General features: G+C 38.1%; 2 protein-coding genes across 2 annotated transcripts in view; one reads left to right on the forward strand and one right to left on the reverse strand.

Moving 5' to 3' along the window:
* Positions 1-17,018: 17,018 nt before the first annotated feature.
* On the reverse strand, positions 17,019-47,954 carry MOSPD2 (motile sperm domain containing 2). The gene is made up of 13 exons (XM_082011736.1): positions 47,894-47,954; positions 47,066-47,152; positions 44,503-44,657; positions 38,663-38,723; positions 36,616-36,654; positions 35,448-35,572; positions 28,953-29,123; positions 26,049-26,161; positions 22,372-22,468; positions 21,480-21,576; positions 20,694-20,823; positions 18,808-18,910; positions 17,019-18,312 (listed from the first exon to the last, which is right to left on the reverse strand). Exons 1-13 carry the CDS (start codon positions 47,937-47,939, stop codon positions 18,166-18,168), a joined length of 1,371 nt encoding a protein of 456 aa, XP_081867862.1. The 5' UTR covers positions 47,940-47,954; the 3' UTR covers positions 17,019-18,165.
* Positions 47,955-60,119: 12,165 nt separating this feature from the next.
* The window catches only part of FANCB (FA complementation group B), a gene marked incomplete at both ends in the record, with an annotated part of 16,170 nt that continues 4,200 nt past the window's right edge, over positions 60,120-72,089 (forward strand). The window contains 7 exons of the mRNA XM_082014154.1: positions 60,120-61,055; positions 62,040-62,192; positions 62,712-62,804; positions 67,400-67,528; positions 68,402-68,562; positions 70,701-71,155; positions 72,009-72,089. The exon at positions 72,009-72,089 is cut by the window's right edge and continues 157 nt beyond it. Of these exons, the coding sequence (XP_081870280.1) occupies positions 60,120-61,055; positions 62,040-62,192; positions 62,712-62,804; positions 67,400-67,528; positions 68,402-68,562; positions 70,701-71,155; positions 72,009-72,089 (2,008 nt within the window). The remainder of the gene's footprint in view (positions 61,056-62,039; positions 62,193-62,711; positions 62,805-67,399; positions 67,529-68,401; positions 68,563-70,700; positions 71,156-72,008) is intronic.

The following is a 72,089-nucleotide window of genomic DNA, read 5'->3' on the forward strand; positions in this document are numbered from 1 at the left end:
CCCGCCGCGATTCCCTCTCCCCACCCTGTCCACCATTTCATCCTTTGAAGATAAAGTATTTTGACCTTGGCTTAAACCCCCAGATGCTTTTGTACTCCTTTCATTGCTAAAGCCATTCTGCAAACAGTATTTCTCTCCCCCGTGCTCAGACATTCCTTGCTGCCTCTTGAAGCAGGAGGTCATGCAAAACAGAGCTTCAACCGCAGGCATGAGCGGAGGATCGTGAGTGTCTCCAAAGACCCCGGCATTGCTTGACCCCCCTGGGAATCGCTGCAGTGCTGATACCATTAAAATGTTGAAGGGACCCATTCCCACCTGCCTCAGCACGGGCTCCCAGGGGAAACACTGAGCACAGACACAGCGGAAACCCGCTGAAGCTGGTGACACGTGTTTCTGAGCTGGGCTACAAAGCTCTCCAGCTGCTTGGGGAGAGGCTGGTTTACATCTGACAAGAGTGAGAAAAGGTCATGTTTTGTGTCCGGTGCACTTTGCATATTTCTGCACCTCTTAGCAGCAAGCCAATGTGAGTCTCGATTGTCAGTCTCTGGAAAAGGATTTGAATGCTTTACTCATACAGTAACAGCAGAAATAGAGAGTCTCATGGCAAAAGCATATACAGAGAGAATGCCTTTTCCCAACTTTTCTTTCTCTGCTGACAGACAATGTCAGAAATCACTGATGTTTATGCTGCAGAGTCTGGTGAAATGGGTAAAAATAAAGTACTTATGCAAATAGAAGTGTATAGACAAATAGATAAACAGACAGAAAGATAAACAGATAGATAGACAGACAGATGTATGCATATGTGCATGTATAATCACGAACAGCACATATGTAACAGCCCAGATGTTACTCTTGATTTCTGGAAAACTATGAGTTGATAGAACAGCAGGGTTTTTTTCAGCATTGCAGGGTAAGGAGACCCCTTAGGTGACAAATGTAAGACAGGGTAAGCAGGATTACTTGAAGGTGCTCAGCACCCCCAGCTCCAGCAGCAACAAAGCATGCTGAGATACACCAGCCTCTGTCCTGGGCCTGGAGACCTCCATACGCTGCTCTATCCTGGCACAGGCACCTGCGGTGCCGGTCACGGGGGATGCTGTTTGCAGGAGAAATGGGAGCTCCCTCCTGCCTTCTGCCTCGACCAGGAGCACAAGGGACGTCTGACGTGGGGAGAGGTGCGGCGACCTCCTGTGAGTCTGGGGTGGGATGTGCATGCGGCAGCTGGCCGTCAGGGACACCGCTACCAGCCCACCCAGGCACGATGGGAACAACGCTGCTCATCGGTGCCAGTCACTGAGTAGGGCAGCCTCACACGAGAGCTGCGTCCCTCCATTGCTGCTGCTCCCGCTCCCCGGCAAGCCCCCCCGGAGCAGCTGGCAGAGGCCAAAGCTGCTCCTGCTATCCAAAGGTGCCATGAGAGGAGCGCGGCCTTGGGCTTGTGCAAAGTGCAGGTTGTACAACATGGAAACAGTCTTACACCACAGCTGCTGCATCCATGCCATGGTGCGTCCAGCCCTGCCCATGTTTATAAGTCTCCTAAAGACAAAGAAAACCAGGTGCTTTCTTACAGCAATCCCATTTTAATTTCTAATCAACTGCAGCAAGTTATTTTGCTTTTAATCAACTGAAGTTTGTTGATGATACACGACTTCCTTCACCTGAGTAAACCCAAATTCTCCAGCAGCAAAACTCCAGGTAATACCATCATGGGCCTTGTCACGTTCTGCAGAGACGCAACATTATGGCCAAGAGTCATGCAAATAAATAATATATATAATAATTATAATAATATATATAATAATAATTATAATAATATAGTGAAGAAAACAAATCATGCTATTTCTACCCCTGTTAAAATATGGAAATTAACTGACTGCAAAGCTGTCTTGCGTGGGCAAGATACCACATCTGGGCATTTTACCCTCAGCTTCTCCTCTCTGAATCTTAAAGGTCCGTGCTCTCTAGCACCTCCTAAAATAATGTTGATTGATAGTCTCAAATACTTCACTTACACAGGCAAACAATACCTGGTTCTAACTTCATCCTAAGTGGAGATAGATACCTACAGATACCAATTGTGTTGCTTGCAAGGTTTGCTTTTATGGATGTTTTAGTCAGGTATAAAACCTATATACATGTGTACATCACCGTGAAGAGAGAAAGCAAGAAGTTAAGTTGAGCAGTTGCTTAAGAAATCCTAATAATCTTCTCTCAGGAAGAAAAAAGGAGACTATGGGTAAGGACATGTTGCGTTCCAAAAAGCTGAAATAGCACAAAAACACCCAGGAGATGCTTTCCGTGGGGCTGACTCTGTGGCACAGAGGATAAAAGCCGCCACACAACACAACACACCGGGAGGGAGGGGAATCTCCATTGCCCCTGCGCTTCCTCCGCTGCCGCCCTTGTGTCTCCATGGCACAAGGACCAGCAGGGTCCACGCTCTGCTTGTGTGCAGCCCCCACGTAGGGCATTTATTCTGACTTGCTTATTCACAGCCAGATTTGTGTGGCTCAGCGATCCCAAGGAGGCACGGTAAGCCCTTTAGCACAGCCCATGAGTGGTAGCTCAGTCCTTAGATATTGATGCCCCCGGCTCCTGCAATAGGGAATTACTAGTCTCCCCTCCGAGCAGATGCACGGAAAGGCCAGGGGAACTGCAGGCCCTCTGCAGTGGAGGATGGACTTTAATTTGGTCTCTGTAGACCGAAGACCAGTGCCTTTGCTGGTGGGCCAGCTTTCCGTACAGTAAAACCTGCACATACTTACTCCTGACGTTGTAACCCAAGCTCTCAGGGGTGGCCACGCTGGCTGACGGGTGGCCCCTCCATCCCAGCATCCTGTGCTTGTCAGCATCAGCATCTGAGGCAGCGAACAGAAACTGTTCTTTTCTGCCTCAAAGTCTTCAGGCTTGGATCTACATGAATTAAGAGAGAAGACGTTTCATTTCCTACAGTTTATGCCTCCTGTCATTATCTGTTTTTAGAAAAGGAAGTGTTTTATATTGCTATGTGGAAGTCTGCATGTTTTTCACAAGAGAAGAAAGTACCTTACACAGCACGGCAAAAGGCAATCTTTCCCTTGGAGACTCATACTGAGCTCACAAAGGAAAAACAAATATCTGTGATGAAAGCCAGCTTGCTTATCTACTCTTCATCTTCAAGCAGCTTGCAGCTTTCCATGCATTCACTCTCCATCAGAAACTTTAGCACTGGTTTTCTTAGTTTCTAAAGTTTCTAAGAGCCTTTTTCTTTGACAGTCAACAAGCGTTGCAAAGGAGCATTCTCTTCCCCAGCTTGTCATTTTTACAAATCCCTCTGAAATGAATTGCCTTCACACAGACTTTGTTGATACAGCAGAGAGTGGTATTTAAAACATCTGTGAAACTCACTTGCTTGGCACAAGGAGTCTCCTGGTGGATATTGTGGTTGTCAGGAGGATGGAGCCAGCCTCTTTTCAGTAGTGCCCAGTGACAGGACGAGGGGCAATGGGCATAAACTGCAGCACAGGAAGTTCCACCTCAACATGAGGAAAAACTTCTTTCCTGTGAGGGTGACGGAGCCCTGGAACAGGCTGCCCAGAGAGGTTGTGGAGTCTCCTTCTCTGGTAAAACGTGACTGGACGTGCTCCTGTGCAACCTGCCCTCGGTGATCTTGCCTTGGCAGGGGGGTTGGACCAGATGATCTTCAGGGGTGTCTTCCAACCCCTACCATTCCGTGATTCTGTGATTCTGTGATTGCAAGAGTACTGCTCTGTTTTGGGTTTAAAACACTTCCAGCAAAGCAACTGAGTCATTTTTGCCAATGATGATGGGTATCCCATCTGTGCAAATCCCATCTGTCTAATCTAGATCAATCAAGTTAAATAATACTACTGGCTGTCATGTCTTCAAGAGATTTTCCCTGTTCTTCAAACATGTCGGGGCCTGTGGTCAGAGCGCTGAGCAATGGGACACCCAACAGCTCTTCCATCGTGCCAGAGTTCTCAGTCTCACACTGAAGAATAAGCAGGTCTGCACTGAGGAGCATCACAATTGTTATAAATTATGAATAGTGCTTATCCACAGCCAAGAAATCTCTGATTTGTGCTGACAGACCGCTAGACATCATTATATTACTAGTGTACGTGCAAGTGTAGTCGCAGTCGTTTACCAAGCTTGTAGGAAGGGGACCTGAGGAGCAATAAAACTGGGAGGTTGTACTTCACTGCTTGAAAACTTCATCACCTGCAAAAATATTTTCTCTTCTGTGGTAATAAAATGGCTGTTATATGCAATATCTACATATGATGTTTCTAAGATACAATATCTGTAGAGCTCAATCTTGTCTTTTTAGTTTTATTAAGAGTGAAGTATTTTTTTGTTTGTTTTTCCTTTACAATCAGGTTGCAGAGCAGATATGATAGGACAGTTCAGATTAGTTTCAGCATGGATTTAGGAAAATTGCTGCTTTTCACTACTGCAGCGATGTTAGATGCGACATAACGGTCTGGAACAGATCCCTTCTTCCAACAGGCACCAGCACACCGAGGCAGGGTAAATCACTTCCTTGTAATGTCAGTCTGGTATTTTTAAGCTGATATGTTTGATCACCCTCAGTGCTTGAAGATTAGCAATTACAGTACAATTTACATAAGTGTGACACAGAACTATTAGAAGAAAAATTGCAGGCAAACCCCTGTCAGGTTTCTGCTGGGCTCCTTGTTCCACACTGCCTTCTGCCTCCTGAGCTACAGACAAGGCCAGCAAAGACGCAACCATCACCATTCGCCCTTGTCCTCCTTGGTAGCCTGCAGCGCGTGTGCCAGCCCGTTGCTTCAGCATCACCAAGTGTCCCTTCAGTGAGAGCCATGTGATAGAGGTGCTTAGGGTTTTTTGTTTTAGCTTCTAGACAACTTAAATCCTTTATAGTCAATAACCTAAAATTATTTTCCATCTCTCAAAAACTCCTGGAGTATCACCTTTACCCTCCAGGTCTAAATCCTAGCAACGTACTGACTTATATCGATCAAATATTTCCTCTAACTCAATAATATTTTGACTCCATTATCCTCCAGCACTATGTAGCAAACTATATTGGGAATTTTCTATTAGTTTCTCCCACAGCTTCTGTCAGAGTGTGCTATGAGATTTCAGATACGTTCTGAAAGGAAACCCTACCATAAGTAACAGCACAATATATCCCTAGCCTCAAAGAAAATATAGATCCCTACCCTGAAGAGGTATGTCTCTAGACAGAGAGTTTGCAACTCACTGTATGTTGTTGTTGTATTGTATTGTATGTTGCAGAACTCTGTACATTTCCTGGAGGAGAAATGCACCCATTTAGAAATTTTGCTCAACAAATTTTAACTTAAAAATATTTAACCTAATATTCTAATGTAGAATAAAAAACTTTAAATATATTTTGCTTACCGTTTTGGTCATCAGTTGAAAGAAGATGGTTGAGATCACTTTTTGGCACCAAGTAAGTAAAGAAGAGCATCAGTTTCAGGCATATTCTCTTTCCAACATGTAAGGCTTTTTTGTGCGTTGTTTTCATTTATTTTAAAACTGTAAGCTCGCATTCATATCAGTAGCTGGATGTGAATAGCATCAGTATAGGCACAGCCAGCTCTGGTAGTTGCTACTGGTTACTACTATTTTCTTTTTAGCTGGGATAGGTAGAAGGCTCCAGCGTCAATCCAATTTGCAGTACTTACAGTTTTTGGATGACTTATTTTCTTTAGCTGATACATTGCAACTAAAATTGCAGTCCTCTACAAACATGTTTTGTATCTAGTCAGTCTCTTTGTTGATGTCAGGGAAATACTGACAAAACTGGCAATTTGATCACTAAATATTCCCCTATTTTTCCCTTTACTTCTCTTGAGGATCAATTTACTATTCAGCCTAAAAACTGCCCAGTGTTATAAATGTATGAAGGCCATTTTTCCTGGCATGACAGAGCTGTATTTGAAGCATCATTGCACTTCCAGACTGAAATTTGTTGGGAGACAGTTACGAGAGCAGCTATCCCTCTGGGTAAGCCAGGTGTGTTTTCAGAGCATCATAAGCCAGGTGTCCTGCCCACTGGCCCAGACAGCTTGGCAGGAAAGATCCTTGCATTTATGAACCTGGTTGAAAACCCCTAACCTGTATTTTGCTTTGAGAGCTGCCAAATCTTCCTGCAAGGGCATTCACATGTACACCTGCCCATCATTACATAGACATGACTTATGGGTGACTTTGCTAGTCAAGGCAACATTTTCACAGCATGGTTCAAAGCAATTTTCGATTTGGCTACCAAAGCAATTTCCACGTTTTTTTTTTGTGACTGCTGCTTCCTGGAGGGTGTTTCATTTGCTCCAGAAGGACAGCAAAGCCACTTTATGCTTGCACACAGCAAATATAAGAAGGTGTCTGTCACTCCTGTGCCCCACTTGTGCGAGTCTGGAGGCTTCTGTCTCAGCCCTGCACGAGGCCATCAAACACGTGACGCGTACTCCCTGCGCATGGTCTTTGATAAGCAGAGGCCAAGCTTGCGCATCTGCTAACGGGTAGCTTTCAAACACAAATTTCACATATGCAGGCAAAACGGTACTTGGAAAAATACCTGTAGACTTGAAGGACAATCGGAGTCTCTCTTGCACCGTGCTTAACTCATCTTGCAGGTCGTGACTGAATACCATATCACCCAGAGCTTTGGCACAAATCTATGTATGTCTTCTCCATACGGTCACTATACCAAGAACCAATGTTTTCAGGATTTTCAGTCTCTATTGGTTTGTTATACCATCAACAGGAGAGGAAGAGGTTTTAGGTGAGACAGATGAAAACAAAAGGTTCATCAATGACTCCTTTCCCCGAGTCACTGGCTTGCAGGCCAGGTCCTTTCCTCCAGTCTGTCTCTCACTGGAGCAACTTTTTCGTGGTTTTCTTTGCATCCCATCAAACAAAGGAAAGTCTCCTTCCTGCCTCCCAGCTGTGTTGTTTCATTCCTCTCCCCGGGTCTCTCCAGTCTCTGGTTCCTGCTCCTCTCCCTTCATACCTGTCCCCTTTTGCAGCCCAGAAGACCCCTGTGGCACACACACTGCTGCTCTCAGGGTGGCACCATCTCTCTGGAGGCTACCATCTGCCCCAGTGAACAGCAGTCAAGCAATCCAGCATCAGCAGGCTAGTCCACCTCTTGGCTACACTTTTTTTTTTAAAACCAAAACAAATTTTACAAAACATGCTCAAAATAAGCTGGTGAAAGCAAGATTACAATCCATCACAGATATTTTAATCTGTTTCTTCAATTAGGTGTGCAGGGACTTATCGGATCTGCAGCCATGCAGGAGGGTGGCTTGGGCACTCTGGGGGCTGAGCAGACCATCCCCTTCAAGGCCATGGTGAAAGCTGGTTGGTTTCAAACTCTTTGAAACAAGGAATTTGTAACTCCATGTTGGTTATAGACTGCAAAATTCAGGCAAAGCTGCTCTGAATATGTTTTGGGCCTCCTTTTCTCCCAAGGTCTGGAAGACATCTGTTTGAACAATTTTTTTTTTTTTTTTTTTTTCCCCTGGAAGGAGGAACCATTTTTTGGCTTAGCACGTGTCCATCAGTCATTGCTACTATATGAGAAATATTTTTTTTTCATTGTTTAAATTTATGTTTCACAGTTTAGTCCCAGGTTGCAGATCCACTGTCAAAGCCCAACACACACAAGCGCAACAGCCAGTTGGAGTAGTGCTGGTACAATTAGAAGCAGGACTGATGGACTTAACACAAAATACAAGATGGCCAGCACAACACTGGTTTGGAGAAAAAAATTCCTATGCTGCCAGACTGCCTCTGGTGCCAGCTCGAAAAGCAGCCATCTTAGCTGCGTTTGGTTTTGTGGGTGCCTGGATACCAGCTGTCTCCGTGTTCTGGGCCAGGTAAAAAATGGAGCTTGTGAGTAAAGCAGCCACTACCTCAAGCTGAGAAGTAGCTGCAGCAACATAAACCAAAGCACTGACCGGAGTGGATGAGGTTGGAAGACTTGCAAGAAAGTCATCAAAGAACATACAGTTGCAAGCATCTAGAACGGCTGCTGTGCTGATGGAAGTGATAACAAATAGGAAACGGAATCATGTTTCGTTTGCAATTACTACATAATTTCACTTAATATCTGTGCTTCCTTACAGGAGAAAGAACGTACAGTGCTGTCACAGGGAAGGTATTCAAACCTGAGTGCCCCGACATCCCCCTCCCGCACCGTTTCAAAGCGCAAGGAGGGAAAAGGTTCATTCCTCCAGCCAGCTGCCTGCAGCCTGCCCTCAGGACGGAGGATGCACGTAGGCATATTTCAAACACCTGTCCTAAAGAGTCTGGTATTACAAATGGAGCAAGCATTTTGTTTTCTTCAGAAGCTTATCTGTGCACCTCTCCCATTCCTGATGATTCCTAAGCAGTGACCTAATGCAAAAGACAAGAACACTTCCTTAGCAAAGACTGCAATCCCGTTCTGCTAAAGCATGACTCAGAGCTAGAAAACTCTACCAAAGAAACAGATGCTTTGGTAAGCAGATGTACAGCTCCATGAATTTTGGCGGTGGGAACACTTCAAGAAGAAATCTTGGAAACTGGCTGCCTTCTGGGAGAGTGCATTGTAACCTACCCATAAGGGTTTCACCCAAGAGATAGCATCTCAACCATCTGGGAACTGACTGCATTTTTCCTTTATTCTTTCCAAGTTCAGATGCAATTAAAAAGAGAAGTTAAGATGACCTGAACCACAACACTGGGCACCGCCGTGTGTGGAAGACAAATCTGGCCACCATTCAAAGAGTGGCGATGAAGTTGTGGATATTAAGTCACCAACACATATAAGACCATTTGGTCTAATATTCTTAATTCTGCTTGCAAAATTCAAAATGGTGTTGATCTGCAATACGTCCTAGAGTGATGGGGAGTTGAGGACTGAGAATAGATTTGTTGGGGATTGATACATGATCAACTAGCAATAGCAAACTGGAAGGCTTCACTTTAGCCAGATATTTTTTTGAAACGCCCAGGTCTGCTGACAAAGCAGAAGATTGCACTTTACGCTGTGGACAGGACAGTCCTGCTACAAACCTTGTGTGTTTCTTCTGTGCTGATGGGTCAGTATATGATTGGGTACAACCTGGATGTTGAGATTTGGAAATCAGACCTGGAAAATAAAGTGGGGATGATCAAGCCCAAATGGGAGGGGAAAAAATATCTTGTCCTTACTCCCATCTGACTCACTGCTGTCTTTCTTTGCACCAGCTTGCTTGGAAGAGTTTTGATTATATCATTTTCCAATTCCACATTTCTACTGCTAAATTATATACCGCCCAGAAAATAGATGTTGCAAGGTCCTCCCTTCCCCAGCAGTATGAGCTGTAAGGCAAGAATCCTTGCACGCTCTGAGAGTCACAAGCACGCCGCTATGACAAAGCAATAAGAGCATGTGAAAATGATGTAAATTGTCCTATATTTATGCAGTTCAGTTAAAAACAACAGTAGCAGAGCTTGAAAAAATTCTTTCCCTTACCCTTCTTTTAGAGAAGAGCCTACAGAGTCCTAAGGATTCTGCCTTTTATAGAGCACTTAGAGACGGAATTGATGCTTTGTCTACGTTAATCCCTTCTATTGTTTTTTCTTCATCCCACTTATTGTTCAAAAGAGATGCTGGAATGTGCATTTTTGCAGCAAAGTTGGTATTATGTGTATTGACACGTTAAAACCTCTCCTTCTTTTGTAACTGTAAGGGTTCTCAAAATCCTAACACCTTAATTAACTGAATTTATTAGCCCTCTACAAGAGTCATCCATATTGGAGTGTTAGCAGGAATTATGTATTTGCTTTGAAAAACTTACCTGCTGTTAACATTCCTTTGCAACATTGACGTAAAATTCAACCTTTTAAAATGTTCTTGAAGACTTGAACTCTATTTCTTAAAATACTTCGGAAATACTATACAAGATATAAACAAAAATTTTAGCATGTGTTACATTGCATGCAAACTGCAAAGTAACTCATTTGGAAAGTTCTTTAAAGTATAAGTAAAGCATGCCACAAAATAATGAAGCGCTTTTTAATTGTGTGCAACCTCGCATTGCTCTTGCCATCTGAGTCATACGTACAGCAAATATCCTTGTTTCAACACCATGACAAGTGATCGCTGAAAAGTTTTTGCTGTCACTGATATAAAAAAGTCAAACCCTGCAACATATGCCAAAACACGTGAATATCACCTGAAAAGCAGCCCGTGTCATGCCACGTACTGTAGTTTCTCAGTGCTACACAACAGTTACTCACTTTGGTAGAGCACAGAAGCACATGAGAAGACATCGCATGCCATGTTGCACAGCACTGGCTTTGTTATCCTCTCCGATACATCCAAGATGACGTGCAAAGAGAGGAACTACTTCTGAGTTATAAATGTTCATTTTTTTTATTACACAGAGGAAAGCTTCTATCTTCTCTACCAATTTGTCCCAGCTCTATTTTGATCCATGAGTAGATCAAACTAAGTAAATCTGCCTGGTCTAAAAGGTGGAAAACTGTTTTGATGCATAATTCCACATCACTTTTTTTGTTTTCTTTTGGTCTCTTTTGGTCTTAAACAGATCACGGTCATAATAGCCGGTGTCACAAATGTGATCGTTTTGGACCTGGGTTTAATGGCAATAGGACCAACCTATTTTACAGGACTTCTTTTATGATAAATATACAGAAAGACAGTAAAGTGCTCAAATACTACAAGGATAGTACTGAAGACAAACAGGGACAAAGTTGAAGAGACATTACAGAAGGAGCAAGTTCATTTTGGTCCCTAGAACAGGCTCCCCAGGGAACCGGTCATGGCACCAAGCCCATTGGAGTTCAAGGAGAGTCTGGATGACACTCCTAGTCATGGTTTAGTTTTAGATAATCCTGCAAGGAGTAGGGAGCTGGATTCAATGATCCTTACAGGTCCCTTCCAACTCGAGCTATTCTCTGATTCTTGCCTGTGAATATCCTGCAAAAATGGGGTGGCTTTTCTGCACATTCTTGAGTTTTCCAGGCATTAACAAAAATAACACTGTATTTTCAATTACAGTAAATAATTCCAAGAAGAATTTTTAAAAAAGAGGTGTATTCCTGTGTTTTAATGTTCCGTATCTGCAAACTTTATCATCCGTTGGGCCAGACTGCTATAAGATGGCATCTATGTGACTAAGGGACTTCAAATGTATTTCCAAAGTGATATGGTTAATGGCAGTTAAATCTCATTGAAAACGGGTGGAGCACAAAATCTACTTGTCTCCCTTGTTTTTCCAATGTGCAGCTTAGGGTAGACAAAACCAAGATACAGCTCCTTCCTTCCCTGACTACCTCACCTTTTATATCATGTAATACTTCTCAAGGTTTCAAGGAGGTGCACGTTCCCAAAGTACTGAAAATAATTAGACCCTCTTCCTCTGATGCATTTGCAATTTCTCCTCAATTTGGAAACTTGCTGGAGTAAACAGATGCTCCCTCTGAAGACTCTCAGAACAGAGTAGCTGTACCAGTTCCCCATATTCCCCATCCATATACCAGTACAGGACAGCCAGCATAGGAATATTGGAGTGTACTTTCAGTATGGGCTAGAAATAAATGACTTAACACCTACTCCAAGCTCCAACACGCATCCAGTATGAGGGGTAGGAAGAAGCATGATATCAGTCACAAGCAACATCTGGGATTACATATACATCAACACACATTTGTTGAGGAGTATTTAAAAATTGCAATGGATGAGCATTGCTTTTCTGAGGCTTCCCACCAAATTCCAGACTGGACTGTTCATACATCCTTTTTGCAGAACAATGCCCATTAAACTGTGAACTGAAGAATAAAATACTTTTTCCTTTAAAAAGCACTACAAAATCTTTTTGTGAGTCATCACCATCAGCTGCAAGTTTAAATTGCAAAAACAAAAATCGTAAGAAAAAGGAAAAGGAAAATATGGTAAATTCTACTCATGAACAGGAAAATGCACTCCAGGGCATGGGGATTATGGTAATTCAGATGCCAGTAGGTTAAGCATCACTCTGTAAATGTCAGCTGCACCAGATTAATGAAGCATCTGTGGTGTTTTCCCAGATTCGCTTTTACTTTCAGCAATTTATCAGTTGTAGCATTCTAGAACATAAAAGCTTAAAAAATTCTGTTTATGCTTCTTTTTGCCACTACTGTTGTCATCTATATTTATTTAAATGATGTTCCTCATTTCTGACATTTTCCCTGGGGCTTGAAGAGCAGGTGTTCAGATATAGCTCCAAGCTGTCAAAAATGAAACTGGCAATGATTTTAAGAGATACAGGGCAGAGGAAATACAAGAAAGTTGTAATTTTGAATAATTAAACACCACACAGGATTTGTTAGACTACATCATCATCACCCAAAGGATACATTAATTCAGATTTAATCACAAACACAGAATGGGATGGTCATTGTGGGACTGACACTGGGGACTTGGATTTGAGTTCTCATGTCTGAACCATTTCTTTGCAAATCTAAGGAAACCACATTGGCTCTGAACACAAACCTATCAAGATTGCTTTTTTCCCCTCTCCTGGGCCCGAAATTAGGGGAACGCTTGCTTTAGAGGGACCACTTAGCATGCTGTGGGAAGAGCACATCATTATGTAGCATTGCTCCACTTGCACTCCTGCCTGCCTGGATAAAACTGGTATGTAGGACGAATCTTTACCACCTATTTTCTCATCCAGCAGCAATGCTAGTTTATTGTGTGGCAACTTCACAGTACACACGTATGTAATGGAATAACATGAGTAGCTGTAACCTGTTACTTGCAGTTGGGTATGTAACAGCAAGTACGTATTCAACTATCTGTTCCTTCTGGTAAGTTCTAATAGGCCAAGTCTTTTGCTCCTCAGCCAAGTAAGTTTGTGTGGATGTACTTATTTCAGGAGCAAGATCTGATAAGGCTAAAAAAAAAGAGGCACAGTGACAATTTTTTTGAAAAATATAAAAAAATTCCTTGAATACTTTCAAGGAAATCACTGCTTCTTGCCAGCTGAATCACCATGAAGTGTTGGTGTATCTCATGGGCTAATCAAGATGAACAAAACACGTATTTTACCACCCTTTTAACAAGATATTTTTAACAGGAAGCAAAAACTTCCTAAAACATTGTGGGAAAAACTCCCAAGTGACAGTAAAATAACGAATACATTCTACTGCCGACCAAAGAAAAAGAGAGATAAATAAACAGAAGCTACAGACATTTTTTCCATATTCAAGTTTTCCTACATTTCAAGCAAATCCAATACAGCACAACTGATATGAAGAGAATTAATACAACAGAGGGAGTATTACTACAAATCAGGAGACCTTGAACTGACATAGGAAGAACGTAGCAGTCCTTTGGGTGGGCTATTGCTATACTTGGGACTATGGTGAAGACTACAATGACTGGCAACTGATAAATAGTTTGTTTTAGTTTGTGGGTTTTTTTTTTTTCTCCTAAAGAGCTTTATGTTTGGATTTCATTATTAACTTCAGCAATACCATCAGAATGAATTGCCTACTGCAATCTAAAACAACAAGTGCTTAGTTACAATCATACAGCAATAATTTAACACCCTTCAGCTGTTAGCCCCATGCTTCTTTCAGTGTTTAGGAAAACAGAGGTGACAGAGCAGCCCCAGTAGGTAGGCTGAGGCACCAGCCTTGTGAATGAAGCGAACCAGGAGCAGAGATACCTGCTGGTAAAAATCTGGCAAGCTGCTTACTCTTTGCTCATACAACTTGGGGATTTCAGTACTTCTACTCAGAAGTGGCAAAGCAGCACTTGAACAGATCTACTAGGAAACTACCTAAATCAGTCTCAGCCAAGGCCGGCACATGGAACGTCACTCATCTCCTCTGCAAAGAGGGAAATCCTCTCACCACTGCCACGCTTCTACAGCGCTGGATTTTTTGTGCTTTATTTTTCAAGTTGGGTCTATGTAGACTTTCACTATAGAAGTGGCAAAAGCAAGAACAGCGAGGTCCGAATTGAAAAGTGGGACTGAAATGACTGAGAACACTGGCAACGGGAGGTTACGCTTCTCACCAGCTGCAGGAAACACACAACCAAGACCTGCTGACGCTGAAGTGTGCCCAAGATTATAGGCATACTGAAAAGCATTGTTAATTTGAATCATTAACATACAATTACTTACCTGTGTTAACACATACATGAGGTACATGTAGCAAATGTCATAATACCAAGTCAGTAATTCCTCAATGAGCCATCTTCCAGGAAAGAGGGAACAATAAGCCACGCACTTCAGAAACTGCCTTAAGATGTAGTCTTTAACCTCAGGAAAGAGCACTCAACCTGCTTTTCCTGGCTAATTAGAACAGATCAGCTCTTCCTAAACTAATACATATACTGTAAATGCAGATGTCTTTGTGTCTCGGACAAAATACCCTATGGAACTACTTACTACAAGATCTAAACCAGTGAATTCTTACAGCGACCTGTGATGTGTTTTGCAGTACACTGTTGTTCAGCCAATTATCAAATTTGTTCTATTATTCTGACTGAATGTCCACTTTCATAGTAAAGCCATAGAAAAAGAACTAACACTGTCCTTTATTAACAGAACAGCATTCACACTCTTACGCTGCCAGTCCAACTACACAGAAAGTACGAGGATCCCCAAGACAGTGCAGTGACTTAAAATGCTCTCTACAAAACCCCATGCAGTCAACAAAAGCCATATAAACTAACATCTGGAAAGAGGGACAAATGTTTGAGAGAACTTGAATGCAGACAGAAATAAATCAGTTCATCAGGGAAAGGCAATTAAAAACTCTGTTCCTGGCGCTGCTGTCCCTCCCCCTCCCCCTTTTTTTACAAAATGTCTAAAATACATTATGCTTGTCTGTGTCTATAATATTATAATCAAGATTTTTTTCCCCCAAATGAGCCTACTCCAATGTGTTGTTTCCTTAAGTTACTTATTTTTTGCATCTAATTAAAAAACCTCAATGTGACTGTGTCCTTATGCAAAAATTCCTGTTTTCACTGTTAAAAAACAACTACTTCCAGTGTAAAACAGACTTTTGATACTTCTTTGAGCATTCAAATACACTGTAACATTAAATCACTGTAAATAACTTCAGGATGAACAACAGTGTGGATGTGTGAATGGTGTCACTGGAACACCACTTATTCCTATGGTTCAGAGCCATCCTATAGTGAGACTCTGGAAGTAGAGATGAGATGATAAACAAAGCACTATCTATGAAGTCTTTAATCTTTTACTTAATAAAGTAAAAAAAAGAATCCAAGAACAAGGCACCAAAATTTCTTGCTAGGAAAAGAGTATGTACTCTTTTGGAGCACAAATTGATAATTTTTAGGATTACATTCATTGCTGTCTCTTAATTGTCTGTAAAAGCCAAGATTAACTGCTGATCTACAATGGTGGAAAGGAAAATTAAATCTTGTATCTTGATAGTTCATGTAATCAATCCTATTTTGTAAATCATCTAAGTTCTAAAGTGGCCCAGCTTTATAAACTGAGTTTCATGTTCTGTGAAAAAATAAAAATAAAAAATTTGAAAACAATCTTTTGACTATTCTCTCAGTTCTGGGTATCGTATCATGTTACTGCTGTGCACCCTGTAACTGTAGTGTTTATTAGACACAAAACCTTCCAAAATGGACTGGGCTCAAATGTGTGTTTCCAAGGGTTGGGCAAACAGACCTGAAACTACTAGCTGAAAACTGGGAAAATACTGATAGATCACCATATGTTTTGTAATGGTAAGAACAATGAAGTTCTCACAGAAGAAAAACACACAGTAGACTACTGTCAATTTTTTTGTACGAAAAAATACTGTTACTTTGCTGTTTCTTTTTTTTTTAATATGTATTTTTCCATTTACTGTGTGATGTTTAAATAATAGTTTGTTTTACCAAGATAGATACATTTGTAGTGTGTGGATTTGCATTATTTGTGACACAGTAGTGTTTACATGCCAGTATCATGTGCTACGTTTTTGTGTTAGGCACTCTGCCTAGGAATTAATGATCATCTATTTTACATTTGTCTGACAAGTACTATCACAACTTCTATTATGCAAGAGACTATGGGTCATTACCATATTGACCCCTCCTTCACATTAAGTATCTGCACGCCAACAAGAGAACCAAAACTTCAGGAGACGCAGCTATTTTTAAAAGACTAAACATTCAAGAGTACATATTTTCTTGTATTTATTTCGTAACTGCATTTTTCTAAAACATATTAAAATAGAAAAGATGTTCATCTGATTCATCATACAAAGAAAATACCAACATAGTAATAAAATACTGAAAATATATGAAAGCACCAAAACATTAAAATATGCATATTGGCAAAGACTCTAAGAATATATTTCTTGCAATTTTACAGTAAAGTGCTATTCAATCCACTCAAACTAAGGAATCAGCATTTTAATAGCATGGTTATTATTATCTTAAGGTTACAGATTACTTCATTGCCTTTCTCAACAAGAGAACTCATTTTGTTGGAAGCAAAGCATTTGAGTTGCATGCACATGGAAATAACCTAAATAACAGCTTCATAGTAAGTAAGCAGCGAACAATATAAGTTGCCAACTCATTAAGAAAACAAAATACTGAGAAGGAAACTGAACAAAAATTAGATTAGTGAAAAATTAAGAAAATGTAGGCAGTAAAGCATTTTATAACGTAAGAAAGGACAGAATACTGTGCACCAAACAGTTCTGTAGACTTGCTTTTACATGGTAATTTTTTCAGTAATCATATTGCTGCTTTATTAGTTAATCTGTTTATTAATGCATTTCTTTAAACTGCCCTTTTCTATTTCCTAGAAATGACACTTCAACACACTGAAGAGATACTGTAAGCAAAAAGACAGAAGCAGAGTATGACCTTTATTTTTCCTCAATAATCTCTTCTCGTATATTGAAGTCAGCAGAAAAAACTAAATGATCTGTTACAAAGCCAATCTGTAGCAAAAAATTCTAGTAAAGAAATTACACTTTTAAACCTCATCAAGAGTGAAAATTTTAAATGTACGAAAGATACCATCAGTCTCCTTTTAGGTGTTTATCATTTTAATATACATATTTACAGCAATGAGTACAAAGAAACCTCGTTAGCGTAAGTTCTCACTAGCTTTATACACCATTTCCACAACAGTTTCTAAGAAATGGCAGATATAACACTTTTACGTTGCCTTCAACAATATTTAAATCTTCCTCACTTGACTTGCTTTTTTCATAAATTCATCTGTAATTTAAGCATATTGCACATCTCAGAATAAGTTCTTACACTGACTATTTATTAGCCTTTTTATGAACCAGTAATGGGTCATCGTAACTCAACTCTTGCACACCTTCCACAGTTTGACTAAGAGTGGTTTATAAAAAAAAAAAAAAAAAGAAAAAATAAGAACAGGAATAGTCTCTCATCATGATTATTTCATTAGTATCTTTGGAATCAAACAACGGTTACATTCCTGGTCAATATGGCGGTGTGTATGTTTTATTTGGTAGGAAATATTTACAGTAATTTTGCATTCAGAAAAAGCACAAAAATAAGGAATCTAACCAATGAAAGCAATGAGCTTAAATTACCAAAATAATTACTAACAAAAAATATTTTCCTTTATATGTGCATGTACACAGATTATGTAAAAAATCTGCCTGTACTACATAATTTCTGTAAATCCTCCTGAATGAAGAGGCTAACCTTTAGAATACAGAGTTGACTACTTGTACCTTCTATGGGAGTAATTCAGAATGCAAGAACGAACATGATGAAAAGAAATGAAATATTGTATTTAAAGTAGTTAAATAGAGGGAAAAAAACTCTAAACAGTTTTAAATTATGCTGTATTTGGCTTCCTCCTTCCAGTTCAGTAGTATTATTGAGTTGTACAGTGAAAATAGGACCTAGCTCTAACATCTTCCTCATGCCCTGTTCTAAGTCTCAACTTTCAGTAATTTCCCTTGCTGGTCATTCATTTTTTCTTTTTTTTTCAGCAAATTGCATCATTGTTCGTTGTTGTGGGCTCACAAACCTCATTTTGGCAGTTCCAGAATCCTAGCGCAGCACTGCAATCTCTTCCACTCCAACCAACCATGATAGGCAGCACATTCAGTGCACAACAATTCTTCTCAGCTTCTCTGGGTATAAGCCAGGTAGAAGCAGAAGGCAACAACAGTAACTGACAGTAATGATAAAACAAGTGACAACTGCTGGAACCAGAGGCAGTGATCAATCTGCTCTTGAAGTCTTTTATGACTTTGCAGTAAACGAGTTAGCTGAAAATAGAAATAGTTTAATTAGATTAGAATTACTGCACATGAAAGTACTTGTTAATTTAGAGCTATTTATCCAATAATTATAAGCCCGGGGGAAAAAGAAATATTTCTCTTAGTGATACCTTTTCTATCACTACATACTTCACGAATCTGTTCCACTAAAGGAGCTTCAAATCTTAAGTTATGGAAAGGCCATATTGCCTGTATCCAGCAGGTGATATCTTTACACTAGGAAACAAAAGATATCGCTGAGGCTCACTGATACCCCAGATCTGTAATATACGGAAGAGGAATGACCAAACTGCATTGAAAGGAGTATCTTATTAAACCATTACCATTCAAAAAAAAAAAAAAAAATTAAAAGTGTCCCTGATTTAGTTATTTTCAATTACAGAGTTTTTCAAATAGTATAATTTACAAAATTCCAAAGAGATTTAGTACAAATTCTTTTTATCTCTATCATATTTTATAATTTTGTTAAATATTCAGCATTACCTGTATATGTAAATCTTCATTGGTTTTTGCTGGAATATTCAGTGCATTCTCTTTTAATGTCAGAGAAGAAGGCTTGCTACTTTCTATGACATGACACCTGAGCCTGTGAAAGGGGGGGAAAAATACACACCAAAAATCATAAACTTAATGTAACATTGTATAATTAATAGTAAACAGTCCAGCTAACAGTTATTATACGCGCTTTATCATCTGTTCTGATTGATTAATTTTCTAAACAACTATTGCAATGATAGTCTGAAAAGGCTTCCTCAGTCCACCAATTACATTTGACAGCTTTTGATATAGAAAGCAAGATCAAAATTATCTGCATGCTCATTTAAAATATATCTTCATCATTTCAGATTCATAGCACAGGATGCACTGGATTATTCAGTCAAATACTACCAGAGATGCAACATTTATTATACAGCAAACAAAATCTAAACGTTTTCTTTCGATTTTAAACCTTAGCAACAACATTTTTCATAGAGTCCACCTCTTCCACAGTTGAAAATCCAAGAAAAGAATTTCAAGCCATGATTGAAGATAGTGGAATCCTACACAATTTATAAAATACAGCTGAAGCTCCTCTGATAACATACAAGTCAATTAGAGTGGGAATGAATTTATTTGCTAAAGAAACGGTTAAATTGAGGCTGCAGCATTTTTCTATTTTAAGGAAAGAGGAATGCTAAAATGTTTCTGGCAAGACAAAACCAAAAAAAGGGACAAATAAGTGTAATAAAATCTAAGTAGATTCCTCAGACAAAGTACTTCCAGACATAATATTATAGAGACAATAATTATGTTCTCCACTGCTTTAACCTAGGTTTAATTAAAAGTAAAGGTCAGGTTTGTATTCATCAGTAACATACATACATGGCACACTTTGCAGGTGGTAAATTTAATGTAATCAAATAACCTCCCCCTATTGTTTCAAGGTCTGTCTTAAAAAAACTGCAACATTTATGCAAGGAAGCTTAACATTATGTAGATTTTGTTTAATAGGGAAGTAAAGGATAAGCATCTGAAGCAAAAGATAGAGCAAGACTTAGGCATCAAGTCTCAAAAATACTTTTTCCATGTTAATTTTGGCCGTGAAGGGGCAAAGGCAGCTCCAAAAAAACCCAACTCACCCCTCCGAACTCCCCAAAAACCAGGCACAATCTACAGCAAAAAATACAATCAAACTACCTTCTTTTAAAATGAAACAGCATCTCCATATCATGGCTCTAAGACTTATAGACGAAAGAGAACTACAATGAACTTTTCCTAGAAATGTACAGTGATACAAATAGATGTGAACAGATGACAGAGAAGAGTAACAGGTATATTTAAAGGAGTGTATGGGGAAATGTATTTTCATAGTGGTATTTTTTTTTTTACTATTAAATACAGAAAACATACATATGAGTATGTGATAGGTTTTACAGAAATTTTGTACAAAACGGTGATTCTCCCTAGCAGAAAAGTAATGTTTTTTAATATTGTCTAGAAAACAGCTTTGCATTTGATACGCCTTCTTTTCTTGCTTTTTAGAAAACTCAAGTGGCACATTCTTATTGGAAAAAAAAAAAAAAATCTACTGCCCGTGTGTATTGCTACATCCCTTCACATTTTTTCCACTTAACTCTTAATCAGAAAAAGAACAACAACAATAAAAAGAAGAGCTTGTGCAGAATACCATGACATTTTATGAGTTAAAAGCACCTCTCATCAGTTAAAACAGAGCAGGAGCCTCAGCAATATACTTCAGTACGTAAGAACACAACAGGGTTTGGAGAATCCTTCACTGATTATGACAAGCAAGTACTATAAATCAGCTAAATAATAATGTCTAAAAAAAAAACCCCAAAAACTGTGCCAACAGAAAACCATATGCTCACCTATGTTCCATCACTTTGGTCCTAGGGACTTCTTTCCAAAACTGAGTCAGTTCTGGTACACCTGCTCCAGAAGACTGGTCCATTTCTGCTGCCATGATAAGGAAACGATCCTGCAGAGAAGCTGCAAAACCTGCCCTCAAAAAAAAAAAAGTGAAAGTGCGCTAGATAAAATGACAGTATTACAAAGCATATAGAAAAATTTTTGAACAACAGTGTTTTAAAATGAGAGCTTTTTTATTGCAGGACATCAGACACTGACTTACTAGAAATAAAAATAACCAAATCATTCTCTTAAGCTCAACAATTTTGATTACAGTTTTCCCAAAATTCTACAGTTTCATTTTAACAGAACTAGTTTCATCTCACCAATTCAAGGATGACACAGAATTTTGTAAAGAATGCATTCTCCAGCAAATTCACCTGTCCTTGCAACCCATTAGGAAACTGATTTACTGCAGATAAACTCCCACTGAAACAGGGCACAAGTGAGACAGCTGCCACTGAGACTTTTGTTTTTTCTAAGACAAGAAACAGGATAGGCTGCAGACAACAGCTGCTTATGCCTAAGTGGAGCAGTAAATCAGTAGGGGCAGTTACTCAAATGCTGCCTGACATCCGTTGTTTTTTTTACAAATAGTAACTCTCCCATAAAACAGTGAAGGAGGCATGGGTGTCAGTCAGTCTTACACCCCAGCAAGCACATACAGAGGTTAGCATCTAGAGCATCAGCCCATTAATAAAACTTGTCCAGACTTCTTAAAGATTCTATTGTAAGATTTTACTTACCACCATGAAGAGAAACTATTATATCCAATGATGTGCCAGGTTCACAGCTGCTGTTACTGGGTTTAACTCTGTATTTTTCAGGAGCAGTTGTTCTCACCTATAAACAAGAAATACCAAACAAACATATAGTAAACACACGCACAAATTATGGTTGTTTCATAATCTCCCTCATTCTGTAACAACTAAAATCCCCAAAAGCTTAAATATTAGGACATGGTAAAACATACAGTCCTTTAAAATACTTTATTTTGTAGGAGTAATCAGACACTGGTATTTCACTTTTTCCTCTCTCTCAACCACTTCTATCCTTTCTTTTCTGGCATACGCTATTTTTCTCATATACATATTTAGAAAGAGCCAAGAATATCTATGGACTGTTAAAATTTTTAATATGAAAGTATGGAAACTTCACTTACTTGTATGTGCAGAGAACACAAAAGATGTGGTTGAAAACCAAATCAAAATGTAAGTCAACTCAGCATTTCTGAAGCAAACATAACTGCATTCATTCCTTTGATAGTGACATTTGCAGATGGAGCTGCATCATTTTGGACCATTACTAACTTGTTCCCAGCCAAGATTTAAAAAGGAGAAAATTCCTAAAAATATGACTTTTCAATGCTCAAGCCTTTCTTTTTCAGGAAGTATTAGACTCTCACTAAAGAACTAACCATCAACATAGCTCTTTTTTAGACTGTAGGTAGTACACAGGGTAGTACATAACAGGCATAAATTCATCCAGAAGATTTCTTTGATCTGCTTCAAACATCACAATGGGATAAAAAAAATATATACTGAAAAGTGGTTTTAACAGTACTTCTTCCTCCTTAGCCAAAACAAGAAAAAGTTACACACTTAGTAAAGTAAATCAGGCCACACGTAAAATACTTACCTTAAAAGCCACTATGTTTTTAGTGACATTTGTGAGAACTATCAAACATTTTTTCTCTCCACTTTCTTTGGATCCAAAATACAGTTCTTCTGCCGGGCTAATAAGAAATTTAAAAAGAATTAGTTTCTTCAAATTATCTTTACAACATATCATAGAAAAAACCTGACCACACCTACAGGAAAATAAAATACTCTCAACCCTGCAGCTACAGTAACTATAAACAGTTTATCATCAAAAAGCTGTGAAAACAAAATGCAGAAGTTTTGTAGTGAAGCTCAGTGTTGACTCATGACCACAACTGGACCTAGCTGCATCAGCTGATTACTGCCCTTGACTTCTTCCATCTGGAAGAGCGTGACCACCTGCAAGAGCAGGAATAGCCAACAGATATGTACAGTCACTTCAGCTGCTGCATCTTAGAGCAGTGTGTTAAAAGAAAGCATCATTAATATTTGCATAGATTAAAATTAAAGAGTATAAGGTGTCACAGACAGAGAGTAGTTTCTACCTTATACATCTATCCTTCCAATGGCTATAATGCAGACATAGGAGGACAGGCAGATATCTGTGAGTGGCAATTATTTCAACCACTACAGCTGAATTCACTTGTACTTATGAGTCAGTCTTCACATATTTCTGGTGACACATGCATAAAGTTATTGCTTGTTTTTATTATTCTTGTGCAATGAGGGGAGCCATGCATGAAATCTTTTAAACCGTATCAAACTAACACAATTAATCTTGGAATAAGCATTCAAATAAACACTACTAGGTAAAAAGCAGGACATGCTCATATACTACAAGTTGAGAGGAAACTCAAGTAACACGTGAAAAAACTTTTTTCCTTCAACAGGTCACATGAGTATGCAAAGAACTGCCATACTACACAGTGCCACAGAACCACATATTCTTTTGACAGAAAGCCTTTGTCAAAAAAATGTGTTACATTTTTTCCCCTTCTCCCCTTTTCAGAATGCTAATTCCATGTTAGTTTGACCTTCTCCTCAAAAGACCTCCTTTTACAGTATCAATCCTTCCTTCTCCCGTCACTGAAACAAGCCAGTCTATTAGCTGAGAAGAAAAATCCTTGGTGCTGTAGGGGAAGCCTGAAAACCCGTGACAGGAGACCAATGGTGACCGGGGTGGGGAGGGGGGTGCCTATGTTTTAGACAGCTCACATGACAAGAAATTTTTACTTTTTGGTGGGGAAGGAAGTGTGCTGAGCAGGGCAAAAAAGAAGAAACTGATGGGTTTAGAACATATTAATAGGGTAACTGTATCCCCTTTTCCTTTTTTTTTTTTTTTCCTGTTCCCAATTCTCAACTTAAGTAACCAACAACAGTAAGGAACAGAAGGATTGTAGTTCCAAAGTTATATTGGTTATCTTAATATTGTACTATTGCAGCTGAGTGTCACAGCAATTACAAGATGAACCATAAATGAGTCAGGAAAGCATTAACTAGCATCAAAACAAGCCACAAAGTAAGCTCAAGGAAAGGAACTTTCCACCACAACCTGATCTTTCTTGTTCTACCACCACAACTCTGGCTATGAAGAAAAAAAAAAAAAAAAAAAGGTGGGGTGGTGGTGCTTGAGGGCTACTGCTGTATGCCTGTTGTCTGTGAAATCAACCAGTTCCACAGTGTTGGAGGTGGGTGGTTTGTAGTTGTTGGGAGGATAGAGTGTTTTATTTTAAATGAACACCCAAGTTCTTTCATTTTTACTGAAACGCTACTTTCTTTACTCTGATGTGTGTGGGGTAACCATTTCAGCTTATACTAGAAATTCTCATCTCAAAATACATCACAACATGAGCTAGTCTCCTGCCAGACAGTGCAAGTAAACTGCTGCTTTTTGTCTTACCAAATACATTCATTTATTGAGGAAGGCCAATAAAGACCAGCCTTTCATTCAAATGCAATCACAGTCTAAACCAGGAAGAGACAGATGACTAGTGAGCGTGACTACTAAGATGAGAAACAGAAGAGCACAAGAACCCAGCTTTTCTCATACACCAGAGGCAACAAGTACTAAGCAGCAACAGGTTAGAAATATCCCTGCAAAGGGTCCAAGGAGGCCTCACTGCTGCAAGAGTCAGAGAGGCACAGAAAGGCTGCTGGTTCTTGGCAATTTCATGGTGTCAGAGCTGCTCTGCCTCAGCTTCCCAGTCAGGCTCTAGGCTGCTCCCTTTACAGGGCAATGCTGGTTATCAGCAAGGCTACCAGCTAATCACACTGGCAGAGCTTATAGTCTGAGATAGGTGTCTGTGACTAGTTATATGTGGCACTATACATTATCAGTTCAAAAAATTTCAGTTCAGTGTCCTAAGAAAGATTCCAAGGAAATAAAAACTGGTCCTAGCTTCTACAGAGTTATTAGTAAGAGCAACAACTGTGCATATTCTCAAGAGTTTACTTAAAAAACAAAAACCAAACAAACAGCAAGGATAATGGAGACATCAGTATTTTATTTTCCATGACAGCAAAACTACAAGTATTAGCACTTCCATACTTGACTAAGTTTAGTCTTTCATGTAATTTACATGGACTCCAACATTTCTGTTTCAATGGTAGAACTTGAAATATTTTAAGAGAAAAAGGGTACACTTTGTGGGGCAGGTTTGGGTGTTGTTTTTCTTTAATGGCTTTCTTTTGGTTGTTGTGTCTTGTGGGTTTTGTTGATTTTGGTTTGTTAGTTGTTGGTTGCTTTTGTCAGAGGGACAGAAAATTTTAAACAGTCTTTTAAAAAAAAAAATCACAGTTCTACAGTTTACACCTTTGTCCTATCATACAGGAAACTCAGTCTACACAGAGGAGGTTTTTGCACAAAGAACTATAATTTTCATTTCAACACCAGGAAAATACAAAATATTTTTTGATGTTAATGAGCATGTCATTATTGAAATACATTCCAACACTAAATCATCAGTACAGCACTTACAAAACTAGCTAAGGAATTACCTATAAATTAGATATTTTCTTCATTCACCTAAAAGCAAACTGGAAGTGAAAATAAAAGTAAACATCTAAATCAATTTCTAAACAAGCATCTTAACCTGAAAGGCAGTGAAAAGAATGAGTGATATTGAGTAACTGATCTTTTTTTCCTGTAGTTTAATGATAAAAAGCAGATTAACTGCAAGATGTAAGCATCCTGGATGACAAAAATCTTGTGAGCAGATATGCCATTTATACAGAGCACTTTCCACAGAAAGTAAGTTTAACTGGTGCAAACTACTAGTGTGGACATCTATACCATCTTAAATTAAAAGAATTCAAGCAAGACGTAACAGTGAAAGCTTTCTTAGTAAACACATTGTTTTTCCTTAAGCCAATGCAATCAGTATCAAACCACTGCTCTCATTTACAGATAAGCACAGGTTTAAATAAAGCCAATGACAGTTTCTCAATGTAAATGAAACCATGAAATGCTTCTACAGTTCTATGAAATGTACAGCTATTAGTTAGTACAAAAAGCATGCCAATGGTGACACCAAAGATTCACTAAAAATGTGTAAAAGCAGAAAAATTCTTCGAGCTTTGTAAAAATCATTCTCAAATGGATTATAATAACTTGTTTTCCTCTAATAGTCTGAAAAAATAGTTTATTTTGAAAACCTACTAGTTCAGTATTCAAGTGTCCAAGGCACATGGTAAAAAAAAGAAAATTATTATTACCTGATATGTAATAAAGGTCCTTTAAAAGTGGTTAATGCTTTCTTTGCATTTTTTGGTTTGATCTCTGTTTTGTCAGTTTCCTCTGATTTGGAAATTTGTTCTATAGAATTCATCTGAGTAAAAATGATAGTTATAATGATTAACTAGAAATCTGGGTTACACACATTACAAAATCATGCAAGTATTTCAAAGAATATGATGAGGCTTATTTCAACAATTTATATACTGCAGACCAAGCTTGATATATATATATTCATTCCCTTAAGCTGGTTTAAACCCACTGAATAAAATTATTTGTTATAGAAGTTACATTATGTATTAAACATGCATGAAACAAGACTTCTGCTTTGTTTTGGGTTTTTTTTACATGTATTTTCCTGATGCCCAAGTTGGTTATTTTTGAAAAGTCCAGACAAGTTAAGTTACAGTACTTCAAATATTTAAGATAAAGCACTGATGTTATTCTTCCACTGCAACACTTTTCAATTAAAACAGACATCCCAACACAATCACTGCAACACTGAACAGAAAACACAATAATAATTCCACACTTTATTGTATTGCAGAGTTAATAAACATGTCTTCACTGCTTTTAGATGGAACTCTCAAGTATTGGAGAGCTTAAAAGAAATAATGCTGATTGAATTGGTGCATCCAAAACTGCAGTTATCTTGGGTTCTGACGGTTTTCCTTTATTACATTCAGAAAATACATGTCAGCAGGCCAGGACATCTTATAAAAAAGTCAAAGAACTCTGAAATTAAGTGCAAAACAGGGTGCAGGGGATGGAGGGATGGAATACAGAAGACTGAAAGAGTTAGTGACATGACTGAGGATGAGCTAGCTGAACAGTTTGCTTAACCTTGTTTTTATTCCACTTAAAATACAAAGAGAAGACATGAAGAGGATTCAGTTTACGTAAATTTGAAGTATGGAAATGAAAGGAATAAAAAACTATCGAAAACAGGTTTTATAAAAAGAAACCACATAGGAATTTGTGTGGAGGTTTTTTTTTTTAATCATCACAGTTATAGTAAAAGTTGTGTAAAGACACTGTACTAGTTGTGTGTTGGGCTTCATTCTACATAAACCTAAAATTACAGAGAAAATTATTACTGCAGCACACATTAAAGGTAGAGGCATCTGCAGGAAAGACACTTACTAACCAAGTTCATCACTTATGTCTCCCTCTACTCTGGAAATAGGCCCTTCTATAGGATAAGAGGAGGCATACATATATAAAATCAGATGAATTCTTAGCGATAACAAAAGTCTGTGTATAAAGTGCAGTAAATAATAAAGACAATGATATCTCCCAGATCACTTGAAAGCAGTTAGTTTGGAAGCTGGCCTTACTACAAAAACATTTGTATTTTTATATTTAGACACAGTCAAAAATAATTAACTTAGAAATAAGAAATGCCAACCATTCTGAGCCAATAAGGGAGTATTTATGAAAAACACGTTTTGGAGGAGAATGTAACATTGAAGTGGCAAACAATGGTGTACTTGCTCTGGAAGAAATAGCAAGAATTATTCTTAAATATGTGAACAGAAGAATAGTGAGTTGAAGCAAAACAATAATCTACTTTTTACAGAAACAGTACCAACAACAATGATAAGGTCTGAAATTTTAAAAGTATGTTAAAGGTAAGGTCTTAAACGTGCCTTAAGATTGATACATGATAAGCATAAATATCAATCTTAGTTCATTGAAAAGATTGATTACACTGTATAAGAGAGAAAATACCACAAACCAATTCATCATTTTAAAGAGCAAAAAAACCAAAGAAAAAAACTTAAGTAGAAAGCTGAAGTCAGCCAAGCAAATTAAAAACAACCACACACTGAGGCTATTAAACACCAAAGCCAACTCACACACTGAATAGGAATTCTCCGTGTTTCCCATATCTGAGAATCAGAGCTTGGAAGATGTGCTACAACCAAAACAAGCTACTGAGTTTAATGGTCAGGAAGTCACCATGGTTATGTAATGCTTTCTTTTCAGCTTAAGGTCAGTGAAATTTTTTTTTTTTTTTTTAAGACTTGGACAAGTTGCAAAGAACAGCTGGACTACTTAAAGTGAGTGTGTTTTCAAATTGTTCTGACAAAAACTTAAATCAGTAAATGAAACTGAAAGTGTAATATTATTCTACTCCATTGAACAGAAGTTTTGCAATTCATATTCCAAAATTAATTATAGCACTATTGATGAATTTAATTTTTTTCCTACTATTTTCAAGAGCGATATCCCCACTGACTATCACTGTATATTCCTAAATATCACTTCATATGGACAACAATGTCTTTATATTTCTGGATAAACACTGAACAGGAAGATTATATTGTAAAACAGGATTGATGGATTAGGGATACTTTCTCCTGAGACTAAATGAAAACTATTCTATGTTGAGATTTTATCAATAATTTAAGAAAACAAATTAACATCCAGTAGAGTATAAATATTTAACGTAATATTCTCTCATATACATACTGACATAAGCACCTGAGAAAGTGAGATGTATTTTAAGATGTACACCACTAGATATCACAAGATTAAAAATTAACCAACTAGAAAGACATAGCTTTTTAAAACAAAACATAGACATCTTTTAAATTCTACTGTATAATTCACTATATTCCAGAGATATACTAAATATTCAGTACATATTTTATTCAGAAGCATGAAACTGATCTTAACAGACTATGAAGGAAGGTTGAAACTTCAAACATAATTTTCACTTTTACTGGGTTCTTTTCTCAAACTGGAGGGGAAAAAAGAATTTAAAAAATAAAAATGAACACACAAAATAAAAAAGCCTGACAAGAAACAAAAATTATATGCCTCCTGTCCCACTTTGTAGCCATTTAACTAGTCTTGCCTCAACCTTCAGAGTTAGATACCTTTTTCTGATTAAGGTTTTGCTCTTCACTCAGCTCCCCAGTCTCCTTGGTGTCTGCATCTATCTCTTCTTTACTTTCATGCTCATCTTCACTAGTAATGGGTCCATTTTCACATAAAGGAGTTTGAAAATCATCATCAACCAGTGGAGGATAGCTGTACTTGAAAGAATCCTAAAACATAAGGAGATTTTTAAAGGACCAGTTATTTAGGAGGATGAGAAGTGCCTTCTCTAGTATTTTTTTAAATGGAAATATTATAGATTATTTTTTGTTTCACATTGACTGTACATTTCATTTATCCAAATTGTAACTACTGTTGTTATTTATAGTTATAGCACAACTGCAGAATCTGGTCTATTGAGGATCAACATTCAGAGTCTTAAGGCTGAAGTTTTGTTCTTCATTCTAGGAAACGTGGTTTAAAACCCATGACAGCTATTTCTAAAGAATGTCCCCAAAGTGATTAAAAACTTCAGTTGTTCTTTGTATTTTAGTTTCATAATAGCCCCAGTTTAAAAACAAAACCACAAAATAATCCCAAACATCCCTCAAAGTTAACCTAGTGTGTGGACCTTTAACATATCCTGCAACTCGAACCTCAGTCTTTGGAATGCAAAATCAATTTAAAGACCATATTCAAGACACCTAAGTAATGTAGAAGCAGCATACTTAAGTTCTTAATGTTTCTACAGTAAAGATATCTTTTCTATTGGAAAATCAGTTAAAAAAACAAAAAAAACCCCAGTTTTTGCTATTTTGCTAACTGGAAATACTCAACATTCTCCAGACAGTTTTATTACATCTTCTGTACTAAAAGGAGTTAAAGGCACCATTAGCAAATTCACTGATGACACCAAGACAGGAGGTGTTATTGACTCTCTTGAGGGACAAGAGGCCTTGCACAGGGATCTAGACAGATTGGAGCACTGGGCAATGATTAATGGGATGAAATCTAACAAGTCTAAAAGCTGGATTCTGCACCTACAACAGAATTACAGTGGACACAAGTAACTGGGAGAGGAGTGCTTGGAAAGCAGGCCTGCAGAAAGGGATCTGGGGGTGCTGGTTGACAGCAGGATCAGTGTGAGTCAGTGTGCCCTGGCAGCCAAGGGGGCAAACTGCATCCTTGAGTGCATCCACGAGGAGGGCAACAAAGCTGGTGAAAGGACTGAAAGGAATGTCCTATGAGGAGCAGCTAAGGACTTTGGGCTTTTCTCCAAACTAGTCAAGGAGGCTGAGGGGTAACATCATCATTCTACAGCTTCCTGAGGAGGGTAAATGGAGAGGGAGGTGCTGACCCTATCCTGGGCTGCATCCAAAGCAGCGTGGCCAGCAGGTCGAGGGAGGGGATTCTGCCCCTCTACTGTGCTCTGGTGAGACCCCACCGGGTGTCCTGCATCCAGCTCTCGAGCCCTCAGCACAGGAAAGACATGGACCTGTTGGAGCAGGTCCAGAGGAGGGCAACAAAAATGATCAGAGGAATACCACTCCTATGAGGACAGGCTGAGAGAGTTGGGGTTGTTCAGTCTGGAGAAGAGAAGGCTCTGGGGAGACCTTATTGCACCCTTCCAGTAACTTAAAGGGAGCTTCTAAGAAAGACGGGGACAGACAGAGCAGGGCCCGTTGCAACAGGCCCGTTGTAACAGGTTTTCATCTGAACGAGTAGATTTCGAAAGAAGAAATTTTTCACAATGAGGGTGGTGAAACACTGGCACAGGTTGCCCAGAGAGGTGGTAGATGCCCCATCCCTGGCAGCATTCCAGATCAGTCTGGACAGGGCTCTGAGCAACCTGATGTAGTTGCAGGTGTCCCTGCTCATTGCAGGGGAGTTGGACTAGGTGACCTTTAAAGGTCCCTTCAACCCAAACTATTCTATGATTCTGAGATATCTTGGTATCCAGTGACAGGATATGTGGTTCAAAGCTGCCTCAGTCAGTGGAGGTTCAGGTTGGACATCAGGAAGCATTTCTTTACAGAGAGGCTAGTCAAACACTGGAACATGCTTCCTAAAGGTGGTCGATGCCCCAAGCCTGTGAGTGTTTCAGAGGCATGTGGACAATGCACTTAATAACATGCTTAACTTTTGGTCAGCCCTAAATTGCTCAGGCAATTGGATTAGATGATCATTGTAGGTCCCTTCCAACTGAAATATTCTACTGTGTTAGAAACCGTGTTTAAACAGGAGGTCTCTGTTCCTACTGCATTTTCAAACCCCAAGTAAACTGAATCAATTTGTCAGCTTTTCCAGCAGAGGAAAAAAAAACATAGCTTTGACTCCTGAGAGGCAGACTCAAGCCATGCCCAGTTCCCAAACTATGCTACCAGCAGGGAGTCAAAAAAAGTGTTTCAAGAGAGTTCTCCATAATCAAGTGTATTTTCTCAAAATAGAATAGTGTGATGCTAAAAAAAAAAAAAAGGAAAAACCTTAGACAGGGCCATTCAAAGAAACCCTTAGGAAAACAGCATACTTCCTGCTCATCTATGATCAAGGCCTAAATCTCTCCTATTCTTCAGGCTGAAGCAACAGTCACAGACCTTTAGGTGAATGAAACTTATCTGCTGGCTCAAGCAACATCCTATTAAGGGCCTAAAGGACAAAGTATCAGGAAGACTAATTCACTATTAGAAAAGACTCTAGACTTGAAAGAGTTACAGTAGGCTTGCAGAATATTGACATCCTCCATTTGCAAACAGAAGGCAGAAATAGCCAGCTTACCCTTAACCAAACTGATAAAAAGCCTTTTCACTTCCTTCCAGCATATGATGAAGGGCATATATGACAGCAACCTTAATAAAGGGATGCTAATTTTGCTGTACATTTCACTTGGCCACATTAATCCACAACACTGGACAGCTTCAGCAGCTGAACGGAATCCCATCACTGGGATAACTCCAAGTACTACACTTGCCAATCACAGTCCGTAAGTGTCAGTGACATAGGCTTATCTACTGACAGGGTGAAAACCTCAGACAGGTAAACAAGATAGAATTATTCAATGTGATATATGAAGCATTGAATAAATCTATAATGGCTTTCTTCTATAGCAGAGGTAGCGATTTTACACTACTATGTTTTGCAATTGTAGTAGAGATATCTTAATCATGATAGTGATTTTTTTCTAAGATTACATGTACACAGTGGCCATGAAATCACATGCAAAATGCCTAGTGATTTCTTAACTTCAGGCCACTGACCTATAAACAGTCCTCTCAAGAAAACACACTATGGACTATCAATTCAGATGACCCAGATGAAGAACACAGCATTCTAGTACACATTGTTCAATAGTGGCACCAGTGGAGGGAATCTTGGATTTAACAAGGATGAATTGCCCATCTCTGACAAAGGAAAACTGGGCAAGTACACAAACTAAAATTCTACTGTATGTACATGTCTTGCATCAATGCGTACACTGTATGTGCATCAATCTCACACAGCCAGCCAGAAACATGTATGCCTTAAGAATTTGGCTGTTCCACTATTAATATCAACAGCTGGAACTGGTAGAATGTGGGATACAACAGATAGGGAATCCACAACAACACTGACTTGGTATACAACTATTAATAAATTAAATCTATTTAATTTATGCGAGTGGCTTTTGATCACCTAACCCTAATTTTCCAGGCTGCTTATCATTAGCTTGCTCCTAAATCTGTTTTGGGCAATTCCAACAAGTTCTCCAAGACAAACCTACTATAAAAAGAAAGGGACATCTGTGCAGTGTAGACAAGAACTATTCAAAGCCAGGTACATGGTATACTCTTCATCAGCAGCTAACAGACACTGATGAAGACCTGAATGGAACTTACTTTAAGTTTATATTCCAAAGTCCTGCAAAATTCAAGCTTTTGTTTTCCATAATTACTTTTAATACTTTTGATACTCTGAAGACACCTTCCTGAACTAGTGGTCTAAAACCAAGCAAGTTATCTTCCTCTTTTCTCATATAGCTGACAGAAAATCCTTGGTCTAAGGATTTTCATACAAAGGAAAGCCTCAGATTCATCCTTTGAGCGACCCCGAGTCACAGTAAAAAGAAAACATAAAGCTTGAAGGTTTCCAATGGAAACATGGAACAGTTCCCTTGAAGTCAATGATTTTTTTGCTTAATCAAGTTCAGTGTTATTAATTCTATTTCCAAAATGGATTTTTTTGTTAATTCCAAAACTAGTCTAACACTCTTCTTGGATACCTAGATTCCACTGCACTTACATTCCCTGTATCTCCCCAAAGTTAACTAGCCAAATGACCTGCTCTACTAGTTCACTACATCTGGCAAGACCTGGCTCTTTCAAGATGGATCCTAATAGGGGACACAGCCGAAAGAGGATGAGAGTCTACTTATGGCTACTGTATTGAGTACAAAGGCTGAACTCTGAATGCTGTGCTCTTCACCTGTATTATGCTAGTTGCAAGTATGATGATCTGTTCCTAAATGTATGGAAATCAAAGACAACAAAAAGAGAACTGGAAGGAGGCAAGGAAAAAAAAAAACCACAAAAGCACAAGCGGAAGGAATTCTTTCGTGCAAGTCAGATGCCGCCTTAAAAAACGAGGCCTGACAACACTAATACTGGTGAATGTACTCTATCTTCAGAGACTCTTATTTGCCTCAAGAGAAGCCAAGGTTAACCACATCAAGAAAGTTAATTCTGAGTAAAGGTAGGTTGTCTGTTCTCTGGTTGAAAAACTTGCTGTCTGAGAGATGCAAAAACCGGCTTTACTGTATGCACTGAAATCTTTGGAAGGAGGACCTGGAGCATGATTTTGGAGTCTGAGTATTTGTTAACAATGCTTCCAGATTATGACAGTTATGAGCTTAAGAGTTCAAAACACCTATCAACTGGCTAAATACCAAAGATACTCAATAGTTAGACAAAACTTCTGCTGGTTCAAAATACAGGGTTTTTAATAGGCAGAGATAGAGCTGTTTTTCCGAAATAATCAAAACCTTTGGAGTCCTTGTCAAGCACGTTTACTCCTATTCTACTACTTTATTTCTGTAACTGCAACTTACTACCAGAGACACATGGTCTGGATAAGCTGCTTCCATGATTCTGGAACTTGTTAGTGCTCTTAGAAGATAGGCAACATGGAGCCACCTTGGTCAACAATCACTAACTGGCAATAAGACCTTTTAGGATTAAGGCAGGATAAAGGGTAACTCTAAGATTGTGTACTCAAGACACTTCAGGAGGATATTCAAAGCCACAAGCTTGTTTCTTTAAAGACATAATGAGCTGTCAGGTAAGATGGCCTAAAAACCAGACAGGAGATACTCAGCTCTAAGAAGAAGGAAAAGAACTTTCCCCTTTACTGCAACAATAGGACAACACTTCAGACATCATCAACCCTTCCCTCAATGTCCACTCCTGAAGTTCAACAATTTCAGCTTTCTCTAACATGAGAAAGTTCTTATATGAAACTGGGGAGTTTGGGCAGCCATTTTCCATGGAGAAAGAGGGTATCTTTTCTTCAAGAGTCTTTTGCAAAAGCACTTTCTAAAGACTGCTACCTTCAGTCAAATAAAAAACAAGGCAACTTACATCTTTATGTTCCAAAACAAGTTTCATATGTTCTGGCTGCAAGAACTCTACCTTGACTTTATATGCAAAGGAACAAGCCTATCCTACTATTGCTGAAGCAGAGTCTTCCTTTTCTCCACATTGTTGCTGCCATAACTCCAAAAACACTTCAGAAAGAAAAAATGGAAAAGAACAAGTAAAAATAACTACTCTACAGTGGGCTTATTCCATTACCATAAATGGTCTATAAAAATTTTAATGGAAAAACTTCCTCTTTCTGCAAATTCTATTGTAAAGGTTAGGCAAACTGATTTACTAGCTTTGTGAAAAATGAAACCTTTTGTACAAGATGCTTGTGCTGGTTTGCTATTTAGATTGCACTAGAATAGGATCCAGGTTCTGTCGAAGCGATACTGGATTGTAGCGTACTCTTTGGAGCACTAACAGACTCTTAAAAAAGAATCTCCTACAGCCATGTCTTAAAAAGCTGCCCTAGAGACAACAAAGGAAAAATAATTGCAATATTGTCTTTACTGAATTATAGCTTTGGAGCAGGATGAAAAAATCTGAGAGCACCATGAAACCTATTTTCTGTTCACAGAACTGGTTTCATAAACCAACACATATTCTCTAATTCATCAGGTGGGGTAAAAAAAAAAGAGTAGAAGGAAAATGAGACTTAAACAGATTTTTTTTTTTTTAAGGATCTTAAAAACTAAATTATTTCAATTACTTGAAAGTGAATGAACGATTCAGAAAAATTATTTTGGTACTTAAGACTGCCAGGTATCAAATCCTCATAAAGTCAACCCATTTTATATTTATGTAGTTTACAAGTTATCATTGGCAGAACAATTTCAAGAAATTTCACATCCATGAAGTGCCAGCTCTCAACCCCACATATGTAATTTATATAAGTGTGTCTCAGTCTATCACAAAAGGACCATGAAATCTTAATATACTTACAGTTCCACCCATGTGAGGTGGCAGATAGTCTCCACTGATGTATTCCTGTACATCACTCTTGTTTGTGAACTTTAACATGCTTATTGCATCTGGGCCAAGCCAACCCTTCACAATTTTAAAAGCAGCTTTAAAAAGAAGAAAAGGTATACGTAAGTTGTCAGGAAGGGTTTGGTTTTTTGGGTTTTTTTTTCAGTGTATTGGAAGACCTTATGGAACACAAGTGAGCTACATCCTATAAGATATGTCAAGACCTGCTCTGAAAGTATCTATTATAATAGGGACTAAAAAAATACTCTTTTCCTTGCACTGTTTTACAGATAAAATATTTTATGGACACACACTTTTCTATAGCTGAATGCAGACAGACCACAGACTTTCATGGAAACAGTATCTTCAATTTAACAAATGACAAATTTATCATCTTGGAATTTAGTCCAGGAAGTACTGAGGGGGTAAAAGGAATTGTATTTCCAAATCTGAGTGAGGGAGACTGGGAAAGAGATGCATACACTCTTCCTAGCTGAAATGTTTTGCTGCTTTAAAGGACACTTGTTTAGATCTACAGAGTATTTTCAAACACCACAGTTATTTCAGAGACGGTAAAACATGAATATACAGAAAAATATAAAGCCAGCATAAAAATATATATTCATATGGTAAAAATACAAGAATAGCATGTTTATCACATACATTTATAATTGAAGATAATTACTGAAGTACAGACATAAAATATGTAACAATATCGCTGTCCAGTGTCAGGCATTTATCTTAAATGGTGTACTCTAGTTTTTGGATGGTTATAAGTGCCCATCAGTTGCTGATGATGGTATTACTAAATCATGACCAGATCTACCTTTGAAAGCATTACAGTTGGAAACAATCAAAGAATAGACTATTTATCAAGGCTTCCCAAGCTTTAAAGATAACAGGATGAATACTGACTCCATGTAAAGTATGATACAAAATACAAAGCTAGAAGGAAAAACAAAAGGTATGCAACCTCTGAATTGACAGATTTAAAGATGCATGTTTAACAAATTCCACCATTCCGCTCTATCTACACAGAGTGGAAAAATGCTTATTTATGCTACTAATTTTAAAAAATTATGATCTAAAAAACCCCAAAACAACAACAAAAAAAGACCACACCAAAAACCAAACAACTTACCATTCATTATCCATGGCATTTCAAAGATCACTATCTTTGCTGAAAAGACAGAAAGAAAAGGAAATTATCAGAATATCAAGTGTTACGTAGTTCTCAGTTTAAGAGGAAGCACAGCAATAATGGTAATGTAAAAAGTGAATACTCGTTTTTGGAAACCTCCATGTTCACTTCTTTGTAGAAGCAATTGTGTATAATTGTTTTTAACATGTATGTATCGGGTTCTCATGGCAAGGTTTTGGTAGTGGCAGGGGTGGTTTCTGTGAGAAGCTGCTAGACGCTTCCCCCATGTCCAACAGACCCAATGACAGCTGGTTCAAAGAGAGACCCACCGCTGACCAAGGCCGAGCCCATCAGCAACAACGGTAGCACCTCTGGGATAACATATTTAAGGGGGAAAAAATAAAAAAACCCAACAGCAGCAATTGCAGCCAGAGAGAGGAGTGAGAATACAAGAAAAACAACTCTCCAGACACCAAGGTCAGTGAAGGAGGTGCAGGAGGTGCCCCAGGTGCTGGAGCATAGATTCCCCTGCAGCTCATGGTGAAGACCATGTTGAGGCAGGCTGTCCCACTGCAACCCATGGAGGATCCCAGGCCAGAGCAGGTGGATGCCCAAAGAAGGCTGTCACCCCATGGGAAGCCCACGCTGGAGCAGGCTCCTGGCAGGACCTGTGGACCCATGAAGAGAGGAGCCCAGGCTGGAGCACATTTCCTGGAAGGACTTGTGACCCCATGGGGGAACCATGCTGGAGCAGTCTGTTCCTGAAGGACTGCACCCCATGGAAGGGACCCAGGCTGGAGCAGTTCATGAAGAACTGCAGCCCATGGAAAGAACCCATATTGGAGAAGTTCATGAAAGACTGTCTCCCATGGGAGGGACCCCATGCTGGAGCAGGGGAAGAGTGAGAGGAGTCCTCCCCCTGAGGAGGAAGGAGAGCACAGACAACATGTGATGAACTGACCACACCCTCCATTCCCTGTCCCCCTGCACCACTGGGAGGGAGAAGGTAGAGAAATTGGGAGTTAAGTTGAGCCAGGGAAGAAAGGAGGGGTGGGGGGGGAAGGTGTTTTAAGATTTGGGTTTAGTTCTCATTACCCTACTCTGATTTTGACTGGCAATTAATTAATTTTTCCCCAAGTTGAGTCTGTTTTGCCCGTGATGGTAATTGCTGAATTATCTCTCCCTGCCCTTATCACAACCCACAAGCTCTTCATTATATTTTCTCTCTCCTGTCCAGCTGAGGAGGGGAGTGATACAACAGCTTTAGTGGGCACCTGGCATCCAGCCAGGATCAACTAGCCACAATGCATAAACCTACTTCTATTACTATATAAATGCATTAGATGTTTGCTTGGAAAACAGTTAATAAAATTCTAAGTTATACACTGTCTATATACTTCTCTGGGATACGGTTACTAATAAATAATTGCCCCAAATAAGGCAGAGAAAGGTAAGAACTCAACCAGACCTGGAAATTAAACTAGAATGGAAAAGAAAGTTTGACAGGTATATTCAGCACCTCTTCTTCCCAAAAAACGCAAACCAGCAAGAGTCTTTGTAAATCTACTTTTTTTTCCCCCCAAGGTTTGTTTCAGCAGAGAAGTCTAAAATGTCAGTACTTAGAAGTGTCCCAAAATTCTTCTCGAGTGTCAAAAAAACCAAAAACATAGTGTTGTACTTCCCTTTAAGTTTGATATTTGATCAAATTTTTGAACTTTGATCAGCAAGCTGAAATCTAATATTCAGAGTTTAAGCAGTTACTGTACAGAATTTCAATATTCAGACACATTTCCACCTAAAACATGTAACTCATGTAAGACGAGCTGGAAAAAACTATTCAGTGTTCGCCTATCCATAAAAAAATTAACAGGCAAGTATACAGGTACAAGCACAAAAATATTCTGAATTTGTAATGTCCACGTGTTCCATGTAGTTACCACATAAAGCACATGTAAAAAAAGTCAAGCCTCCCCCATCATCTGTAATACTATGAAATGCTCTTATGACACAAGTCTACAGTGCTTAAGATGTAATACACAATACTTACTGAGGAAGTTTGGGTAATAATCTGTAAAACAGTTGACAATAAACCGAACAAAATCCAAGTCCTAAAATAAAAGCACAGAGTAAACGCAAATCGAAACATTAAAAATACAGTCTTAGGTAAGATAAGGCGTTTATTGAATAGCACAAGATACTTCTATTGTAATCATCTATATTCAAATTTGACACATACTATAAACATCACCCAAACTCAATGCAATGCTTTTCATGTCATTAAATTGCTGCAGGACTGTCAAATTAGCTTTATGATTTAAGAAAGAAGTCAACAGACCTATTATCAATACAATAAGTTAGGTATCTATACTACTGCAGAGTATTAGCAGGATTTGAGGTGTACAGGAAAGATACAGGAAAAAAAACCACCTTTAGCACTAGAGAAGCTCAACAGATTATCTGAAAACCTTACAAGGGACAGCACTAACAAACTGAAATTTCCCTTCAATAACTTATCTTGCATATTGTTCAATATACTACTGCACTTAGGATCTTCCAGAGGGGAAAAAAGTAAGTTTTCCTTTTAAGAGAATTTTTGGTTTTAGAATTAGTTTGTGGTATGCATAGAAACTATGGGCAGAGGCAGCACTGAATACAGCTGCTTGTATACCACCCATTTTCAGGGTGCTTCCATCCAATGAGCAGCTGCACAGGCATAGTACAACCAAGTCTCCATTGCAAAATACAGGTATAATAGAACTGACTATACAGTAAAGGGAAAAAAAAGGCATTTTATGAAGCAGATATAGATAATAAAATAAGAGATACCTTACTACAATAAAGTACTTTGGTTAGGTGGGAAGGCTGCCATGAGTACTCATACCTTCCCCAGTCCTTTTTAACAGAAGTGACCACTACTACAAGGGAGACTTTCAGAAATAGTACAAAACACATTGCTGATGGAGGATCCAAAGCCTGTCGTAACAGTAAAAATGCTATGGGGAACAGGCTCCTAAGGTGATGCAAGCATGCTATTACAACATTTGCAGACAGAGAGGAAAAAACCAACACCCTCTATAAGATGATTACTACAATTTGAAAGCTTTATTAGTAGCTTCAGTAATTAGAAATTAACCAAAAGCTTGGTATCTTTAGAGGCAGAAGGTATCCTTTAATAGAAGCATTTATCTCAACTGGCTGTTGCTTGTGCCAAATGCAGTTATCTTTCTTTCATTTAATAGCATAAACACAGCAATAGATTTCCAAGTAATGATTAGAATCTCCTGTGCATTAACTAGGATGCTGCTCTTTATTCTGCTGCCTATCCAAAAGCAGCACTATCAGATATTATTAGGAGGATGGATCCATTATTTTGATGAAAGTCTAGAATTAGAAGTACAGATTCCAGCAGATCATTCAGCAACTGTATCTATTCTAGTTACCTGAACTGGTGCAACAAGACATGAGCTATCAGAATTACCTGGCTGCATACCAGTGATAAAAGCTGACATAGTAGATGCCCGTAGCAACAGAAAAAACAGATGAAGCATGCTCTGGAAAAGAACTCAGAAATCCAAGTTCTTTTAGGATAAAATCTATCAATTATTCTACATGGCTACAAACAGTCATTAAAAAAATATTTCTGTTCCATGATGAATGTACTAAATACAAAGCAAGACTGTACAATGGGACAGCACTTGCTGAGACTGCACCTCTGGGAGTCTCAGTGACACTGGAAAGGAGTTGCTTCAGGATATGCTCCACAAAACCAAAACCAAGTTGCTTTTTCACATCAAGGAAATTATTACAATCCTTTATCTTTGTGACATAAAACCATGGAGTATTATCTTAGGAGTATGGATAGACAACTCAAGGCACAGGTAAGAGCACCAATCCTGCCTAGTAAAACTGAATTACACTGTATTTATTTGTCAAAACATCTTAAAAGCTCATGGCCTTGTATTACACAGCTGCAAGGTCCTAATGCAAGATTAATCATCTTGCCTGGAAAATGCAGAAAGCTTTTTTTTTTTTTTTTTCTTTTTTTTGCTTATGTTTAAATGCGTTCCTGCCATACCAGCAAAAAGAACAAGATACAAATTTTAGCCATTCCTGTAAGAATAATAGGACAGTATGGCATTTTCTAAGAAAACTTTCAAAGTTCTATAGAAATAAGATTGATTTGTTTTGGCTATAGACAATCTACAACATTTTTAGTTATTAGATTGAATCCATAAATATGTAATGATAGCCAGATCTCCATCTTGCACTCTAAAACAGTTTAGACTTTGCTCCTGAGAGTGGGTGCTAAAAATGTACTACCCTCTACTCAATTCAGCTGAAGAGAGTAACAGAGAACTTTGAAGATTCTCATCTATCTACATTAAAATTACTCAAATGTAGCCTCTCCCCATGCCTCCAAAAAAAAAAAACCCCACCCTGATTTTAGGCTGTCTGAGGATCAGCAAAAATGCAGGAGGTGGTACTGTTCTCATCTTCTAAATAAGCTTCTACAAAGATGTCTGTAGTAAACTATGAGTAGAAAACCAAACCTAAAGGAAGAGATACAACATACATTCACTCCTTCACAGAATCATTAAGGTTGGAAAAGACCTTTAAGGTCATCAAGTCCAACCATCAACCCAACCCCACCAAGCCCACTAAACTCTATCCTGAAGTACCATATCTACATGTTTTTTGAATACTTCCAGTGACGGTGACTCCACCACCTCCCTGGGCAACCTGTTCCAATGCTTGACCACTCTCTCAGTAAAGAAATTTCTCCTAACATCTAGTCTAGACCTCCCCTGGCACAAGTTGAGGCCATTTCCTCTCATCCTATCACTAGTTACTTGGGAGGAGACCAACACCCACCTTGCCACAATCCCCTTTCAGGTAGTTGTAGATAGCAACACTGAACAACCCCAGTTCCCAGGTTCCTAAACCTACATAAATTTAAAAAAAAAAAAAAAAAAAGCATTTTCATTTCCAAATTTCAGAAGAGGACCTCAACCAACAGGTAAGCTGCAGCTTCATTCTATGCCATTAACCAGATCAAGTTCTACTGGTAGTAGTAGTAGTGTATCATTCAGACTGTATTAACAGCAACTGTAGCTAATGCTGTACATAAACTGATGCCCAGGCTCATGCCTAAAATGGATCACAAAAAAAAACAGAAAGAGGACACAGATCTGGTGAATTTAAAGACTCACTGTAAAGATGGCAACATAAAAGATAGAACTAAGTGCACCAGCTGCAATCTAAGTAAATCCAGGTATTAACAAGAGCAGCTTTTGAGCCAGGAGATTTTGGTAAGGAGATTTGGTACCTAAATCCAACTAAGGAACAATCTTAGGAGCAAAATGTGTATTGAAAAAATTCTAGAAAAATACACAAGAAGTCTGGATGACAGTGTACAACCAGCCAGTGTACTGATGAGTGTTGAGAAGGGAGAAGAAAGTATTGGGATCAAAAATTCCTTCTCAAAGAAGGGAAGTGAAAGAGAACCACAAAAAAACCAAAACCCATAGCATGTAGTTGACAATTCTGTCAACTGCAATATATTTACAAATAACTCCCCAAGGAGCAGTTTGTCATTTTGGTCCTCACAGAAGTGCTGACATATACAACATATAAATGCAAATGGACATCAGCAAAAGATCCTTATCTCAAGTTTACTGAAGTAAATACTTAAACAAGTGAACCAAACACGTTTCTTTGTGTGTCCTGTAGGTTGAAATCCATCATCTCAGAAAAATTGTTCACAAGGGATATTTACTAAGGCAATTGTTTACCTCCTGAAATAGATAATAGCATTTCTGCATCACAATGGAAATATATATACCAAGCTGAATCTCTGGCTTGGTCAGACTAGAAGAAACCCCACTCTACATGTTACAATGTTAATGCCACTATACTACAAACTCTCTATAGTTTAGCAACCTTCAAGGAAATGCAGGTGTATGGCTGCCAAATTAGAACAGGTTCAGAAAGTGTGCAAGAATCACTGTAGCAAAAGCAAATATGGAGTGTCCTTGAAGACTATGACATTGCAGAGGTCATGTGAAAACAGATACTTACGCACTTCGTGAAAGCTTTAGTAAAAATGAAAGATACTCAACTAGTGGTTTTCTAAAGTAAAGAAGATTCCACAGAGAGGAATTTGTGGGAAATTTTATCATTTTACAGCAGTATTTTCAGGATCAGTTTATGAAATATTATGGCTAAAGAAACAATAAAGCTTTTGAAAATTCAAAACCCCACAAATCACGTTCTTTAAATCTTCCACTTTTCCATATAGGCATAGGACTTAAGAACTTAAAACCATCAATTTTGGAAAAGTTCTTAAATGTGTTTAAGTTTCATGTAACATACATGAACAATTTGCTAGATTCCAATGAGCATCTAAGCTTAAACATTCTCTGAAGCTTACTTCAGGCAGGGAATTACTCAATCCTATGTAACTACAATAAATCTCTAAGTAATTCCCAAAGTAGACTACTGACTTGACATATGACTAGTTGGTATAGAATGTTTTTTTCCAATACTTATTTCCAATACCTAGAACATGGGTTTTCAAGTACTTAATTCTGAAATGTTTTTAAAATTGATGAAACTTTGAATTTTGTAAGTTATTGTACAAATGGGAAATAGTTTCCAAGATTAGTGTAATTCCTCTTAGCTTCTTGAATTATTCAATTTTACAATTAAGTCCAAGGCAAAGGTGAAATCTTACTCTTAAAAATCATTAGTTTTCTTATCTAATTGCAAACTTTTGAATAATCATTACTTTTACAGAAATGACTGAGCTACACTGCTCCTCCGTGGTTTTGTAGTTCTAAAGAACATCTCGAAATGCATAAAAACTTTTGCTAAGAAAAACATTTCCTCTTCCGAAAGAAAAGTTGAAATCTCTTGTTTATGTAAGGTCAAACTTGGAGAAAGTAGTCTTCAATAAAGCTGACAGGTTGGACAAGAACTGAAAAGGGGGGTGAAGATATTATTCCTCAAGTAGAAATTTGAGTCTGATAGACTTCTGAATTGTAGGCTTATCACATTTGTTCAAGTTCAGACACCCTCTTTTCTTCCTGTATCTGTAGACATTAACACCTATGTAGACTTCTTCACCATACTAGCTCATTATTGTAATAACATATTTTGTTAGTAAGAGAGACTTGGACTATATTTGGTTAAGATCGATACCGAAAGCAACACGTACTTGATGAACTGCTCTCTTGTAACCACCTAACTTCTCTTCACAAAATTAATGGGTGGACAGATGCATACAGGGACTTAAGAAATGAACACAATTTAAATATACAGGCATAGCATATACAGCATGGAGGATAGAAAGGCAAGACCAGGATCAGAACTGTCAACGGAAGTGCTGATTTGTCAGAACAGATCATCATTCTCAAAGATCTCCGCCACTGCATCTAAGGGTTTTAATGCTTCACCATTACCCCTTTTTCTATCCTTTACTTTTGACTGATCTGTCCAGAAAAAGATGACAACAATCAAAATTGAGCTGTTGAAGAAATGGAAGCAACTGTACTCACAATAAAAGATGGCTCAGCCCATCGCCTTTTGGGTGCTTAAAAACTAAGATCTACTCCCATTCATGATGACTGACTAACCAAGCAACTACTATATATAGTCACTTTGGCTCAGTCACTAAACTAAAAGCAAGTTTTCGGTATCCTGTACAAGACTTAAAAGTTTAGTATGTAACAAAAGATTTTGGAAATTGCTCATGTCACTGCCTACATATCACTGATTATTGTTAAGTTATTTTGGTGTCAAGGACTGCACAGGGATCCCCCCTTTTTCTGGGGACATAGGTTAAATAATTCAGAAAGCAATCAGAAAAACCACAATAAAAATACTTACTATGTGACTGATTCCAGTTTCAGCCATGTCAAACACCACTGTTAATGGCTTTCCATGATCTCTCTTGGCATAATGTTCTAACCAAAAAGCTGCCAGCTTCTTTTTCTCAAGCTGCTGTTTAGGATCTCTTATATGATGTTTCACTCTGAACCAAACTTGTGAGAAGAAAGAAAAGCACACAAATTGAAACAGATCCAAATTAACAGAAAACATTACACAAATAACTATACAGGATGCACTGAAATTTATTAACACCTCTGAGTTTGTATTCTACATTTCTACCGATTTTGTGGCCACTGAACAAACAGAAAAACAACTGCATACCTTTCCACACACCCCTCTGCTCACATTTTTATACCAGAACTTTTTCAAAATTGAAAATAAAGAATTACAGCACAGAAGAAACAGTAGAGTGCAAAAATACTTTTAATTTAAAGGCTACTTATTGTCTAATTATTATTACATAATTTCCTATTAAATCATGTGGTCCTCAGATAGAATATATGCAGAACATGATACCTTAAGTATTGTTGTGGTTGTGAAATTTATGTTTCTCTTCCTGCTTATGTTTTCTACATCACTGTGTTTGATGTGTTTTGAAAAAAATTATTTATACACACATTATGAAAAAGCAACAGACCTTTCTAAAAATAAAGTTATAAAAAATCCAGAAGGTGAGCAATATTATATAAATGAAAGCCCAATACACGCCCTTCTGGAATAAGAAATGAGTCATACAGAGACAAGTTTTTCCATAAAAAGCATATTTCAAAGTAACAGACGTCATAAAAACGTCTGATACCAAATTACTGATTAGACAATGAAGTGATAAAAGTAGTATTTAAGGCAACAATGTTAAGAGCAGCCTTCATTGTTGGTACCTCTAAAATACCAAAATTAGACAAGCCCTGAAAATAATTGTAGGTATACTTTTCTCCCTGAAACTTGGAAAGTCTTACTGAAAAACACATTTCTTCTCCATGTCTCTTACTTCCAATTACAAATAAAAAAAATATTTTACAGCTCATATAAATAAACTATTTTTTTTAAACATAGCATATTAACTAGATTCTGTAAGTTCTGCATTTCAAAAAGATACCCCTATTCAAACACAGGACTCTCATGAAAGTAACCAATAATTCTTGAAGAATTTCTTTGTACTTTCAAACATCTGCTTTACATAACGGAATGAGAATGGCGCATGTGGCCCAAGAAACACATTTCTCAAATGTTGACTAACCAGGAACTCTTAACTATGATACAATCTGAACTTGCATACCAAGTCAGATATTCTGACCCAATTAACATTTGCAGAAGAAACACTTCAGGTATGGAAAATTGAGACATTAGTTATGTTTCAGTGACAAAAAAACCCCAGAAATCATTATTTACCCAACTTACACATTCTTGTCATGAAACAATTGCATAATTTTCCTCAGTCCAAGCATTGATGCAAGAAAGTCGTGAGTTTTTTCTACTACCCGCCTCCCCAGTCTCACCAAACTCAACTACCCAATATAACCACACTCAGTTTTCCAAATGCTATTAAAAAAAGTATTCACCACTACTCATCTTTGAATAATTACCTTGGAGGCTAAAAGAAAATCATGAAGTGTAACAAAGCAGCAATTTTTTATACAGCACTGGTATCTTACAATGATAAGAAAAGAGACAGCTTAACAAAACACAGCCATAGAATAAAAGCTGTATTTTTCTGGTCATGATTTTTTTTAAAACTATTATGTTGTTGTTTAAAACACAATAATTTCTGTAGAAGATTGGATTGTTAGTGTATTTCTGGAAGTACAAACTAGCCCTTGTAAACCAAAGAAAAGCAGAATTTCAGATATAAGTTTCTGGTTTGTTTTTTTTTTGGTTTTGTTTTTTTTTTTCCTTTGTGCCTCCCCCCCACCTCCCCCCAAGGGTCAAGAATGTTCCTTGGAAAGCCTCATAAGTGATTTGTTTTAAAAGCCTCTATTATACACTATTAAAAAAAACAGCTCAGGAGTATTTCAGGCAATATTTACTGTTTCCCTCCAAATCTTATTTTTTAATTACTAAAAGTTAATCATGCAACTTGAGAGTTCATTCTCCAGCAATTCTCATCTGTCCACAGTTACTGAACATTCCAATGACATAAAAAAATTAAGGAAACAAAACAAGAAAACCAATTGCAGACTTCCTGTGAACCACTGCAAATATGCAAGAATGCAGGCTGCTAGAAAAGCAATGACAAAGCACCGTAATAATAAACATTTATACTCATCATAGACTCACCACAGTAGATACAGAAAAAGTTCACTTCAACAGGAGAGCTTAAAACTTTATTATAATTTGGATAAAGATTTATGATTTTTGAAAACTTCTGATAAAGTTTCCTCATTCCATTTTTGTGATCTGAAGAGACACTCAAAGTTACCAACATCTCACGATTTTTAGTAAGAACAGTTGCCAATATGTATCTACTTCTATTTTTAAAATGTTTATTTTTTCAAACAAGATACTAAAATGCTGGAAACAATAATAAACAATGACTGAAAATATTATATTCTGTGTAACTTACATAATTTATAGCCCTCTTTATCATAGCCATGCAGAAAGAGAGAACCATTTTCAAATAACCACTTTGGAAGGACAGATTCTGTCAGGTCTGCAAATCCAAACGAAAGATCATTTCAGCAATCATAATAATGACATTGCAATTTAACATAAATCACTAAAAATGCAGAAGCCTAGCAACAAAATACAAAAATGTCTTTATAAACCACCTTCCAAAACCTTTACTAAACTAATGCAAATATTGAGCTCATTTGAAATCTTTACTATCTTATTCCTCTCATGCTGTAGAGTAGGATCTACCTAGAAAGAAATATAAAAAATTGAAGTAAGAAAAAAAATGCTTCAAGTGTTGTGTGGTTTTTTTTTTCTTATATCTGCAGCCCCTCTTGCTCTATCTTTTAATCCCGATTGTAAAGTTCTATAGATAAAGCTCACCTTCAAAACATGCTCACAGCACAAAAAAAAGATCAATTCTACCTAGGGTGTCAGACCAGTGCTACTAGGATGAACAACAGAGCCCTGGTTTTCTTGTTGTTGTTTTTTTAAGGATGCCATCCTAGCAAATGCACAAAAACAAAACAAGAGATAGCAGCTTTCCTTCCTCTTAAACTTTCAATATATATGGAACCACAACAAAACAGTGAGACAGTACTGGTCAACATGAAAAGCAATAGTTTTAATTTTTATAACTGAATAGAAAAGTTCTTGCTCAAATCTCTGTGGTACGTACAAATCCTTTAAAAGGTGCTTAATGAAACTAAATATACAAGTCAGTTGTATTTCAACAGGAAAGCAACATACACTATCAAAATCATTATAACACATAGCTTACCATTAACTGTATATTCTTTTCTCCACTGAAAGCTTTCATCAATCATCTTCAATGTATCATCCACAACATCGTGACGCCAAATCAGATAATTTTCAACCCATTTATCATCTTGCTGAAGTCTTTCCACATCTCTAGAATCGTATTTATCTGATTTGTCTAGCAAATAAATCAATTATTTCAAGAATATAGCAGTTGCTATGAAAACATGCAAAGGAGATTTGTCAAGTTTCAATATAAGCATCTACTAGGTACATAGGATTTCTTTGGCAGTCTCAAACTTAAGCAAAGCATAGCATAGCATAAGAAATTGATTAAAGACATCTGTCTACTGTGATGATATTTAGGAAAACTACAAGATTCATTAGAAAAATATTTTCTGTGATTCTTATTCAAGGAAAAAACATTAGAAAACAAGATGTGTATGACAGGTGTAATTTTTCTAAAAGCAGGTTTCTATAATTAACATAAATTAGTATATAGTCTAAGAATCTGTGTACTGATAAATGTGTATTAAGAATCACTAGTTCAAGTTTGAATTCTAAAACTTATAGGCATCAGCATGTCAGACCACAAAATGCCAAAGAACAGATGTTAAAACGACTATTATTAACCACTATAGATCACTGCATAAAAAAATGTTTCCTTTAAAAAGATTACACATTCCACACTTGTTATAAATTGTTACTTTACTGAACACAAACTACATGCAACTCAGTACAAAACCCTCAAGCCTCAAACTCTTCTTGTATGAGGTTAGCAACAGGATAACAGGTTAACATGCTCTAGGACTACTTCAGATGAAGCAGAAGTCACTTTTTTTTTTTAATTATTTTTTTTAAACAGGAAAGTTTGTAAAATACAAATGCTTAAGTGGACCTATTTTTCTTATAGGTATACTTAAAGGCTCAGTTTTTAGATCAGTGCTCCTGTTTGAGAAATATGCACTGGAATGTAAATCAATAGCCCATGATAGAAACAGACTACTGAAAGCAACAGACACTGATACATGTCTTTTTGCTACTGAAGAACCATAAGCTCTTAAACTATTCACTTAAATTTATTTGCTATTATCAGGAAAAAAATTAAGACTGGTTGTTAATGAAAAAGATGTTAATTTTCACATACTGGAAAGACTACTCCCCTATCAGCAGCAATAAACTCAAAATAACTACTTTCAGGCTCATCATAATTCAAATGACTATTTAGAGCTGTGACTGGATGGTTTAGGGATGCATATTTCAATCAGACATCTTAACTCTGAGGAAGATATTAAGAAAAACACATCATTAAATACTGATGATATTTTTAGTTTTACTGGCCTACCTGCAAAGATATGACCTATTTTACTTGTCTTTCAATTTATACTCTGTTTCCTGTCACAAATTAGTCAACATAACAGTATGTATATACCCATTTTAAATGTATCCATCCACTATGAGTTTTCATAGTAGTGTTTAATACCTTCATCAAAGACAGAGACACCAAGCTGAGTTGTGCTGTTGACAGACCTGAGGGATGAGATGCCATCCAGAAGGACCTGCACAAGCTGGAGGAATGGGCCTGTGTGAAACTCATGAGGCCAAGTGCAGGATCCTGCACCTGGATCGAGGCAACCCCTGGTATCAATTGGCTGATACTGATACAGGCTGGGGGATGAAGGGATCAAGAGCAGCCCTGCCAAGCAGGACTTGGGCGTACTGGTGGATGAAAAGCTGGACATGAGCCAGCAATGTACGCTCACAGCCCAGAAGGCCACTCGTATTCAGGGCTGCATTGAAAGAAGCATGGCCAGCAGGTCGAAGGAGGGGAATTCTGCCCCTCTACTGCGCTCCGGTGAGACCCCACCGGGAGTCCTACGTCTAGCTCTGGAACACTCAGCACAGGAAAGACATGGACCTGTTGGAGCAGGTCCACAGGAGGGCCACAAAAATGATCAGAGGGATGGCACACCTCTCCTGTGAGGACAGCCCGAGAGATCTGGGGTTGTTCAGGCTGAAGAGAAGGCTCCGGGGAGACCTTATTGCAGCCTTCTAGAACCTAAAGGGGGCTTCTAAGCAAGATGGGGACAGACTTTTTAGCAGGGCCTGTTGTGATAGGACAAAGGGCAATGGTTTTCAACTAAAATAGGGCAGATTTAGACTACACATAAGGAAGAAATTTTTCACAATGAGCGTGGTGAAACACTGGTCCAGATTGCCCAGAGAGGTGGTAGATGCCCCATCCCTGGAAACATTCAAGGTCAGTTTGGACAGAGCTCTGAGCAATCTGATCTAGTTGATGATGTACCTGCTCATTGCAGGGGGGTTGGACTAGATGCCCTTTAAAAGGTCCCTTCCAACCCAAACTGTTCTGTTTGCACTCCCCCAATGCATCTCTTCACATTCAACTGCTTCTCACATACATTATCTACTCAGTTCCTTCATTAGGTTTCAAATTTCTCTTTCCCTTGACGCCATCCCACTACCTTATCTTGTTCCTTAGCCAAGCCTACAGTCAAATCCCACTTTCCTTAATCGTAGTCCACTACTTGCTGGTGTCTGCCCACAAGCCTCCAATCCACTAAAAACTCTCTAACTCTTTCAGTTCCTTCTCTCATTATTTCTGTACTCGCACCAGACAGATCATTCCCTATATTCTAAGCCCTGTAAAAATAAACACACAGCACAAGACTGAAGTGCTGTTTAACTTCTCTGTGGCTCTAGGTCAACCACAGAGGGAACAAGGTACAAAGATTTTGGTTATTAGATTTTGTAAAGTCTCACCTGCTCATTTGAAATTTTATTATTCCCCTACAAATTATAATTTAGATAGTCTTGCCTGAGAAACACTAACAGTACTCAGTTTCAAGTTAAAGTTATAAAAATATAACATTGGAGAGGATTTCTGCAGGTCACCTCAGTCCTAACTCCTGCTCACAGCAAGGCTAACTTCCAAGTCCAAACAGGTGATCAAGTAACTTTTGCAGTCAAGTTTTCTACCCTCACAAGGTTAGAAAGATTCCACAGCCTGTCTTTATATAACATGCATTTCAAAATCCCCTTCAGAGGTACTGTCATGTACAATAACTAAGGTGGCACATCCACAGTCAGCTGAAATAAGAGAAGCACTGGCTTCTCTTAGCCATAGTGTAACAGCTATTGTACACTATGGACTATTCAATATGGCGTATTTATAGCTACTCATAGCCACAGCAAACTAGGGCTTTACAAGAGCAAAAATTTACTTTAACATCTGTATTGTGTATCCAGTGCCTCAGCTACCTTACTTCAAACTTGGTTTAGTAAACTCTTACACACACTAGCTTCCAGATAAGAGTGTCTGCGGTTAATCAATCAGCCAAGTATTTTTCTGAGATCAGTCCCATGTATATCTGTTGTGATTTAGCCCCAGCTGGCAACTAAGCACCACGCAGCCGCTTACTCACTCCCCCTCCTGCAGTGGGATGGGGGAGAGAAATAGAAAAAAAAACTCGTAGGTTGAGATAAACACAGTTTAATAGGACAGAAAGAGAGAAGGAAACAATGATAATACCAACAAAGGAATGTACAAGAACAAGTGATGCCCAATACAGCAATTGCTCACCACCCGGCGATCGACAGCCCATCCCTGAGCAGCGATTCCCGCCCCCTCCTCAGCTAACTCCAGTTTATGTACTGGGCATGACATCGTATGGTAGGGAATATCTCTTTGGCCAGTCTGGGTCAGCTGTCCTGGCTATGTCCCCTCCCAGCTCCCCATGCATCCCAGCCTCCTTGCTAGCAGGCCAGCAGAAGAAGCTGGACTGTCCTTGACTGCTTAGCAACAACCCAAAACATCAGCACATTATCAACAGTTTCTCATTCCAAATCCAAAACATAGTCTCACACCAGCTCTGTGAAGAAAACCAGCTTTATCCTGGCTGAAACCAGGACAATATCCTATTTGTATAAGGGATGTAACTAAAAAGAAAAAGCACACACCACTAGGTAAAAACTAAGACGATAATGTTTCACACTGCTTTGAGTATCTCTCTACTCTGAGTATCTATTTGAGAGCAGAACTGTCAGAATGACAGAATAGTGCATCTTGTATCAAACAATAATATAAAAACACTCACACATAATTATGTGGAACATGCCTTAGAACACATGTTTCTGGGCCACTAAGAAATTTTCCCAAATTCAGAACTTATTATTTAAAAAATAGAAATTTAATTTTATGAATTTTTTTTAAAAAAAAAAATCAAAGTGAAAGAGGAAAAAACACTTTATCCAAACTTTCAACATCAAAATGAAATGCCAGCTGGATTCAGATGGGGATTAGTTGAAAAAAAGTAAAATCTTTTTCCTCTCTTCAGCAACTAAACTCTCAACAAGGTGACACATGTAATCTGAATTTACATATACACTACAACACACACTAAAACAGGAACAACTAATCAAATTCTGCCTCCACAGGCACTTGCAGAATGCTGGTATTTCAATCAGGCAAGCTTAACAAGACTGATAGAACAGGTACTGTTTTAACCTTATCCAATTTATCCAATTCTTGCTACAAAATAAATACAATTTAGAACAAGATTGTAAACCCAGAAGAAAGGTGTTTTATCTCACATGTGCAAAGCAGTGTGATATGAAGTTACTGGAGTCCTTCCAATAATCCAGTCATTGAAAGTATGTCAATTCAGAGGAGGAATTCCTCTCCAAATTTGTGCATTTCCCATAATTCTACAGACATCTGGAAACTTGTTTTCAAACTATGCTGTGAAATAATCTGAATGTTTCTAAATTATTTTAAAATCACTCATGGAACACTTGACTGCAGTTACTAGATTATTAGAAATTTCTGGAGTTAGAATTAGTTGAAAGAAAACAGATCTTTGGGGTTCTCAACACATAATTTAAACAAACCCTGCATAGTTTAGATGGCAAAAGGAAGTTGAGTGGCACCTAAACAAATTCAGGTGAACCTATAAACTGAAGTATCTTGCCTCAGACAATCTCCAAGCCTAGCCACATAGGATACTTCTAAACATATAGTCATGCTTTTCTCACTAGAAAATTAAGCATGTGTTTCTTCACACCTGCAGAACTGCCACTAAGATGCTGAGACACTAAGTTTAGTCACCCTCTACTCAGGGAGATGGACATCTCTATAATTAAGTCCATAACAAACAGAATTTCATAAGGTATTTAGAACACATTCTGCTTGCCCCAAAAGTAACACAAGGAACAGCATTCACAGCTAATTCTGTTCAGAAAGAGCTGGTGAAAGCCACATATGTGGCAGCAGTGCCAGACTTTAGTGAAACATTTCATGGTTAAGACAACTGTCCAGAAGCCTGTAAAACCCCTCCAGCCCAAGAAATTCAAACCTTACTGTATCCCAGAATAGTTCCATAGCCAGTGGAAGAGGTAAAACTCGGACGCTGCAAGACTTCTGTTGAACTGGGAAGCTGTGTAGAAACTAATCAAGACTCAGATCCAGAACAGCAAGAGAAACCATAACCTGCTTAGCAAATTTTGTATTTACAGAGAACGTTAAACCCAAATTCTAATTTATATCTGAGTGAGTAACAGTGATAATAGCAACAAGAAGAGGCCAAAAGTGCCAACAGCAAGAAGAATTAGCTCTCTTCATTCTCTCAGCTAACAGGCCTTCAAGAAAATTTCAGTGAGCAAGAAGATTTACCAGGTCTCAGACTAAACTTTAAAGATTTCAAACTTTATAATTTTATTTAACCTTATTTTAAAAATAGCTATTTAAAGTTACTTTCATTTCCTCACTGAACTTTTCAGGTCAAGGGAGAAGACTGGGAAAAAATAGAAGTCGTCCTGTTTGAACAGCAGCTTCTTCCTATTACTTGCCTTCCTTTTTTTCTTGATAAAATGAGGAGTTCTGTTCTTTTTATGACTACATTCTGCCCTACTAGTAGTTTTTGTCTTCAAGCTGAGAATCTCACACTGCAACTCTAGAACTTAATTACAATCTTCCAACATAAAGGACCTTGTATAACACAAGGCAACAGCTCTGAAAAGAGCTCCACAATAATGCAAAACTAAATTAATATGAATTTCACTGCAACACTTTCACTGGAAGAACTCATGAAATTCTTTGATGCATAAGTTGTAACAGCCCTTCTCTTAACATATTTTTTTTCGGTGCCATCTACATTACCAGGAGACCATGCTGCATTGCTCTGTTTTCTTCTAGCATTCATGCTTTAGGAAAAATAATAGAAATTGGAGAATATTCAACAAGAATATTGAAGACAGACTACAGGACTGGAAAACAGCTAAATCCCACCCTAAAATAATCCCGAGAAGTTCAGAAAGCACAACATGCAAGAATGACCCCTCCCTTCAGGAAGAATTCTTATCTAGAAAAGAAATGTTACAGAACAAGTCATGCACAAAGCTAAGTAAGGATAGCAACTACATACCTTTGAATAGAGGAAAAAACCCAAAACACTTCATTGTACAAAAAAAATTGTAAGAAGCAACTTAGCAAAGTAGTCAAGTGTTCCATTACACAAAACCTCTCGATTTAATTATTGCCTTAAGCTATTTCAGCCAAGAAGTCTTTGGTCTGAAAGGGTCATAATTATTCCCCTTACCTTGGCCAGAAAGAGGAAGCCCATTTTAATTGGCTGTTGATGCCTAACATGTTAACCTAAGTGCTATAGCCATTCACGTAAGTGCCTTCAGTTGTTAGATGAGGAAATCAATTCAAGGTCAGTAGTCATACAGACAGAAGGGTGAAGATAAAACTATTTCCACCCAATAAGGAGTTATTTCAACAAAATCAAGACGCAATAAACAAAATATCTGCCTCCACAAGATTTGATAAATTTAAACTTTTTAGAAAAACTTAACACTCTCAGAGGCAATAAAAACTACTTTCAAGAGAACGCTCAAGCACCAGTATCACATAGCTTTCTCTAAAACTATGGTTTTTACCCTATCCATATTTTCTATCTTATCCTTCCAGCGTTTCTCAACCTAAAAGCCAAGAATCAAGGAAAATAGATTATTCAGAGCATAAGTAGACATAAGCAGGTATTCAAAGCATTATCTTAAGAGTCTTCTACAAAAGTCATGTCTGTTTTTTTCATGATGCCCCGTATGTCTAAAATTTTATTTGTAATTGGCCAATATGATTAACAAAACACATTTTGCTACTGGCTTAAATGTCATCATGACTTTATTTAATCTTTTAAATTGGAGTGGGAAACCTCTCTTGCAAAATTTTCTTCTGAAAATTAAGTTTTACCTAAAGGAGAAAAGAAGAGGATGCAAATGGGGAGAAGCAGGGAATGCAGACAATAAGAAAATGTAAATATGGAAAAGGAAGTGTGTAAAAGACTTGCTGAATGGAAAAATCTACCAAGATTTGATTATAAATAATTTCCACTGTAACATTAAGAACAGCCCAGAAATAAAAGCTAATTTCAGAAATCATCTAAGGAATGAAAATGCACTGGAAAAAAAAGACAAGACTGTTTGCTAGAAAACACTGTTAGTACCAGGCAGTACTAGAAAATAATCTTTTGTTTTCGTTGTTCCTGTCATCACCCAAATCATTTACATCACCAACTCTCACAAAGAATCATAACAGACAAAACAGAAGTTAGGCCCCGAACTGCAAAGATAAAGTGCTGTCTGCCTATGACATCAGGCAGTGTTTGCTAGTCTATTGGACTAACAAGAACTTTTAAAAGGCATATTTCCAATACTGAAATGCAAGGGTTTTTAATTACTAGGGATACACATGCCTCACAGGAACTGAAGCTGTCTTTCAAATACAGCTAGAAAACTTACTGAAGAGGAAAAAAAAGCACTGGAAGATCTCAGTTAACGTTAAACACTGCTTTGCACATAAGATCCCACAGCAGCAAAGCTTTCCTTCTAGAACCCCCCAATGGTTCAATTTCAAAATTCAATTTTCTCAACAACTCCAGCAAGAAAGTTCTCTTGCAAACTTTCGGGGAATAAGACAGTAAGGTTCTTTGACACTGTATCTTCCAAACTGTATGTGACTATTAAAACTATTCCTTGATTCAGTCACATAAATGAAACAACTGCGTAATTCAGAAAACAGATTTCTGGTGCTTTCAACCATTGAACAAAACTTTTCCCATCCTAACCGGAAAATTGCCAAGACTAGTATTTTACTTGGTTGTAACTTTTATGTGAAATAGTCCAACATGTATTAGATGTCACAGTTAACATTATATTTTTCTGAACCAGCAATATATTAATATATTTGTGTACATTCTGCTTTAACCTAAAATTGTACTCTGCCAATAAGTAATTTTAAGCAACTATCAGAATTTCAAAGGTCCTCTAAGTTTTCATTGCACAACAAAAATAAACCTTCCTGCAAGATCATCACAGCATTTGTGACCATTAACAATTGCTATTGCATGGAGGGGAAACCATGTAACTGAGCTTCCTAACATGGAAGAATGCCTTCATAACACAAAACCACATTTCTAGAATAATCAGGAACACCATCTTCCTCAGAAGGAAAATAAAACAGCAGCAGCTGCACCCCCCCAGAAAAAAAAAATGCCTTAAAGTTTTAGATTTAACACTTGCAGTTCACCTCTAAACAGAATTAGGCTCATTCCGTAAAGGCCCACAATTCTACAACTACACTAAACTTTCACAGAAAATATCAGTTTCCCAGCGTGCCTTGACAGTGCCCTCAATTTCGAAAGCAGACTGAAATTGCTGGATATGAAGCAATCATTTGTACCTTTACAATACAGAAAGCCACATGTTTGGGGGTGTCTGCATATATGCACGTCCACCTCCTTCGCAATTAAAAGGAAGCATAAAAGAATACATTTTAGAGCATGTACAGTAAAGGCTGAAGGACCACAATAAAACTAAAACCCTGTGGTTTTCATACTTGAAGTGGGCATGACAACATTAACTTGCTTGTGTCATTCCTAAATTTGAGGGAGGGACTTAAGAATGTAAACTCAAAAAAATCCCAATCCTATTTTCTTGAAAGGGTTAAGAGCCCTAAACCATGACCCAAAAATGGGCTGAGAAAATGTGTTCAAAGTACTGCAAACAGGATTACAGCTTACCTTGCAACAGTATTAAATTATTTTAATGGCTGTAATAACCAGCCCAACAGAGGTTTCTCTACAACTAGAGAAACCGGTGGAATTCCAAGATTGTAAGGGATAGTTCAGTTGAAAAAGGTAACGCTCCCTTTCAGTGGCAACTGTCCTAAAGCAGTTCTAGGCTTTCCAAATTCATTTTCATGAGTGAGACTCTGGGATAATATAATACAAAACAAGATATATTCACCTATCACAGGAAACTATACACATTAACAGCCAAAAGAGTTTATAATTTAAGATGATCCTCCGCCCTCCTGAGCCTGAGCTTTAGGACTGCCAAAGACATCTTTATTCACATAGAAATATCAAATGGTAAAATAAGCTCTCTCTTCTGCAAGACACTATTCTAATAATATTCTAATTTTGTCATCTTGCCATAAATATAGGTCATCTCTAACCAAGGCCAAAGTAATGAAAGTCAATAGGGCAACCGTATGAAACAAAGTTGTACTACCCTCAAGACCCTCAAAGTTTGCAAGGAAAGTGCTATAGCCAATCACAAATAAGTCATAGTAGCATGAAACCCTTACGTGAAAGTGATAACTAGGTAGCCTCAGTAATTCTGATCAGGAACATCAAAGCAAGGCATCTGTTTGCAGGACTAAGGCTTATATTAGAAGAAATGCATGCGACTCCTAAACTACTATGCTCTTACTGTATTTGCATTAAAAATTGGATAGGAGTATGTTTTTAACAGAAAGCATTTAGACATTCATAATAAAAACATAGTGCTTACCGCAGCTGTTAACATACTCTACTACTATATATTCTTCTATCATAAGCAATGCAAGTGAACCTTGAAATGCAAGGAAACCCCTCTAGGCTTACCCTGTTATTCCCTTTCCCCTAGGCACCCGTAGCACCTCCTGGCCTTAATTTACAAGTTCAAAAGCATCTGCACTTAACAACTGAGGTGGACACGCAGCATGACTTTAATTAAGGCCAGCATGAATTCAAAGTGCAAGTTACTCTAGAAAAACAACTCTTTCCTTGACAAACTAGTCAAGGTCAGACTTTTTTTTCTTCCATGTTTTATATCCAAAAAGTACCAAGCAGAGCAGTGTCCCAGACCCCAAGCTACAGCCAACCGAACATAACTGTGAGTCAAGAGGACCCAGACTTTTGCCCCGACATGCCTTGCCGCTTAAGAGAGTAACCCAGAAGAGAGCACCAAGAGCCAAGAGAGAAAACATCACGCTTTGTGCGCCTGAAGCAAAGGCAGAAACTCCTCTCCACTCACCCGGGAAAGTGGAGATACAGAAAGCCCACTGGGGGAAAGCGACACAGGGCAAGCCCCAGAGACTACATACAGGGAGCCGGGCCCACCACTCATAGCCCACCCCTGCGGCGCTCACCTGGCAAGTACTCCGCCTCGAAACGCCGCCTAGTCTCGCTTATCAGCGCGGCCTTGTCCCGTCGTTGCTGAGGGGAAAACAAGAAACGGGAGGTGCGTGAAAGGAAGGGAAAGGCCAAGGCCCGAGAAAACCCCAGTCCCTTACCTGTACGACAGGTCCGGCCATCCCCACGGCCCGACCCCGAGCCCCAGTCGCCACCTGTGCGCGGGGGGCAGTTATGGAGAAGAGTAGAGGCGCGCGCGGATTGGGGGGGGGGGGGGGGGGGGGAAGGTGAACTCACCTCAGCCATAGCGCGGCGAGAGCCGCACAGCTGCAGCAAGGCCCTCAAGCGCGAGGGGCAGAGGGAAATGGGGATGGAAGCGTCGCGTGACCCCGCCGGGGGGGGGGGGGGCGGGTCGCAGGGCGAGGGGGCGGGGCCTGACAGCCGCCCGCCTCCTCCGCCGCAAAAAGCTGAGGCGACGGCGCCGCCAACCACTCAGGAATACCGCCCCGTCATTCTGGCCCCGCCCCTTCCCTGGAGCCTGGTCCCTGACCCCGCCCCCATGCCGGCTCAATTCGCCTCCCTTCCCCCGCTTCCCTTCCCATCATGCTCCCTGTGGCGGGAGTTTCGGAGCGGGCGCGCGCTTCTTTCGCTTTCTCTCTCCCCCGCTTGCCCTGAAGCCGCGGTGGGAGCGAGGCGGCCCCGGGAGCCGGGCAAGGCCTTGCCGGCGCGGAGCCTGCCGTTGCTGTTCCACTGTGGGGCGGCTCTCGCCACAAGAGCTTGCGCGGCCTCTGCGCCGCCCCTGCCGAGCCGGACGGGGAGAGTGTTAACGGCTGTCAGAAGCTTTCGGCGGGGGGAGCCGGGCCGGGGCCCGCTGCCGCCTCAGCCTTTGTGCCGCCGTGGGAGCCGCTCGGCGCGGGGAAGGGGGCGGTAAGGTCTGGCCGAGGCTGTGAGGCCGCCGGGCCGGCTGCTGCGGCGCCTCAGCTGCCCGGGCCCCTCGGGCGGCGGAGGGAGGCTGCCCTGCCCGGGCGTCTGAACCAGGCCAGGGGCGTCGCTTCGTATCCCGAAAGCTGAGTGGAACTTGGTGAGACGGCTGCGGTTCGCTCTGCGTCCCCGGGGCCTGTCGGGGGAAGAGAGGGAAGGAGGGAGGGAGTCTTCTTTGCGGCAAAATGACTGGACTCTTCTTCAGAGAACTTTCTCCTTAAAAAGGCTTTATAGTCTTAACCAAGAATGAATTTTACATATTAACAAAGCTTACACCTGAGTGAAGGCTCTTAAATTTGAGAATTCAAAGCACCGTTGCTTTCCAGTCCGCTTGGTGTATTTGTGGAGCTGGCACCTTCAGTTCAATCACACTGAGTATGTGTATGCGTGGTTTGGTTTGGTTTCTTTCAATTTATATTATGCCGTGTAGCTGTTGATGAGCAGCAAATTCATGCTTTGGTAGATAAATGGTGGAATACATTTCTGAAATGTTTCTGTTATTTAAACCTCTCAGTACAAAGTTGCTTAATTTCATTTTAATCTGTGAGATTAAAACACATACTGCCCTCATGCTCTTAGATTAGTCTATGTCATTGTTTTGCGATGTATAGTTTTCTTATTCTTAATGGTCAGTTTGGCTAGTCCCAAAACTATTTAATTTTTTTGTTGTTTACTTCTGTAGATGGAAAACGTCCAGATAGGTTAAAATTTCTGCAGAGAACTAATCCTGACAAAAATGGAGATGCATACAGTTTTATTGTAGAGGAATATACATAAAGTTAAATAAAGATGCTTCTAGGTGAGCAGGAACAATTCTTGTCCTACAATGGCGAAGTCCTCATATTTCAGCTGTCAAAAACAAAACATGTGGAGGAAGCAGCTGATAAAACAATGAATTTATGTGTCAGAAGAATGGTGTTCAACAGAGACACTAAGCTGTTTGTTCAGAAATCTTCTGGAGTATTCAGTATGCGTGCCAATCACTTAAAAACTGAAATCATTTGTTGTAGCTGCACAACGGATTCCAGAACTGGGATTATTCTTCCCTGCGTTTTGATGAAACAGAAAAAACGGAACAATGTTGTCAAATACCTTTTATTGTTGCTTCACAGCTCAAATCAATTTGAGCAGTTCTTTCATTTTAAATTGGATTATGAGCTGAAAGAAGACATCAGGTTGTTTAGTGGCCCTTCAGTCTTGTGGAGGCATGCCAACAAGCTGTTCTACATCTCTTCTGACACCTGCACAGTTCTGAGTGCTCCTGTTCAGCTTTCTTCTGTTGTGTGGACAGGTGAAATTGAGGATGAAGGCACTGTTGTCTTAGGGACAGGAACTGCTTGCCTGCCAGACAATGAAGATGAGGATAAGTTTTCCACTTCAGACAGAGCCATCTGGGGTAGTGAGTTCTTTGCATACACAATTGAAACGAAAAACATGCTAACTGGCACATGCTTTATGCCTCATGCTTACAGCAGGGTGGTATCTTCTGTCTATGTCTGCAAGAACGAAATGTTGAAAAAACAGCTCCGGATAGCGCTTGTTGCCATAACCCACAAGAATCAGCTTATTTGGTTCCAGGATGGTCTCCCTAAAGGTGTTTGTGAACTTCCTTATGAGAAACCATATTCAGTAAAAACAGCTGTAACCAGTAGCAATGATTTGCTATTTATTGTGTCTTTTGCTTCCGGAAATATTTGTGTTGTACAGAGGAGAGACCACTTACAGGTATTTGTGGCTTTAAACAGCTCCCTTTTACTACTGTATCTTTTTTAGTATATATTGTCTTGCTGGAGGTTTCTGCAACTGAAAAGCTACATGTTTAAGTTCTATAGATTTGGGGGTTTTTTGCTATTGCTTCTGTTAAAATAACCTGTCCTAAAGTATGAGGTTGTTTTGCTTTCATTGCTTGCTCAGATATCTGAAAAGAAACTCTGGATTCTGTTATTTAATAATATACTTTATGAATCTGAGCTAAAGCTTCTGTTGCTGATTGAAAACTTCCATAGCATGAGAACTTGAAGTTGTAAGATAGTTATGAGTGTGCCTACATAATTTGTGTTAAAGTGAAAGTAAACGGATATCATTGCAAAGCATAAACTTCTCAGTGGAATTTAAAAGCCTTTTGAGTCTCGGTTCCTAGTAACAAAAAGTATTGCTTCATGGAAATGACAAGAAGAGGCCTCACTTTTGTTTCCTAAAGTCAGGAGAGACAAAGTTAACTGCTAGAGTTTTGTAATACTCTGTCAAGAATACTCACATAACTTGGGAAATGAAAGTTTGTCCTATTTAGTTGTCAGCATTATTATACAAATTTGTCTTTACCTCACAAACATATTTAAGTGTGCAATGCAACAAAGGTATTTCTGAATGTCAAAGGTATAATGTCTTTGCCTGATCTGCAAGTATTACTAGTTCTAAATAAATATAACAGCATTCAGTTATTCATCTGTTTGAGTACACTGAAAAGTTGTCATCTCTTCCTTGCCACCTGTATTCTGCAAAGTGATCTTAAAAGAGAAACGGCTAATTTTCCCCAGAGTGGCATACTCTAAATGATGGAGTAAGAATGAGAGCTTGGAACTTCTTGAAACACTGTGTTCCACACACCTGAATAGGCTGTATCTTTACAGAAAGCAAGCTTCACCAAAACAGAATCTCAAATACAAGATTTATTCAAATATATGTATTTTTAAACCTCTTCTACTGTAGGTGGCTTCCAAATGGCAAAAAGTGAAGTCTGTTCTGGTAGATGATTTCATTGGCTCTGGAAGTGAGCAACTGTTACTGCTTTTTAAGGATGACTCCAATACAGACGTGTTAAGTACATTCAAAATAACAGATCTTGGAGAGGTCGACTATGCAGTAAGTTCAGCTTGCTTTTTCTCAGCTACTCAATCTGTGCTTACTAAATTAAGAAAACCTCAAGAAATCATTAAAGTATTGGTGCAAAGTAAAATTGGATGTGTGCAGTAAAATGCCCTGAAGTTTGAATACAATATTCCCTGCGTTAATCATAAAATAAGTCATCTGAAGAGATTATTCTACTTCCTTGGTAGCATCAACATTCTTTGTAGAAATTAAAATAATGCATTTGGAAATGCTTTGCATAGGTAACAGGTTTGCTACAATGCTTACCTTTTGGCTAAGAATTCTTAATTAAGGCCACAGTGCTTGTTAATTATCTTCTCATAATTGAGTCTTTCCATTATGTACTATCAACCTCTAATTGCTTTCAGAGGATAAGATTTTTCTTTTAAAATGCAGACTGTGATTCTTCTGGTTTTCTTTATTTTCCTCCAGATTTTTATAGTGCTGTGTATAATAGCCTGTACCTTACTTTCAGCTTTTTAATTAATTCAGGGTTTTGTTTTGGTTTTTTAGAGTAGTTTTAATTATAAACATGATGTTCCTGCTGCAGAAGGATTGCAAGAGAATGGTTTGCTTACTGTCCAAGCCCTTGAAACAAGATTACAGGTTTGTACTCAATGGTTCTGCCTCCATATTTTCTCCAAATTACTTTTATGTATCATTACATTATCTAAAAGGTGAGGTTAATAATACTCTTTTTATTGGAGAAGTGGTTCAGGGAGAAGACAACATTATTAAATATCCATTCTTGAATCAGTGGTCATCTGTGTTTCAGTTTGCTCGGTTGTTACAAACACATTTGGGTAATTGGAAGGGTCTAATTTAATTTCAATTAAGATTTTGAGATAATGCTGAAGCCATCCTATCAAAACTTCTTAACAGTCATTTTACTCATGGATGTTTAAATACCAGTTTAATAAAATTAGAACGTTTGCTTCTTGTGCTCCATATTACACGTTTTGAGATAGTGAACTCACCGGGTTCCCAGTGAGTACCATTAAGTGGTATTTAATCTTGAAAATAAAGAAGGGCGTTATGGTCTGTTTCTTTGTCCATGGACTTCAGTCAAGTTGGCTTTTACTTTTGCCCAAATTAGTGAATATGGTTATTTCGCCACCTGCTGATGTTTCTCCTCCTGTTACTAGCAGTTTTATTAAGATAATTTTGCAAAGTAGAGTAGGTGAAGCTAAAATGTATCCTTTTTTAATTAGCATCATTTAGAAAACAGGCTGGAGGGAACTTACCAGAGTCCAAGTAATCAGTGAGAATATATCATTGCCTTTCTTTCTACCTTTCATCCTGTTAGTAAACACCCAGTGTACTCTCCAGGATGTTCTTTTGCAGTATTGTGTGTTGGCCCATACTAAATGGGTAATAACTGATCAAATAGGATTTTTTTTTTATTTAAAAAAAAAAGGCAAAAAACAAACGAACAAAAAAACCCCAAACACAGAACTTTAGGAGATTGACTCAATTTGAGATTTAGGCTATGATGTGTGGTTATTGTTAGTTTGCTAAGAGTGCTTTAAGTATGAGATAGGAATTAATTGTTCCTTTCATTAGAGAATTAGTGAAAACTTAAGTAGGGTATTGTGGCAGTTTTATCTCCAGCCTTTAAAAAAGAAGCAAATTAACTGGCAAAACTTTAGTACTGAAAGAAAAGGAAGACTATGACCCATTAGGAAAAGACTGAAAAAGAAAAGACATTTCTAGTTCTAATTACAAAAGAGATGTCTAAAGAGATATTATATATCTTCAAAAAGATAAAAGCTGGTTTTTGGACAACACTGGGCAATAGTTTTTTTTCCTTCCAGGAAGGCAAAAGAAAATGGAAGTTGGATTAATTTTGAGGACCTCTTGAGGTCCCATCCAACCTTACACTTTTACAGTTTTTCAGTTTGCACATTGGCTTTTACACACAGAAGTGCAAGCTTCCTTCCATATGCATTTTCTTCTGTTTCTGCATTCTTTTGGGTAGTCATATATTTTAAAACTGGTTTCTTTGCTGCATTTTTTCCCTACTCATTACATTACATTCCTCTTCTACAAAATACAAATTCGTTTCAATCTCTGTCATTTGTTGTTCCTTCCACTTTTGTCATGAAGATTGGTCACCCTGCCACTGACAGCTGTTTGTTCTATGTAACTTGTCTTTTGATTTTGTTCTTTTAATACACCAACTGGATTTCAGCTGTACAGATTTGTGTGAGTCTCTGTTAGGATCAAATGAGTAGTCTGTTTTGCACATTCTACTGGTTCTGCTAGAAATAAGCCTCTGGCTGGAGATTTCATGCATCATCTGCTGATAAAGTTCTTACAGACACTCAATCCTTCAGAAGACCTAATTTATTTATTATTTAAAGATCTTTTAATTGTCTAATTTTCAAAGCCACATGCTAGCACAAGCATTGTAAGCAAGTTGAAAATTGTCCTATGTTTTAATGCTGTAAACCTCTGAAATTGTCATGCTGATAAATGTGAAAGTAGGTGCAGATATTTCTTTTTAACCTTACTGTTGCTATCTTCATTGGTCTGTATGTTTCCTTGAACAGTGAAATACTCTTGCTGTTTTCTGTCGTCTGATGTATAATTGAATTTCAAGGATGATTGTTTTGATGCAGTAGTGCATGGATCCTGCTTAGCTTGGGAATTTCCAAAGGCCATTTAGCCTTGGAGTGGTGCCTTTTGATATTTATCATCAAAATTCAAGTCTTCTAGAAATTTGCAATCAAATCATGTTTTGACAGTCTTTACAGAATCTCATCTTTTAGGGCAAAATAAAATAGCAAATGCAGTCCTTTTTCGTATGTCTGCTGCTTACCCCTTATTATCTGCATAGCTGTTTTCTAGCCATGTGAGAACTTTGGCAGGGCTGAATTATGGTCCGCTGCATTTAAGTTATACACAGTAATACATAATAAGTTGCATTTTGCAGGTAGTGAAATTGAAAAATACATCAGTCTGTGCATTTTTGAATTGTTTTAATGATTCTTTTGTATACAGTATTTTGGGCCTGAATACAACCTTTTCTTCTTTGAAGATTTTTTTTTTCTTTAACATTCATTTTACTATGTTCTGAAGAAGACTTCCCTTGGCATGGCACTGCAGTTACATTACAACAGCTGAGATAACAGGGTTTCTCATGGTTTTTATTCGCTGTTATGGCAGAAAATACCACAAGTCAGAAGTGTCTTTTTATGTCCACTGGCCTGTTCTCCCCCTGCAAGTATCTAATGGTTTTGTTAGGATGCCAAAATGCCAAATGAATGGCAATGGTTAGAATGCCAAATTCTTTTACCTATGATTAACTTGTTTCCTTTGACTTGGTTTTCCTGTTTTGGGGCGGGTATTTTTTTAATTCTTACTACTGATTTATTGAATTGCTGTAATGTCTAATTGTTTTGTTCTCATTCTGATAATGCTGATTTAGTAGTAAGTGTAAAGTTGTTTAAGAAATGTTCTGTACATTTTATTTTTTATTACTATTTTTAGTTTTAAGTATTTGTTTTTCTGGATTTTGCTGTAGGTTGGCCCATTTTCTTTTTGATGTTTTTTCATAAGGGATTTCAGTGACTTGAAAAACCCAGAACCATTCATTTACCACATGAGCAGCTTCAGCTTATAGATCTCTGAATTATGTTTCCCTCTGGCTTTTTTTGTCTACTTTTTCCAGTTTACCTTTGCTTTTCCCAGTATTTTTAGTATTATCAGTCATGAAGCTTCCTTTCCATTTTCTTTCCTTTGTAAAAGTGCCACAATTCTTGGCTTGGTAGTTTTAATTCTGACTATTTAGCACCCATTTAGTTTAGGTATTTATTTATTTATGGGTACGGCAACTTTCATTGCAATGTGTCAAAGCACTTGGCTGTTCTACTTCTAAGCATCTGCCTTAATTTGCTTTGCTTTTGACAGTGATTCATCTGTTCTGCCTTCATGCCGGATTTACTCACAGCTCTATTGTGTTCGGCTCTGGACTGTGTTGTTTTTGTTGATATTTATTTTCTAGTTTAAGGTAATTTAGTTTTATTTTCTTAGTTTCACAATGCAAAGATTGTGACTTCTACTGATGTTTGTTGCACGGTACATCATGGCATATGGCAGAAATTATATGCATGTCACTTGTTCCAGGAAGTGTTGATCAGCCCATCAACCAGTCTTGGATTTGCCATATGCTAAATTTAAGGTCTCTTTCTTGTGTTGCTTTATGAGGAAAAAGGACTTGCAAAAGTCAGATTGGTCAGCAAACATACACCAGTGAATCTTTGTCCGTTTTGACTGCTGCTCAGTCTGTGCTTCCCCATTTGCTTTCTGTTTCTCAGTTGTTTATTCAGGAGTTGCTCACCAATGGAAGTAAGTAATGGTTTAGTAGTCTGATGACGTCGATTAGGAAGGTATTGTAGAATCATCTTTGTTCTTAACTCTTCCTTAAGTCTGGCATCGGATTATTGCTTGGAATCTGGTACTTAGGATGCATGGTTTGATAGGTGGCAAATGAATTTTTTACAGAACTTACCATGATGAGTGCTACTTGCTCTGAATGTCCTTTAGCATTGCAGCTTTAGCAGAGGGCACCACTTTGCTTACAGGATCTGCTTTTTATTCAGACTTGTCTGTGGGTTATAATTGATCTTGATTTGTTTTGGGGGGGGGGTTTAGGGGTGCAGAGAGGGAGTTTTGTTTTTGCATTCCAGTGGTGAGCTTTGTTCTCTCCTTGGCAGCATTGGCCTTCTCAGAATATTGTTTTCCAGAGAATAGCTTTTGAAGAGCTTTCTTAAAATCTAAGAAGCTGGTGCTGGCATGCCTTTTTTTTTTTTTTTCTGAACTGAAAGTAATAATTTACTTGATCAATAACCAGTACAAGTCTTGAGAAAAAATTGAAACTGATATAAATATAAAAGTGAAGCAGGAATAATAATGAAAGGGCTGAATACCTACATAATTTAATAAAATTTACCTTAGAAGTTTGTCTTAAGCTCTAGGTTTAATATTGAGAGGATAAGATTCTTAGACTCATAGTTTGGCTGCAGAGTGGCCTGACTTGAACATTTCTTAGAAGCATTACTTGAGGAACACCAGGATCTTGACTTGTCATACTTGCGTAAAAATGGAAACCTGAAAAGATATCTTGGTAGCTTCAATATCAGTTCTTATTTGCAGTAGACCTAAGCGTAAGTCTTAATGATAATTTTTATCTTTTACAGGCTGGTTGCACCTCTGTTCGAGAGCTACAGCAGCATTTAGGACTCAAAAAGAGAATTATTCTTGAATCTTGCAGAGCATTAATAGATCTTGTTGAAGAAAGAACCCATATTCTACCAACTGCAAAAGAGGTAAAATGCAGAAGAGAGACAGATCACTTCTGAATTCTGCCGAGCCATTTGCAGAGGGTGCTTCCCTCAACCACTTGTTACTTTGACCAGTAGGGATTGCTGCTGTAAAAACTCATTAATATGCTTTTTAAGTCTGGTTCTTTACCTTAACCTGTCACTGTATGTAGATAAGAGTAAACTTAGTTGTCTTTACTTGAAATTGCTTTGCACAATACCTCCAAACAACTGAATTGTATGGAGGAGTAACCTCTAACAAAGAGTTAGTGACAAAACAGTAGCGGCAGTGTACAGTCTTAATTGTCACAGTTGCCTCGATATTGAATATCTGTCTGTGATCTAACACTTTACAAAAAATGAGCTGTCATAGAACTGTGTAAACAAAATTGACTTTTATAGTGGGAACTGTGGGATGAGAATGTGGTGGAGGTTGGGAAAATGTTATCTTAATATGTTGCTCAAAAGAAGCCTCCTATTTTACTTGAAATGGAGTTGATCTCCCTTTCAGTTAATGTTGTCGTCCCTTTCAAGTCAGCCAGGTTTAGACAACAAAATTTTGAGCAATTAATGCAGTAATATAAAATCTAGTTCCTTAAATGTTGTTTGGACAATTAATTGTATGACATTTCAAAATTTAAATATGCGATGTTTAAAAAGAGAGAATGAGTTGTGCTTTTCATGATACCATGTGCTTTAAGAAAATGTAATTCTATCTTTTGAATCTATTGTAGAGAATAAACTAGTTTATATAGATTTCATTTTATGTATCTTAAAAGCACTTCCAGCAATCATTTGTGGTAAAACACAAAGTAATGCAGTATAAAAAGAACTAACATCTCCACTTAATTTATCTAAAAAAATGTTTTTTTCTGTAAGGAAGGTCTTGTCTCTCTCTGGGATGATGTAGAAAATCCTCCTCTTAGTAAAGAGACATCATTGGCATCTAAAGTTCCACAGCACTTCATAGAGAAATTGTGGCAGCGTGTTGTGGGTGACAGCTTGGTAGTTGGTGTAAAACTAACTGAACCATTTTACTTGTAAGTATATAAATTTATCTAATAATTTCATTGAGTAGTTTTATAGAAACTGAATTTGCTGGTTAAACTCTGCAGTAGCAAGATTTTTGAACTTTAAACTTTCTCATTTTGAACATCTGTATATAGTGTTTCAAATGTGTGTCTCAGTATGGTTGCCGCTGCTTGTCTCTCTCCAAGCACTGTGCAAAAGAATATGTTTTATAGCCAAAAATCTCTTGTGTCATTATAACCACATCCTTACTGGAATCTTTTTCCAACAGAGTTTTCTTTGACAAAAATGATGGTGCTTTATAGTCTGTGTTGACTATATGCAATGTTGACAATGCTGACATCAGTATGTGGTATAGATAAAGCTCTGTCTTAGCTATACAGTTCCTGATGCCTTACTGTTAACATCTTGCCATTCCTAAAGAGTGATTTGCTTAAAGAAGTGCAAAAGAAAACATTTTAAATTCTCTGATCAACTTAATAGATACTCAGCTTTTGAATTGAACTATGCTACAGTCAAGTATCCAATCAAAACGAATATTTGCTAAGCTTATGTATTGTGTAAATTACATGGAACAATCAGCCATACAATACTTAAACCTTCAAAATTATTTGTTTATTTTTATTATTGTCTCTAAAATGATTTGTTTATTCTGCTTGTTTTAATTGCTCAGTTCTAGTTGTGTAAATACTACTTATATCATTTTCCCCTTACAGGGAGGGAACTAATTTGGAACACAGTTTAAAAAAATAGGATTACATGAAACATAAATTTACAATGTGCATTGTGTAATGTAAGCTTTTGTTTTTCACTGACAAAAAGAGTCAGAACTTACATTTTGACCTGTATTCCCACAAGCAGTGTAGCTGAGACTCTGTTAGGGTAAGCTTAAAGACTGTTGATGCTGCTCAATATCATTCAAGTGGTTGTGAGGGAGCTGACCTGCTATGCCCTTTGGCCATTCTGCTAGAGCTGCGGGTACATTATTTCTCAGCTGCCAGATTGCTATAACTGTACAAGAAAGTTGACCTCATCTTCTTGACAGCCTCTGTTAAGAGCTACCAAGGCAAAAGATTGTTTTTGCCTTTCCAGTGTTTACTCTTTTAGTTTTGGTGATGAAGACTTTTTGAAAATGAAATACTTAATTCCTGTATAGCTTCAGAAATCCTCAGATGTGGAACCATTCTTTAAAAACCAGCAGCAATATTGCCCTCTCCCCCGTTTTTACAGTTGAGAAAAGATCTGTGAAGGTATAGTCATTTGTCAAAGGTTACCTGGTAGGCTAGCAGCACAACCTAGGTCTTCTGGGCTCCAGTTCAGTACTATATACAACAACCTGTGTTTTTGGGGAAAAGAGTTTGCTTTCTCTCCACCCCCAACACTGTAAGTATTTATTGATTATTTTGGGGCTTCCTGCTAATCCAAGGTTGCAGTGCTGTTTTAGATTGCATTATGAGGTCGTGATACTTCTCCATAAAGAAAACTAGACATTCATAAAACTTTCAGATGTTAGTGACATCTTGAGACTGAATTGATTGACAGAATAAAATATTCATTAATGGAGGATCTGAAACAGTAATATTAGGTTTTCATTGAAAGAACCTGGTGTTGAATAAATAAAGTACTTCATACATTTCAGGAAATTACTACATGTTTAAGGTAATAGTATTTTAATAATTTTATTTTACTCTCTAATTTCAGTTTTGTTTGAATAGCTATAAAACAATATAGAAGAGATTTTAGTCCTCAAAGAGGGCAGAATTGTTACTTTCTGTGATTTTTTTATTAGAAGAAAGTTAAGTCTTTAAAAATAAGTTATAAATGTTATAGAGTATCTGCATGGGTTATGTGTAATTCTCAACGTTTACTGGGTGAATTATACATCCAGATTCTTTCAGTTGAAATGAGGCATCTAACTCCTAGAAGCTCTTAGAAAATTCAGTCCATGTTTTGAAAATGTTGATACTAAGCTTAGATGAAATAGTCATTTGAAGGACTTACACTCTTTGCACAGTCTATGACTTAACCTGGAATGATATTGGAGTTTGTGGTAGCCTTAAATGTCTCTCTAGATCTGCAAAGTTCTGGTTATTTGTCAGAAGGCAAAATACAAACTGGGAGTGCAGTCATCTTTTATGGATTTTCACAGGTCACTGAGTGATGTCAGCTTATCTTTAGTGGTGGATCAAGACTTCTCTTCAATTTCTCCAATTATCAAGTGTCAAAATAAAATCATTAAGCTGAACAAAGCCTTCTCAGCATTGGCTGTCTCCTCGTGTCAAATTGAGCCTCCTCCAAAAAAGATGAAACTGGACTTGCATAGCAAGAATGATCTGAAAAAAGAGTTTCCCAAGATATGTTCAGGGGTTCAGCTGGATGGAGCAAAGACAGTCGTTGCTGTTACCAGCCTTTCACCATTATTGGCATTTCATCGTGTGTGTTGCATAGTTCTTCTACATGCAAAGAAACAAAAACATTGGAATAATAGTTTACAGGAGAGCAAAAAGATTACTGTACTCTGTGGAAAAATTTTGTTAAGCCTGGAGGATATTTCAAATGGAAAATATTCAGTAAAGGTGCTAAGGGATAATAGTTACTGTACAGGTAAATGGACTGGTATAATTTGGATTCATAAATGTATGGTTGATTCTTTTGTTTACTCTAGGTGATGCCAACATAAGTTTTCAAGGTGTAATCACATCTGTCTCTTTGAACGTGAACTGCATAGGCCTGTTGGGAATTAAAAGCTGGGTGAAATACAAGATGGAACATTTTTTAAAATGAAAAAAATGTTAAGTGAGTTGCCGTAAGGTTTTGTGCTAGCGTTCGTGTTGAAGTGTATCTGAAAGGGTTAACTTTGAAGATAAGTCTGAGTACAGAATGGTGAAGCCTACCTGTTTTTCTATAAATAGGATACTGTTGATTAGATACATAGATTTTTTTTTTTTTCCCCTCATATGGTAATACCTTTTAAATAATACCAAAGTAATTGAAGCTTTTCCCCATCTACAGGTCTATTAAGGTCATTTGTTTTCCTTCCTTTCAATATTCCTGACTGAATTGATTTTGAACTGGGCTTCCGCTCATGTAGCAAAATATGCTTTTGATTGTTTGCAACGAATTTTAATTTCTTTCTTCCTTTAAAGACGTATCATTGCCTAAAGCCAACATGTCATCTTACTATATCAGGAGGCTATTAATAGTCACCTTTTGGCAAGGTGACATTTATCTTTAGAGCTTTCATTACATAGGTAGGCCTCTGTTAATCAGCTATTTTGCTTGACAGAAGTAGGTATAAGAATTTAGGTGAGAAGAAAATTCCCAAAGAACGCCTGAATGCAGGTGCAAACTTTTCGCATAAAACTGGGAGAGTGAACCAAAAATCTAAGCACATTTAATGTGTGCAACATGATTAAAATATTTAGGTCAAATATCTTTTTACTGTATTTTCTTGCAGGTTCCACGGAAGATATGCTTACTGTCCTTGCAGTATCTATCAGATTCTCCTTTCAGATTGTGTCTTCTGACTACACATTGA

The sequence above is a fragment of the Phaethon aethereus genome (assembly GCF_964289735.1).
Source record: "Phaethon aethereus genome assembly, chromosome: 1".
In the NCBI taxonomy this organism is placed as follows: domain Eukaryota; kingdom Metazoa; phylum Chordata; class Aves; order Phaethontiformes; family Phaethontidae; genus Phaethon; species Phaethon aethereus.

Bases quoted from the DNA above. Each gene is read 5' to 3' on its own strand.
- MOSPD2 (XM_082011736.1), bottom strand. From the start codon at position 47,939: ATGATTGATGAAAGCTTTCAGTGGAGAAAAGAATATACAGTTAATG. The intron at 29,124-35,447 runs GTAAGTATATTA...CTTATGTTTTAG, and splicing joins CACCTCACATGGGTGGAACT to GATTCTTTCAAGTACAGCTA. The intron at 20,824-21,479 runs GTAAGTAAAATC...TTTTGAGGGCAG, and splicing joins AATAGTTTCTCTTCATGGTG to GTTTTGCAGCTTCTCTGCAG.